The sequence below is a fragment of the Anomalospiza imberbis genome, chromosome Z, assembly GCF_031753505.1.
Source record: "Anomalospiza imberbis isolate Cuckoo-Finch-1a 21T00152 chromosome Z, ASM3175350v1, whole genome shotgun sequence".
In the NCBI taxonomy this organism is placed as follows: Eukaryota; Metazoa; Chordata; class Aves; order Passeriformes; family Viduidae; genus Anomalospiza; species Anomalospiza imberbis.
Genome location: NC_089721.1, coordinates 46,633,928 through 46,706,016, shown reverse-complemented (window position 1 = coordinate 46,706,016; position 72,089 = coordinate 46,633,928). Strand labels below are relative to the sequence as shown.

Below are 72,089 nucleotides of genomic sequence, written 5' to 3'. Positions count from 1 at the left end.
GTGACAGTAGCAACAGAAAGTGTAGAAATGGGAAGAAGGGGAGCAGAAAATAAATGGAAGCTGGGTAAATGGAAAAAAAACACCATTAGACAATGTGTATTGCTATTATTGTGGCAGAAAAGGGCATGCTAAGTGGTCCAGTAAAAAATTGCAAATGGATGAAGCAATTGAGAAAGAACAGGACACCCTAGAAGAGATTCTGAGAGGAAATGATGATTAGGGGTGTCAGGGGCTCTACCCCCTGGGGGATGAGATCAGACACCAGATAAAGCCCCTGATAAACTTAGAAACTGGCCTTCAGAGCGAAGAATCTGAGTTTTTAGTAGACACGGGTGATGATTGATCCTGTGTGATGCAGCTCCCCAGAGGGGTTCAGCTAAGCAAAAAGATCTGCCAAGTGCAGGAAGTGAAAGGGGAACCATTCAGAGCCCAGGTTAGTATAATTACCAAAGGCAACTCAAAGGAATGCAGGGCTGATATCCTTTATATCCTGAAACTAGGTTGTAACTTAGTGGGACAGGACCTGCAAGTAAAGATGGGAATTGGAGTAGTGCCAAAGGAGAGGAGGATGGTACCCCAAATAATGTTATTAACTGAACGGGGTATGGGAGAAATTAACCCAATAGTCTGGGCAGAAGGAGGAGGGCGAGGGTTGTTAAATATCCCACCAGTTAAGAAATGCAGTCAAGAATTCCCCCTGTTAGGATAAAACCATATCCCATCTCTCCAGAAGGCCAGAGAGGACTAAAACCTGTGATACAGGGATGCGTGGAAGAAGGCATACTAGAACCATGCATGTCACCACATAATAGACCAATTCTAGGAACAAAAAACAGGATAAAAAAGGGGCTTCTGACCCACTGAACTTGTGTCGCTCTACCTGGAACGTTGGGAACCTTGCTGCTCAGAAGACCCAGCGCCAGTGCCGCAGCATTCTCAATGGGAATGCTCCTGCTTAGCCTGTGGGCCCCCTTACTTTAGACCTTTATTTTTTATTACAATAAATGCTGAAATCACTTTTAGTACTGGGAGTGTAGTCCTGTTTTTAACATCATCTGTGATTTTAACCCCCATACCAGTTACTTGCATACCATTGTCTGAAGCCATCAGATGTGTGCATGAATTCTATGTATTTTCCAGAGTATACAGCTCACATAAAGCTTCTCAGATGCACAATGTGTAGTTCACCAACTACACAAGATTTTACATTTTTTTACACCTATTTTAGAGTTTCAAATAAAAGCAGTGGATCAAAGAGGAGATTGGATCAATTTGTGAGTTCAACTAAGGAACCTGGGATCCATAATCCAGTGAACGGATCTCCCTTATCCATATGAAGGCTTCGATTTCCAAGTTTCTGGGAATATTTCCAGTGACATTTGGAATTTTCCAATTTTCCAATTTTCCAATTTCCCTCTTAAATAACACCCATGCAAGTGTTATTCAATACAGGTCACTAATAGCTACTAGAATTTGCATTATTTTTAACTCTTTCAATTAATTGTTGAGTAATTTCAATTAAAAGTCAAAAGTGGAATTGCTAGGAGAAAACAATGCAAGTTTTTCTTCAAAGCAGTGTATCTTTCAATTGAGAGGCAAGAATGTCACACACTGATAGAGGAGAAGAATCCCAGGTCAGTAATGGTGCCTTTACTTCACTGAGCATTAATAATACTTGACAAAAATCCTATGAGTCTGATTCAAGTTTTGGGTCATGTGTAGTAAATCATCTATATATCTGCTAAATTACACCAGGGTAAAAAAAATCTCTAAAACACACAGAAGGGGCAAATGTGCTTACAAAGTGCAGAAACATAAAGAAATGGAGTAGAAATCCTATCTTTTGAGAGATTTTTATATGCAATGTTATTTCCCAAGTAATTGTAAGAAAATTCTGATGAAAATCTGCTGTGCCATTCACCTCACTATAAAATTTAATCCCTGAAACAAACCAAACAGTAATTGTCTGTGAATAACAAACAATTGAAATGGGTCACAGATATTTTACATTCTTTCAAAATCCTTTATTGTGAGAAGAATTAAGATTTTAACTTCTTCTGGACAATAAACCCACCAACCTAACAGACAACTTGACCATAGTGTTATTTTTAAATGTGTGTAAAAGAAGATTGGTGACAAATATATTTACTACTTCATCTCACATGGTGATGAAATAATTACAGCAAACACTATTTATTCCTAGATATTATGTTACTTTCAAAGTCAATTTTCATCTGTATTATATCTAATATGCAAAGGACAAGGAACATTTTCCTGGACTACACAGTTCAAATCATCAGTTCATGAGTGGAACACCAATAATATGCAAAGTCTAACAGTGTACATGGTACATACATGGAGTTACAGATTTTGTACGTTCCTCCAGAGCATCAGCAAAACTGACATTCTTCATAGATTTCAGCATTTTTTTTGCACTAGTGCAAATTTTCCTTTCTCTTTAAAGGTGTTTACCCTAATAAAAACACACAATTTTATCCTGCTGCTCTGCCCTATGCTTGTTCTAATGTAAATCAAGTGTTATTCCCTCCAAGTGTAGTTTTACCATAGTAAAAGTGTTGAAAGGAACACTGAAACTTCCCTAAAAATATTTTGGCTCCATCAACATGGCAAGGACATTTTCGGAGAAAGGATAAATTCACATTAGTGAATATAACATTAATATAAAAATAATGTATTTCTAATAAATCTGATAAAATATATAGATTCAAAGTCTTATCTTTGAAATCATTCTGCAAGGAAAAGTGAGTTAATTCCAGTTTCAACTAAAAGTTTCTCATGGGAATGGAAATTGATACAATAAATTGAGGCAGCTTATTGTTGTTGCTCTCCAGTCTCTGTCTTACACAACTAGAACTGTTTCTCTGAGCTCATGTCTCAGTGCTTGTGCTTAATAATCTTTCAATGAAGAGAAAGTTAAGGCTTCCTTTTCAGTTTTGTGTTCTTTTTAATATGGATTAGATCAACTAACTGAGAAAAGTATCTAAATATATTTTAGATGGGCAAACAAAACAAAATCAGTTACTACTGAAATGATTTCCTGTCTCCACCCAGTAAAAAGCAGAGTCTCAGGCTCAGTGAAAGATGAAAGAAAAATGCACATTAATCAATTATGAAAAAGAGAAAGTTTCTTTGAATGAGGAAAAGCTGGTTGGAATTAAGATAGGTTTTGTTCATATCTGCAAGTTACATGAAGAGTACTTTTCAGTGGAACAGAGATTTGGGAGTGTTTGTTTGCTTAATGCTATAGTGCTTCAGAGCCCATGTGAAAATTTGCTGCTAGCTATTAATCATCATTATGTCTCTGCAAAGAAGCTGTTACAACAATGACTATATTTCATTATATTTCCACTCTAAGTAACAAATCAGAGTGCTGGGAATGTTGGATAAGAGCGGCTGGCAAATGTTTAAGCTGTGGAATCTATTTAAATAAATTTACATCACATTTGTTATTTTCGCTGATATGGGGATCATACTTTAACATGAAACAATATGCTGTGTTCATGGGTCCTGGTCGTTTATTCTCTTGTCTTGGAGCCTACTTTCGTGGTCAGCTTTTGCCAGTGCTGACAGCACATTTTTCTCATAGCCTCTCCTTCTCATAGCCTTTGGTTGCTTTAAAGTTCAATTTATCACAATGAAGTTGTTGTGCATGACATTTTGGAGAGCAGAATAGGTGGTGTCTGAGTCTGCTGTGTTGATTCAAAGCGGGCTCATTCTCTGCAAGCCAGCTCAGTTACTGAAGCCTTACTGGTGGGATACTGCAGTGGACATCCAGGTGATCCCAACCTGATGAAAACAATTAGCTTCAAACTGCAAGAAGCCACAGGGTCACCCTTTGTTTCAGTGAGACTGGATCATTTAATGTGCTGCCGTGGACTTCAGATTCATGTTGATTTATCCTGTTGTACTCTTCTTTTATGGTCTTTATTTATACATGTGCAAAGCAACTGGGAAAGTTTGAGTCTCATACAATTCAGGAGCTGTATTAGAAATCTAAATCATTGTCTAATGTTTATTTTACAAAGTACTAGACTTGAAACATGTCGGGCTTAATTCTGCTAGGCTGAACAGCCTAAAACAGAGCCCTAAAGTTCCTTAAACAGAACCTGAAAGTCTCTCTTCTGCTAACCATTAGCAACAAGCCAACAATAAACAACCCCAAAATGTTCAAGATGCCAGTACAGATGTTTGTTACAAGAATACTGAAAAGAACTGAAAATCATTTACAAATGGAAAATTTTGCAGCCATTAAAAATAAGTTAATTTTGAGCCTGTATTGAGGTGCTGCAAGTTGCCTGTTCTTTCCAGGCACAGCTGGTTGTGTTCATTGCTAAGAACCTTGTAGGCCACTGAATTCAATAGTACAACAGAGGTGCTACTCCTGCAGGGTAAATATTACTTTATTTTGGTGTTAGCTATTAACACAATGATAGGTTTCTTATTTTTTCTTATCAGGCTCTCCTAGCACTACTACGACAAAACAAGACAGTTGCACACTACCTGCCTTTATACTGCTAAAAAATATTCTGTTGTCTTGATTATATATTTTGGTATTTACTGGACAAACCCATCAAATCATTCTCATTCTAGATTAAAACTTATAGCAAAGATTATTTAAAATAATATGATGTTTTTCCACCCTCTTTGTCTATTGCCTCCCTTTCCACTCCCCTCCTATTTTCTTTCTTATTTTTCTGGTTTTAATCTGCAGGAAAACAATATTATCAAAATTCCTCTCTTGTAATCTGCTTGGTGTGGCTTTGTGTTTTTGAAAGGTAAAATTAAATTATGCCATCAGGTCTTTTATGTCTTAAAATTATTTCTATTTATGAAAGGACCAGATAATGTATTTAAAGTATCTAGTTTTGAACAACATGGAATGCATTTAATACAGATATAAAAAACATTACAAAATCTGGACTAATTGCAGTTTGGGTTTCTGAAGTCAATTTTTTTCCTAATGTTTATTAACCTTCCTTCAACAATGCATGAGTACAATTTGGTCCAATTAGCAGGCTACAACAAAAATTTAAATAATTAGTACTACATTTAAGGCCATATATAGATTTCTTGGTCAAAAAATGATGAGAGAATAAGAATATTTGACTTCTGGATATAATTTATTCAAATATGTCAGATTATCAGAGCTATTTCTAACTATTGGATACAGATATTTTTCCCTGTCACACATTCAAAAAAAGGCCAGACATTATTTTTGCAATATTGTCACAGATAAACATTTCCTTTATCCATGAGTGATCTCATGCAAAGAAGTAGTGATACATTATGGTTTACTCCTTATTTAAGTAGAGAAGTGTCATGAGTTGTGTAAGTAAGGAAGCAAGTTAATCTGTTGAAGAAAAGGTTGCATGAACCCGCTTTTAAAATCACATGAAGACCCTTTGCTTGATATATTTTAGCCAAGAAATATGGCTTTGTTTTACTTCTTCAACCACCAGTGACATAGGTCTCACTGACATTATCAGTGGAAGATTTAGGTCTACAAAATGGAAAAAAGCCACTGAAATAAAAGGTTTCTCAAGACAAAATGGAATACAAAAAGAAAAGAAAATAGAAAGAACCAGAAGAGCAACATAGTCTTGAAGCCAGTTTAGTTTGAATACATGACCACTATAAATCATGAATGTCCTAATGAAGAATGTACGTGGTTATGTCAAAAAATGAAGACCCTATTTTAGGTCAATAGAAATAAAATATTTAAATTCTCTAAGTCAGTTTTATAATAATTTTGTTGTGGTTATCATGGCCTTAGTGCAAGAGATAACGTTTGCAGAGAAGTTTGTATCTCTTATGAGACTGGCATGTTAAGAAATGTTCACAAATTTGAAAGCTTCCCTTTTCTTTTATTCTCTCAGTTTAGTTAACAAAAGATTTTACATCTCCCATGAAGCTGTTCGGGGTTTTCAGAAGATGTTTTACTCTTAATTATCCTGTTTATTATAAAAATTGACTCTTGCAAAACCTACAGATGCCAATAGGGATTGCTGGCTTCACAACACATCCAAACCAGACAAAATCAGACTCAGAAATCTTTAGAGTTTTGGTACTTACTAGCATGGCCTTGCAAATCATCCAGAAATACTGACACTGATGTTAGAATAATATCCATACTTACTTTACCTAAGTAGTGTTGCAATGTTGTAGAATATTTGTGTTTGCATACACATGCATACAAAGTGGTGGAAATTTTTTTGTATAAAAAGCCTTACCGTACTACACTATTTCTCATTGCTGTTGTTCTGTTATTTCATAGTCGTTTAGCATTGATTTCTCTTTTCTTAATTTTCCAAGAAATATAGCACAAAGAGTAGTGAGAGCAGATTTATCTGGGTCCAAACCCATTGTTGTCCAAGCATTTCTTGGAGTAGAGTCACGAAAAATCTTGTTGCCTAAATCTTCTGCAAGCAAAGCCAGATGCACAACATTGCTAGTGTTTCCATCTTCTTGGGACTCAGAGGGGCGTTCCCTGTAATGAAATTGATATTTTAATTTTCTGTTGTATTTTGCAGAGTGAGTTTGGGAGTGATGAAGCATGAAACATCACTTTGGCAATGTATTAGTATCCTCACAAGATTATATTATTTATACCTGGACCCAGGTTGCACTGAAACCCATGAAATTGGAAACTACCCAGAAAAAACACACCATTGCAATGAATCCCAAATATCTGGTAAGGCTGAGTTGAAGAAGTTGACTAACTCATTCTGGAGTACTGAGAACTCAGTCAATGCCTAAATTCAGATATTAAGTTTCTTGCAACCTGAAGGACATCATTGACTTCCTATATACACCAAAATATATTGGCTTAAAAAGAACTGGAAGAAGTGGAGGAAAGGTTCATTTAAACCTTTTCAGCTGCACTGGTGTAGTGTGATGTGAAGTCAAGTGCTTATGCCCTTGTAAACACATGGAAACAAACTTGGGAGCCTTTAAATCCATGATTACAGAGTTACTGATTACAGTAAATCTTTCAAAATACAAGGAAAAGATCGCACAAACTAAGTGGAATTAAATAACCCCAGTTTCATTTATAAGCATTGAAAAGGAATCATCTACTGCTAGATACTGTATCTCTAAGGAATTTGTGGTTTATCTTTCAGCTGTACATTTTTTGACTAGTTAAAGTTGTGTGTCTGTCTGAGCCATAACATTTATATGAGTTAGGCCTCTGGTTACCAAGGCTGTCCTATGATGGCTGTGACAGAAACAAAAAGCCTGTCAGCCAGAGTCAGATATTTCTGGCCATCATTGAAGTTTCTCCTGACCTCCTGCTAGACACTTTACCAGGTATCTGAACTGGTAATTTTAAAAGTTGCTAACTAACCCAGAAACAATAGAGAGATTGGGATTGTATTTTGCACTGGAGATCCAGATTAAATGCATGAGACCTGGGTAAAATCTGGTTGATAAAGTGTAAAGCCAACTGGACGTAGATGGAACTCTCAGCAGAGAGTAAATCAGTGGTGTTTGTTACAGATGAGTAATGTGATTTTTGGCTCTCACAATTAAGAGATGGATATTATGTGTATGTTAAGAGAACTTCTGTAGATGTATAGTTGTAGCAGAATTTCTGAGAGAAAGAGGCCGCGATTTGTATGTTTAGAGTGAAAGTTGAGCTACCCCAGCATAGTCCCCAGATACAGGCTTCAGTGAGGCCTTGAAGCCTGTGGTGCAGTTAGAAATAAGTCTGTGGCGCAGTTAGAAATTATGTTAAGGTGTAACACAGTATAATGGGCTTTCTGGGTGTGAATTAGTATAGGTCTGCATTGTGAAACTTTAGCCACCTTAAGACAAAGACAAACAATGTTTGCTTGCCAATGAGAGTGTGCTCATGATTGTAAACTATCTTGAAGTGTATATGAACTGCTATTGTATAAACAATAAACGGAGAATATATGATTAACCACATTGGTTGGGATCTGTGTTCATTCCTGTCCAGCTACCCTATTTTTATGAAGTCCCTGCTTCATAAAGTGATGTTATTAGAATATGTCCTCCCATAGTCCTCTTTCCACTCCCCCTTGTAATAGCCTTGGTAGTCAGGGCATTTGGGGAGGGCCAGCTTATTACTAGGACATAACGACACCTTTGCCTCTTACATCAAGATGTAAGAAAGTAATTTGGGAGGGGCTAAGGGTATAAAACACAGGGCATCCGTTTTGTGGACGAGCATGTGTCTGCTGGTCACAGAGACTCCTAGCATGGTAATTTTTCCTTATTCAGTTCTTGTTATATTTTTGTTAAGGTTTAGTAAACCTTTGAAATTTTAAAAGTGAGCATTTTTTTCTCACAAACGGGCTCATCCAGAATAAAAACCTCATCTCCATGACCCTGGGAGACTTTGAGAGGGAGGTGCACCCTGCTGAGTTTCGTGGCTCGATCGACTTCTCTTCTGGTCACTAGGTAAGTAGCAGGTTAACACCCCAAAGAGAGCAAAAGACTCAATAATGAAAAAGGAGAGAGAGAAGGTAAGTACCATCCTCATGATTGTTTTGGCCAGATTGATTGTCTGTAGTCTGGGTGTACAAACATTAGCTTCAGGCAAGTAGTACGTGAGATCTGTCCTGGTTGGAACTTCAGGATATGGGATGATCGGACATATAAGGTGGGATGCATGCGGGAGGAAAACGAGGACCCCCTGGCCAGTGGGACACGTGTGGAGGAGGGGTGGAGAAGCTGCAGGCAGGATGCCTAGAAGAGGAAAGTGGGGACCCTGTAGCCAGTGGGACTCATATGATAGAGGGATATTAGATTTAAGGGGACTCAAAAGCCTAGAAATGCCAGACTGAGGGTCACCAGATTTAGAGGATGTTGGAGTGATGGTGAGAATTGCCAATCAGAGAAGACTGCACTGAATTGGGGCGAGGAGTCACAACAGCTTTCCTAACCCAACGGCACAAAGGGAGCTGGGGTGCTGCTCTGCCTGGGGTGGCAGCATTCACAGAGCTCAGTGCAGTGGGCTTCTGGTGTGCACTCAGTGCAATAACTTCCACAGCTTGCCAACCCAAGCTAAGAGAGGGTGCTGCCACTGGTAGCAGTGACTGGGGGACACTGAGCGCAGGGATGTCCAGTGCTGGCCCAGTGGTGTGGCAACAGGGGCGTTGGGACCAGGAGAAATCTGGGAGAGTGCTGTACACGTATGTGCCAGTGTGCATGGCTCTGCGTGCATGTGTTTTCTAGTGTGCCCAGATGTGAATGTACGCGTCCTGCATTGCACAGCGTACATCTGTGCTGGTGTGCACAGCACTGTTCACATAGATATGCTGATGTGTACACTGTTGTTTACACATGTGTTAAATTGCACAGTTTCAGGTGTGAGTGGGTCTGTGCACAGCTCCATGCTTGTGAGTGTTCACAAGGTGTGAGCATGGCTCTGTGTGGGATATGTGTATATAAACGTGTATGATGCTGCACACATTGGTGTGCAAAGGCTCTATGTGCAAGCAGGTCTCATGCTTGTGGGCATGTGTGCATTGGTAAAGCCTGTACGTAGGTGAGTGTCTGTGTAGCACATGTGCTGGTGTGGCAGGTTGGGTGTACACACGTATGTGCTACTAGCAAGTACCGTGGTGCACAGGAGCCCTGTGCAAGTGAGCAGGTAACTGTGTGTATGTGCATCAATTCTGCACATGTCCCTGTATGCACACATGAGCTGGGCACGGCTCTGTGCATGGCTCTGTGCATCCAGCTGCTGTCCCACCTGGGAAAACAGACATACGTGTATATGCGTGTTTGTACGTGTGGCACTACCTAGCTCTGCTGCCTGGAGTGGCCCCTGGCTCTCTGTTCTTGTAGGGAGAGGAATTTGCCTCTACATATAAATTTGTAAAAAGTTTTGTGTAAAGTTGTGTACAGTGATTTCCATCAAATTTAAGTTTCCATTAAATCCCTAATAACAGAGGTGTCTGCAATCGCTGTGATCCACTGCTTTCTAAGCCACATTCCCTGGAAACTGCTGCCATCAAATTGGGATGCTAAGCCAAGTGCTAAACCTCTCTGTGATTGTAATGCTTCCTAGGTGGCACAGTCTCCTTGTGTCAACAATGGTGGGTAACTACTTTAAGACTCAATTACCCTTTCAAATAATGAAATATATGAGGCTGTGCTATGTGCATTGTCTTCAGTTTAACCCCTTGGTCAGGGGTCAGGAGGTCCCTTTCAGCTACTGCTAACTACTGAATCAGCTATGTGAACTGCAGAGTGAGAGTAGAGAATTAAAGCCTCGGCAAAAGAACCCAAAAAATAGGCTATAACATCCAGCTGGGGTGAGAGATAACCAAAGAAACTCGATATGCCCAAAAAAGTACAGTCGAGCTTCCACCAGCCAGTTCAAGGACTGTTTTAACTAACACTTTGGGTGGGGAGTTTGAACCCTATTGGTTATTAATGTAGTAGTCCTGTTTCATTGGATGGGAATTACACGCATCTGTTGAGGGGAAGTACACAGGGAACTGTAAGTATTGGGGCAGTTTCCTTAAGAAACAAATGGAGTAAGACAGGAAATAGAGGGCAAGACTGGGCTGGCCCCTGTGTTCACCACCAAGAAGATTATAGCCCTGCTGTGGGCACCAGCCCTGTAGGCATGATAAGGTGAGTGCGAGAAGGTTGTACCGGACCTCTATCATTCCTCAATTGTCTTTTAGTACAACAGGGACTAGAGGGCAATACTGAGTTGGCCTCTCTACTGACCACTAAGATACACCTGCTATGGGTAGCAACCCCATAGGCATGGTAGATGGGGGTAAAAAAACCATATGGGAACTCTGTGATCCCATTTTGTCCATTCCAAATAAGTATCTAAGGAAAACCTGAGATTTTTTTTCTTCTGTTCCCACTGTCCTTGCTCACATCAGCAGATGCTAGTATGACTCATTAAAATTTTTTTTTCTTTGAGAAGTCAGAGTAGATTATCTGAATCAAAAATGAGACTTAATTGATTGAGCCAAATTACTTATAGGAAAGAAAAAGGGGGGTTTGTTTTAGATGAGTAATGTGATGGTTGGCTCTCACAATTAAAAGATGGATATTATGTGTATGTTAAGAGAAATTTTATAGAAGAATAGTGATGTTATTGGAATATGTTTTCCCATAGTCCTCTTTTCCCTCCCCCTTGTAATAGCCTTGATAGTCAGGGCAATTGGGGAGGGCCGGCTTATTACTAGGAGACACAGCAAAATGACACCTGACCTCCAATCAAGATGTAAGAAAGTAATCTCCAGCAATGGATGGCAGAGAAGGAGTTGACTGACAAAACTTTGGGAGGGGCTAAGGGTATAAAAAGCAGAGCATCCATTTTAGAGATGAGCACATGGCTTCTGGTCACAGAGATTCCCAGCACTGTAATTTTTCATTATTTAGTCCTTTGTTATATTTTTATGTTATGTTTTATGTTTATGTTTATATGTTATGTTATATTACATGTTATATGTTAAGGTTTAGTAAACCTTTGAAATTTTAAAAATTAGTGTTGTTTCTCACAGTGTCACACCTGGAGACAACCATTGCCCTCCAGGGCTCCTTCACATCATCATCAGAACATCTGTTGTTACCAACATTACAATATATGTTTTCGTGTTCTGAATACAGTGCTTCATCACTGCCAACAAGGCCTAATGAATCCTTTTACCAGGCTGGTTAAGATAGGTGGGATGTAACTAAAGACTGTTGTCAGCTGCTGCCTATTCATTGGTTTCTGTCAAACTACTTTGGAGGTCTTGGGCTGGCTCCCAATGGATAGGTGTGCATATCAGAGAATGACGGCAACATTTGGCACTAATTGGCACCCATGTCAACTGTCTCAGCTGCTTTCAGACTCTTAATGTGGTCCCTCCCCAACAGATGAGGAATGCTGGTGATAAGTTTGCTCTGCTGCAGCCTCTCCTGCATGAGCCCTGTGACATGTAGTTCAAAAAGACAGGAAAAAAATCCATAAGGAAGTAGTTTTATATGGTAAACCCTTTATTTTTGAGCAGAGCATTTAGCAACCAATAGCTTTTGATATATATCTAATGCAATGGCAAAAGCTTATGGTGATCTTGAGATCTGGCTGTACATACTTCAAGCCCTTGATCAAGTGTAATAGATGAGTAATGTGATGGTTGACTCACACAATTAAAATGCAACTATCATGTGAATATGTTAAGAGAAGTTTTATAGATTTATAGTTGTGCTTTACTCCCCTTGTCAACACAAGGTTATCATGGGGTAACCTGGGTGGTCGAGACATTTGGGAGGGTTGGCTTGTTACTATGGCAGCACCTGACCTCCAATCAAGATTTAAGGAAGTAAATTCCACCACTGGACACGGAAGAAGGAGTTGATGGACTGAACTCCTTTGGGAGGGGCTAAAGGGTTAAAAGGTGAAACCTCACTTTTGTGGATGAGCACATGGTGGGAAGAATTCTCTGCTTCTGGCACTGTAATATTTTGTCTATTCAGTCTTCTGTTGAATTTTTGCTAAGGTTTTAATAAACCTTTTAAATTTTTTAGAAGTAAGTATCACTTCTCACAATGGGGGGCTATCCCCAGGATTTATACCTCACGCTGGTGGCACTAGGATTTTTTGAAGGGGCGCCCTCTGCCACAAATTTGGCAGAGTCTATTGAACTCTGCCAGGACCAATGGTATTTGCAGGTTGGAAGCCCAAAGACAATATGAGGCTGGATAAAGAAAAGAGGGAAAGGGGGGTGAGTACCATCCTCACAACTATTTTTGGCCAGATTGTGACTCCATAATTCCAGTATATAAAAGTGAGTTTCACACTAGTACTATACTGGATCTGTCCTAGTCCCTTGAAGCATCAAGATATTGGATGGTAGGAAGAAAAAGGGAATGGTGGGACATGTGGTGGGGAGAAAAAGCGGGGATTCCATAAAAGAGGCTGGCAGGATCCCTGTGGCCGGCAGGATATGTGAGATTGAAGGGTTTGTGAGGGGTTTGCGGCAGGGGTTGCCCACCAGGGGAATCGCATTTGTGCAGGGACGGAGACCCACAGCAGGATTGCCAGCTAGCACACACAAAGAGAGCCAGTGAGGTCCGTGTGACGTGACAACTCACATGGGATGCAGTGGCTCTTGTGGCGCTCAAAGCAGGAGCGCAGGAGTGCTATAATTTCCAGAGCCAGCCGAGATCAGGCTAGAAGCGGGGCGATTGCCAAAGGGTTTGTGGTGAGGGGGTTGCCCAGAAATTGGTGTGGCAGTTCGCACACCGCCAACCCCAGGGGGACCAGGGGCAGGCTGAGGCTGAGCCAAATCTGGGTGGGTGGAGCCACCAAAGCCGAGGCTGAGCTGGGCCAGGGGTGGGACTGCAGCCACCAAAGCGAATTGGGCCAGGGGCAGGCCATGGCCAAGCTGAGCCAGGCGGAGTGGGGAGCAGAGTGCAACTGGGGACCAGAGCATTGAACAGAGGAGGGGAGGAAGGGCAGAGACCAGTCTGGTGATATAGAAGCCCCTAGATCAAAAGTGTTTTTCTTACTTGTTAAAAGAGAAGTACAGATTGGGTTTTTTTTAGGGTTTTTTCCTCTCTCTCTTCCATTTTCCTTCTCTTTCCTCCTATCCTTTATTTTTTTTTTCCCTACTTTTCCCTTTCCCTTCTAAGAGAGGCAGGTTCTGTCAGGAGGATCTGTGGCTGGAAAGGCAGACTCTGTCAGGGGAGGGCCTGTGATTGTCAGGTCAGTGCCACAGTTTCTGAGATGGACCAGTGACAAGACACACTGTGTTCATGCAGCCACAGCTCTCTTTACTGAGCTCTTATCTCCTTATATACCTAAGGAGCCCATGAGGTTAGTCCTCATTGGCTGAACCAGTTCCTGCCTGGTCAACCAGACAATAGGAGCGTGAGTGCCCAATGGCCTGGGCCTGCTCTTACTGGTTGAATTCTATAAGTAAGGTAATTATGTAATTGATCACATGTTTCTGTTACAAATTTGTGATTATTTATACTTTGAGGCCTACAGGCCAGCTGTAGGCCACCACAGTTCCTCCTTTTTGTTTTTAAATGCAAAAGCAGTGTCTGTCATCCTCTGCAGGTGCCTTGCAGACAAGATGACAGACATGGCTCTTGTAAAAGCCTCGACATAGGCCTTGAATGAGGCCTTCAACTGAATTCAACAGGCTAGGCCCCTTTTTTTTTGGTGATGTATCCTAAATATTCTTGAATTTGTAATATTCATTTTAGGGAGCTATCAGGAGGGACCATTAGCAATACAAATTATCAATATGGCATGCTGCAGCCTTTTAGCTAAACAGTTACAAACTTACAACTTAATTCCAACAATAGGAAACAGCTCAGCAGTTACAAACTTACAACTTAACTCTAAAAATAAGTAACAGCTCAATGGTTACAAATTTACAACTTAACTCTAAAAATAAGAAACTACTCAATGGTTACAAATTTACAACTTAACTCTAAAAATAAGAAACTACTCAATGGTTACAAATTTACAACTTAACCCTAAAAAAAAAAACAAAAAAAAAACAAAAAAAACAATCTAAAACCAGGAAACATTTCAATTCTCAGAACTGCGGGAAAAACAACCAACAAGAAAAAATATCTGTCTTAAAATCTCCAAAGCAAGTCCTAACATTCAAATATATACCAAACCTTGATGTCCCTGAAGAGATAAAATTCTTAAATAGATTTGTCATTTCAAGAAATTCCAGTCCCCTGTATGGCACATATGCAAGTTGTTTAAGTCACTGCTCCTCCACATCTGCTGGAGGATCATCATGGGAATATTGTCTCTGGTCCTGAGCATGATGTAGAGCAGGACAGACACACCTGGCAGGTATCCACTGTGTTCCGGTGTCCATAGAAACACACGCATACACACGTCCCATGTAATGAGGTCCCATGGACCTTCCCAGTTGTTTGTCATAATGTCCTTTATCATTACCTTAGGTTTGGGTGAATGGACATTACCAGATGACTGCAGTGACAGGAAATTATTTAAAATTTCTGGATTTTGAGATTGCTCCAATACTGTTATATGATTTAATGTGTAAACAGCCTTGGACATTTTGCTTTGTGACGTTTCACCACACATTCACCCTTTCTGTTTTTCTAACATAGGTTTTAAAGTGCCATGTGCCCTTTCTACAATGGCCTGTCCAGTTGCTTGTCGGGGAATACCAGTTTGGTGAGCCACACCCCAGAACTGTAAAAATTGTTTAGTTTTTTGTGATGTGTATGCAGGTCCATCATCTGTTTTTACGTGTTGAGGGATACCCAAAGCAACAAAGTGTAATCGCCAATGTGCAATGGCATCCCAGCCTTTCCCTCCTGAATGTACTGATGCCCATATGGCAGAAGAAAAAGTATCAATTGATACGTGCACATATTTTAATTTTCCAAATTTTTGAATATGTGTGACATCAATTTGCCATATTTGTAGTGCTTTTAATCCTTTGGGATTAACCCCCATCTGTAATGGAGGAATGTGACCCTGGCAATCAGCACGTGTGTTTACTATGTTACGAGCCTCTGTGCTGGAAAGCAGAAATTCTCTCTGTAGGGCTCAAATGCCTTGGTGGAAGAAGACATGTGATGCCTTTGACTGAGCCAGCATATCTGGCTCTGGTGCTGTCCAGGTGAGGCCAGCCAAGTGGTCTGCTCGTGCATTGCCCCCTGTAATAAAACCTGGGAGATTTGTATGATTTCTAATATGGAGGATGTAATAAGGGCAAGGTCTGGCTTGAATAGTGTGCCACAAGCCATTATTTGGTTTTTTAGCAAGCCAAATAATTGTGCATTGTTAACTTCCTTTAATAGAGCTCCTTCCCTACCCTGTGATGGGCCTAGTCAAAACATCAGAAACAGGATGGCACAATGAAAGGAAAGCAGAGCAGGGAATAGGAACCAAGCAATAGGATTATATCCCTTGAGGGAAGTACCTCTGGTGGGGGGTGCAGGGAATAATTAGATTTGTAATCATACCTCTAAGTTCCTCCGACGTGAGAATGTTCAAGAAAGAATTAAAAGGATTACTAGAGGATCCCATTAGTTTAGTGGAGGAGTTAACCAGTTTCTGGGCCCAATATTTATACATGGGAAGAAATGTAATCAATAATGACCATGCTATTCACACCAGAAGAAAGACAGATGATCCGGGCAGCTGGGATATGGATATGGGAAAGGGAGCATGTGCAAGGAACTCCAGGGAACCTGAAAAGGCCCATAGTGTGCCCCAATTGGGACTACAACAGCACTGGGTGAAGGCAAGACATAGAGGAGTATAGAGCATAAATTATAAACAGAGTGGCTAGAAAGATTGAGGAAGAATATGAAGCAATATTCAGGATTGACCCTGATACAGTAGCTGGACAGATCTTACTAAAAATAAATTTTGTCACTCATGCTTGGCCAGATATACAGAGAAAGTTAGAAAAGTTAGATAGTTGGCAGGAAAGGAGATAAGACCTTTAAGGGAGCCACAGAAGGTATATGTAAAGAGGGACGAAGAGAACATCAAAGCAAAAGCCAGGGTAATAGTAATCACCATTAGAGAAAACCAGAACGTAAAGAATAACCCATATAAAGGAGGGGGACCCAGAATGCAAGAAGAGGGATGGAGGGGGGATGCAGCTCCTTGAGACTGGACACAAAAAGCAGAGTTTGGGAAACAGGGAAACCAACAACCAGTTTGCTTTTACTGCAAAGAGAATGGGCATATCAGAAAGAATTGCCCCCAGAGGGAAAAGTACCTGAGGGTCTATGAGACTGAGCAAAAAGGAGAAGTGGGGGATTAGGGATGTCGGGGGCTCTACCTCCTGGGACAGGATACCATCAGGAGCCCTTGATAACTTAAAATAGGTCCCCAGGAAGAATTTGAAAGAGAAAGAATTTGAATTCTTAGTAGACATGGGGGCTGAAATAAGTTGTGTTTGTAGAATTCCAAAGGGGTGCAAAAAGGGTCAAGATATCATGCAGGTAGTACATGTAGGTGCAAAAGGGAAAGGGCTCAACATCTCAGTTATAAAGCAAGGAAAGTTTGAAAGAACAAATAAAATAAGAATTGGGATTCTAATAGTTCCAGAAGCAGGGTACAATTTATTAGGATGGGATTTACAGGTGCAGTTGGGTGTTGGAGTACTTCCAGAGGAAGGGAAAATGGTAGTTAAACTTCTCCAATTAAGGGAAGAAGATGAGGAGAAAATTCATAAAATGGTGTGGGCAAAACCAAAAAAATCAAGGTAATTTGAACATGAAACCTATAGTAATAAAAATAGTTAATGAGAACCATCCAGTCCTCATTAACTATTTGGGTACGACAATGGCCACTCTCCCTGGAAGGGAGACGAGGACTGCAGCAGGTGGTCCAGGACCTAATTGAAGAGGGGACCTTAGAACCATGTATGTCCTCCCATAATACCCCCATATTAGCAGTAAAGAAGTCAGATGTGACTTACAGACTGGTCCAAGACTTCAGAGAAGTAAATAAGAAAACAGTGAATCAATACCCAGTAGTGCCTGACCACTACATACTACTGAGTAATACCCCCCATCACACCAGTGGTTTGGTGTGATAGACCTAAAAGATGCTTTAGGGGCCTGCCCACTAGCAGAAGAAAGTAGACATATATTTGCCTTTAAATGGGAAGACCTCGATTCAGGGACAAAACTAAAACATCGGTGGACTAGGTTACCCCAAGGGTTTTCTGAATCCCCAAACCTATTCAGTCAAGCACTAGGGGAAGTGTTTACAACTGTTCTCCATCAAAACTTAGATAAAACTTATCCAATATATAGATTATTTGCTTCTCTCAAGAAGGGAAGAAAAAGAAGTTCGGGAATCTGCCATAGCATTGTTAAATTTTCTAGGAGACCAAGGACTTCCAGTATCAAAAGGGAAACTCCAATTTGTAGAGAGGGAAGTAAAATACTTAGGACATGTGATTTGTCAAGGGAGCTGGTGACTGAACCCTGAGAGAATTACCAGGATAGTCTCACTCCCATGGCCAAAAACCAAGAGGGAAGTCAGAAGGTTTCTATTGCCGGCCAGGGGACTATGTACAAATCACGAATGGGATAGGACTGCTGAGGAACATATCTCGAGCTGTTTATTTTCCAGCATCAGACTCATTACATGGTTATGACAATGGGAAGATGCCAACAGCTCACATCCCCGGCAGCAGAAAAAGGACTTAATGTTACAACTTACTTTAAAAGCTTTTTGACCAATCACACAATGCAAAAGCATATTGACAGTAGTTCTATCCAATCGCTATAAGCACACGTACCTTTTGTTAAAACAATACTTCCTTATTTCAAATACAATACCTGCTTGTAAGCCTTAAGATACAATGCACAGAGCTCCATTATTAAGCTTAGAACTTCCTAGTATCTCACTAGATATACTTTTCTGTAACTTAGGGAGTTATTCTAGCCAAGCATTAATACACTGACTATTGTTCTATTTGTCCTTACTTTCTACTTCTTGTATAATGTTTTTGCTGACAAATCTAATGGCTACTGCTTAGCTCTAACCACAATTCTGCTGTCTCTGAGGCCTGCCTTTTGCAACTTGCCCAAAACCCTGATTTTAAGGATTCCCACAATTCCCTCTCTTGGTTCAACTAAAAAGAAACCTCTGTAACCCTGTAGTTTATTAACTACATTGCATTTCATAGCTTTACTATAATATATCTGCTTATTACTTGCTTAAAGCATCCTTTTTACTTACATTAAGCATTGCTATATTACAACACAGCAATTTTAATGCTGTGAAAGTCCCATCAACTCAAAGGGCATAAGTCATATTCAGTAGCAATTACAAGTCATTGTTTGAAAAAGTCTTGCTGGTTCCAAGGTCTTAATTCAAAATCTTCCCCCATGTCTATACCTTCATCCACTATCTCTGTAAGATTTTGAGAACTCTCTGTGAATCAATTTCCTACCTCTCTCTCTCGTATGATAAAAACTTCTTTGATAGTTTTGTCCATTATTTGTTACACACACTGAAGTATGCAAGGTATTACCACTAGCATCACCACTAAAACACCTAACACATATAAACCTATTTTACAAAGTTTCCTTAGCCAAGGTGCAAAACTCCATTCTTGGAACAAATCATCTAACCATGACCCACCATCTTCTTTAATTTGAGCTGTCAAATCTTTCAACTTTTGTATGTTTTTGTGGATGGATTCAGAATGATCTGACAGGTTCATACAATACAATCCTTCAAATTTCTCATAATCATGTCCATGTGCCAGTAAAAGAAAATCAATTGCTGCTCTATTTTGAAGGGTAGCATGCCTAACACTGTTAATGTCTGTTAGCATATCACTGATTGCAGTGGAGGTGGCATTAGTTTGTTTATTCAGCCAACACCTAACCCAATCTAATTGTCTCAATGCCATAGCTGAAGCTAGTTGGGGTAAAAACACACCTGCTGAAACCCTTTTCACAGCATTCCAAGGCATGCAATCCCTCTTACAATTCTCATCATATTGATGAGCAGATCTTATTCCGCTATGTTTCTTCTTAATGACTGCTTTAGCAGTAGGTGCTATCACAGTGAGCATTCCAATGCTACATGGGCCACCTTCAGGCCATGATGGAAGGCCCTGCCAAGCCTTATTTCCACAAATGTACCAATATCCTTTTGGCAATTGTCATGGATATTGGTCAGCCTCGGAAAGCACATCCCAATTGTCTGAATAATTACACCAAAAACTTGAATTTCTGTATGCAAAATAATGGGGAGTAACCCTTTACTTTGGAGGATCATGTTCTCACCAATCATTAGCTGCAAATGTAAGGCAAAAATTAATTGTTAAAGAACCAAGGATTTCTAATTCTTGGGGTTCAGATACTGCTTTGGGAAGTTCTTTGGCCCAAATGTTCCAATCCAACACAGGATTGCTCCCATTGTCAATTTCACCAGGCTTACTATTGAATTGCTTTTTGACCAAGGGCAAATTTTTTACTGGCACAACGACTAGACAGGTTGAGAAAGGCTTTTCTGGTTCTGAGTTAGACAAATATATGGTATCCAAGCCTGCTGCCTTGGCTAAGATCACCCAAACATTAGTTTTTGTTCCACAGGCAAATCTTCATTACAAGAAGCAATTAAAACCAAACAACACCAATGTATCATTTGATTTTGCTCCATCCTTTTCATAAACTACATTTTGGCAAAAGATCCTCCCATATATATAAATTTAGAAACTTTGCTTTTGACCTTAAAATAAAATTTCACCTGTGAAAATCCAATAGAGGGGATCTATAGCATAACAAAACAAAAACCACACCTTTGCCAAAAATTAGCTCTACAAAACCAACAATTGACACATTTATAAAGAGCATAAAATCAGAATTTGCAGGTTCCACTGATGAACAAGGAATATCAGGTGTGACCCATGATCCCTTTGTTTGCCTCATGTCTGTGTATTTGTTTCTACAGCCTTGGACTCATCAACACATTCTTGGGTGCAATAGGGTTTGACATTTTTCACTAGGACCCACTTAATTCCTACACCTGTAGAGACAGAAGCAAACCCTTTGCCCTAAGTGATTAATTGGAAAGGACCTTCAATTTGTCCTGTCTCAGGGTTTCAAATTAAAACAAGGGGATTTTCTTTCAATTTCGCCGGTGTGTTATTTGAAAAATGCCTAAAAATTGGTGGATTGGGTTCTGCAACAGAGCTATTTAAGACATTAAAAACATATAAAGTTTTGTTCAACCTCATCTGTGGTGTTACCCCTATTCCCCCCTTCTATAGATCAAGAATGCATTTTAACATCTGATGTGTACTCTCAACAATTGCTTGACCTGTGGGAGAATGAGGAATATCAAAGGTGTGGGGAACACCCCAATCTATTAGGAATGTTGCCAATTTTTGAGATATATATGCGGGACCATTGTTGGTTTTTACTTCTTGGAGCACACCCAATGAAGCAAAAGCTTGCAAAAAATGATGACAGGCATGATTACCTGTTTCACCTGTGTGAAGAGAAGCAAAAACTGCACCAGAGAACGTGTCCACTGAAACACGTATATTTTTAAATTTACCAAAGGAAAGGTATTTAGTGATGTCTGTTTGCAGGCTCTGCAAACCTCACGGGTTGACCACTCCTGTAGAAACAGGAGGCTGCAGAAGCTGACAGTCAGGGCAAATACTAATGATAGCCTTAGCTTGCTTTTTGGAAATATGAAACATTCACACAAGTGCTTGCGCGTTTTGGTGAAAAAAGGCATGACTCAATTTTGCTTGTTCAAAAATATTTGATAAAGTGCTTGAAATAACCATTGTCAGTTTGTCCGCTCTTGCATTTTTTCCACTAAAAATCTAAAAAGCGAAGAATAAGCCCTAATATGAGAAATAAAATATGGATTAGTTCTATATTGTAAAGTTGTATAAAGAAATGAAAGCCAATGATATAAAGTTACTAACATCTTTGAGAACTGATTCTTCTATTCTTTTAACCACATTAGCAACATAAGCAGAATCTGTAATTAAATTAAAAGGTTGTGGAAAGAGCTGAAAAGCCTGAACCACAGCGGCAAGTTCAACAGGCTGAGGAGATCCTTCTAATATTTGGACATCTGATTGCCAAGATTTAGTTGTTTAGTTCAACCAAGTTATGGCTGATTTGTGACTTTTGCCAGATCCATCAGTGAAGAGAGTTATTGCCTTTAAAGGTTTTTCACTTAACATAGGTTTCTCTCTAAAACTCAATTTTGCCTGCAATAATTTTTGAGCTGGGTAATGAACAGAACAAATATCTGGGAAGTTTAATAATGCATATTGCAAATCATCAGAACTTTTCATTGCCCAATCAAGATAATCTTTTTTCAATGGTAAATAGATAACTGCAAATTCTTGACCTGCTAAACTTAACAATCTTGTTCTGGCTTTAATTACAATTTGTGCTATCATCGCTAAAACTGTAAAAATAGTCTTTGGAAACCTGTAGGGGAAAAAGACCCATTCTATTATCAACAAAGGATCTCTCTCAGAAGTGTCCAATTGACAGATGAAACCATAAAGTCACATTTTTTAAAGAAGGAAGCCCAGGCTGAGGAGGTCATGAAGCAAACTCCAAGAGTCCAATGTCTTCTTGCCAATGATGAATACTGGTGAATTCCAGGGACTGTTTGTGGGAGTGATGTGACCTTGCTGTAATTGTTCCTTTACCAATCTTTTAAGGATATTTAATTTTTTTCTCTTTTAAAGGCCATTGATCAATCCATACAGGATGATCCGTTTTCTAGTTCAGCTTTAAAGTTTCCATCACAGGCCCACTTCCAGTTTTGCTCCCCATTGGGACAGGATGTGAGAGGCTTCTGTTGGTGAAAGGCTTCTGAACAACAAAAAGACGTACCATTGCTGTCCTTCCTTCAGGACCTGTAATGTTAATCATGGATGCATTTTGCAAACACACAGTAGTACCTCCAATCCCTGTGAGGGAACCTGAAGGAGCTACCAAATCTCAATCCTTGGGCCAAAACTTGTGAGAAATTACAGTGACATCTGCACCAGTATCTGGCATGCCTGTAATATAAATTGTTTTGCCACAATGAGTCAGGCTACAAGTCAATTCTGGTGGGCTGTGGTCCAAACATTGCAACCAAAAGACCTCAGGACCTGAGATACCAAATGGCACAGACATAACTGAATTCTCTGGAAAGTTGTTTTGCTTGGGTGTATTCATGTGTAAAAGAAAAGCAATAGCTGTAGGTGTTTTGGGTGGAATTACCATAAGAACATTAAGTGCAAGAGCTAAAATTACTAGCTCCTCATTACAATTTACTGAAACAACAGCTGGAAGAACTGAAAGTCTGAAAATTTGGTTGCTGGCTTTGTCTAGAATAAAAAAATCTTGTCTTTGTTGAAAAAATTGATAATTCCAGTAGAAATGTTTTCATAACAAAAATTATTTAAAAGATGTATCAGTTTTGAGGAGGCCAATTCAAACCTTGTACCTGAGGATATTGAGCTGGGACCATTTGAGGAATGGTTGACTGGGGGATAAACGACTGAGGCACCAGTACCATTTGACTGGGCAATTGGCTGTAAGGAGGTACCACTACTTGTGTTGAGGCACGATGGTAATCTGCGCTCTTTTTTGAGTTTAACAACGAGGGTTTGCCATCGATGTCAAATTGAGAGTGACAGTACTTAGCAAGATGCTTCCCTTTCCGATATCAAGGGCAAATAGAAAGTTATTTAGGTTGGAGTGTTTTTGCAGGACAATCCTTTTTCATGTGTCCTGGTTTATCACAAGCAAAGCAATAAGCCTTTTTATCAGAGTCCAACTGTACAATACCAACAGATTTTTCAAAATTTTTGTTTGTGTTTCTAGGGTTTTTTGAGCTTTTCCATTGGTTGTCCCAATTTTTTTCCCAAAGCTTTTGCCAAATTATCTCCCAATGTTTTTCCTAACTTTTCTTGAGATTCTGCAATGGGCTTTCCAAAAGCATTAACTTGCATATTAGCAAGATGTTGTGGAGAAGTGAGCTTACTACAAGCTGTTAGCATCTTTGTTACAGTTGGAGGCTGATCAGGTAAAGTTAAAATAATTGTTTTACATTCTTCTTATAAGTTCTTTGATACCATGGTGAGAAAGAGTTTTGTATTGTGGATTTACATCATTACAACAAAGGCAAGGAATAACTCATTTGAATACAATTTTTTTTCCACAAATTTTGTCTAATATTAGACCAATTAGGTAATAGAAATGGAAGGGTTACCTCTGATTTAGACTGTGTTTTGTTTTTCCCCCTCATCACTCCTGTGTCTGATACAGAAGAACGGGTAATGTCACAGCAATCAGCTGTTCCAGGAACCCTGCCAAGAAGCTCCAAGGTTTTGGCAGTAGTGTCGCCCCAGCAACAAGCTTTCTTGGGAGCCTTGCCAGAAAGGTCTGGGGAGGACAGTTCCAAGTTCTTGGCAGTAGTGTCGCTGGAGCAACAAGCCGCCCAAGGAGCCCTGGCAGGAAGGGCGGAGGAGGAGAGCTCCGCATTCCTAACAGCGCCCCCGCTATTGGAGGTAGCGGCTGAGGAATGTGTTTTATTGGTTACAGAAAGAAAGCCAGACCCTGCTAAATCATGCTTCAATTCACTAAACTGGATCGTTTTAGATTCATACAAATCAGGCTGCTCTCGAGCTGCAGAGCCCAAATTTGTATTTGTGACACTTTCCAATGAACTGTTACAGGTTCCACACCGTATCCATGCCTGCAGGGATGCAGCTGGAAAACTATCAGCTCCAAACTGCAATCTCAGCATGCTTTTTTCCCTACCAGCAGTGAATGAGACAGGCTTCAAGGCTTCTAAATGATCTGTCTGTGTCTCCACAGAAACTTTCCTGAGCTCTCCCACCTCCACCCCATCCATCTCTCTGGGCAGAGCCACCCTAGCCCTGCTCAACCCCTGTCTGCCACCTGCTGCCTCTGTCCACCCCCTGCCTGCTCCCCTGCAGGCAGAGCCAAACCCGAAAGCCCCCCCTCCATTACAACCAGAGGCTGGGGATCCAAAAGTGGCCAAAATCCTGGAAGAGGCTTGGAGGAGGAATTAACACAAAAAGAGTTCTCGGAACTGGAAAGCAATCTGCCCGCCTGAACCTGATCCGAGGGGGTGACTTCTTGGCAAAGGGAAACCTTGGCAGGGGTGACTCCCACAGCCCCTCAGCCAGGCAGAGCGGATCCAGAGTTCCCCTCAGCAGACCCCACTTGCACAACTTCAGAACAAGACCTGGTCACATCTTTCTTGGAAGAGAAGCAGGACACAGAAAGAGCAGCCCCTGTTTTGCAAAGCTTCCCTAAACTATCATCTCCTGGACCTGTTCGACTCCCAACCTCACCAGAACACGACCCCTGACCCCCCAAATTCTCAGAACAAAACTAAAATCCTGAATGCTTTCTTGGGAGTTCTGAGGGTGGATGATTTCGTGGAGCAGTGAGAGAGGCCTTGTACAGAGGGGTCTGAGTTTTGTACATGGGGGTCAGAAGTTCTAAGATGGAGGGACTTGGGTGTGCCCTGTCCTTTTTCCTTCTTCTTCCTAACCTCCATGTTCTTGGTGATGTTGGCACTCACAGATTGGTTTAGAGTAGAAAGTCACTGTTCAATACAGGTGATGGGCACAGGGGAAAAACTATGAACATCTAATACGTAATGTATGATATAAAAGAGGGCACCAGCCCCCTGGGCGTTGGAGTGTGCCCTCTCCAAAGAAAGACTCAGTAGTCTTCAGTCGTCCGGTCTCAAGGTAGTTTATGGTATGTTATCTAAAAGATTTTCTCCCTGAGCTGCTGTGGTCCATTCAGCAGTCAGGCAAGGGCACACTCCAACGCCCAGGGGGCTGGTGCCCTCTTTTATATCATACATTACGTATTAGATGTTCATAGTTTTTCCCCTGTGCCCATCACCTGTATTGAACAGTGACTTTCTACTCTAAACCAATCTGTGAGTGCCAACATCACCAAGAACATGGAGGTTAGGAAGAAGAAGGAAAAAGGACAGGGCACACCCAAGTCCCTCCATCTTAGAACTTCTGACCCCCATGTACAAAACTCAGACCCCTCTGTACAAGGCCTCTCTCACTGCTCCACGAAATCATCCACCCTCAGAACTCCCAAGAAAGCATTCAGGATTTTAGTTTTGTTCTGAGAATTTGGGGGGTCAGGGGTCGTGTTCTGGTGAGGTTGGGAGTCGAACAGGTCCAGGAGATGATAGTTTAGGGAAGCTTTGCAAAACAGGGGCTGCTCTTTCTGTGTCCTGCTTCTCTTCCAAGAAAGATGTGACCAGGTCTTGTTCTGAAGTTGTGCAAGTGGGGTCTGCTGAGGGGAACTCTGGATCCGCTCTGCCTGGCTGAGGGGCTGTGGGAGTCACCCCTGCCAAGGTTTCCCTTTGCCAAGAAGTCACCCCCTCGGATCAGGTTCAGGCGGGCAGATTGCTTTCCAGTTCCGAGAACTCTTTTTGTGTTAATTCCTCCTCCAAGCCTCTTCCAGGATTTTGGCCACTTTTGGATCCCCAGCCTCTGGTTGTAATGGAGGGGGGGCTTTCGGGTTTGGCTCTGCCTGCAGGGGAGCAGGCAGGGGGTGGACAGAGGCAGCAGGTGGCAGACAGGGGTTGAGCAGGGCTAGGGTGGCTCTGCCCAGAGAGATGGATGGGGTGGAGGTGGGAGAGCTCAGGAAAGTTTCTGTGGAGACACAGACAGATCATTTAGAAGCCTTGAAGCCTGTCTCATTCACTGCTGGTAGGGAAAAAAGCATGCTGAGATTGCAGTTTGGAGCTGATAGTTTTCCAGCTGCATCCCTGCAGGCATGGATACGGTGTGGAACCTGTAACAGTTCATTGGAAAGTGTCACAAATACAAATTTGGGCTCTGCAGCTCGAGAGCAGCCTGATTTGTATGAATCTAAAACGATCCAGTTTAGTGAATTGAAGCATGATTTAGCAGGGTCTGGCTTTCTTTCTGTAACCAATAAAACACATTCCTCAGCCGCTACCTCCAATAGCGGGGGCGCTGTTAGGAATGCGGAGCTCTCCTCCTCCGCCCTTCCTGCCAGGGCTCCTTGGGCGGCTTGTTGCTCCAGCGACACTACTGCCAAGAACTTGGAACTGTCCTCCCCAGACCTTTCTGGCAAGGCTCCCAAGAAAGCTTGTTGCTGGGGCGACACTACTGCCAAAACCTTGGAGCTTCTTGGCAGGGTTCCTGGAACAGCTGATTGCTGTGACATTACCCGTTCTTCTGTATCAGACACAGGAGTGATGAGGGGGAAAAACAAAACACAGTCTAAATCAGAGGTAACCCTTCCATTTCTATTACCTAATTGGTCTAATATTAGACAAAATTTGTGGAAAAAAAATTGTATTCAAATGAGTTATTCCTTGCCTTTGTTGTAATGATGTAAATCCACAATACAAAACTCTTTCTCACCATGGTATCAAAGAACTTATAAGAAGAATGTAAAACAATTATTTTAACTTTACCTGATCAGCCTCCAACTGTAACAAAGATGCTAACAGCTTGTAGTAAGCTCACTTCTCCACAACATCTTGCTAATATGCAAGTTAATGCTTTTGGAAAGCCCATTGCAGAATCTCAAGAAAAGTTAGGAAAAACATTGGGAGATAATTTGGCAAAAGCTTTGGGAAAAAAATTGGGACAACCAATGGAAAAGCTCAAAAAAGCCCCCTGTATAGAACTCAAAAATTCTTCCTTTCACTTTGTGACTACTTCTACTATAATATCTAAACTTTTGTGATTTCTTGTTCTTCCTGCAAGGTTGGTAAATTGTTCCATGGATCAAGTTCAAAGGCACAGGGGTCTGTGGCTGCATTCCAGGGTCTCAAATGCTTTTGACCTGGGCCCGGAACATCCAAGAGTGTCCAAGGGACATTCTGTGTTCTGACAATGATGCTGTCCTCATTACCTTGTTTAGGAGCATTTCCAGTGGAAAACTTGGTTACACCTGATCAACATGATGCAGTATAAATAAAATAGCTCCACAATACAAGAGAGGAAATATTACCTCTAAGAATTTGTCCATGCCTTTCTGGTAGCTGCCAAAATTACTCAATTCTGGCAGCTTTGTTTGGTATATATTTTTAAGCAAAATAATGAGATATGTAGTGGTTTTAATTGTTACAATTATTTTGTTGCAACTGTTTCTTGTGCTGAGTAGTCCGGTTATCTGTCATACATGGAAATAGCAGTTTATGGTTTTTACGGCACTTTTTCTGTGGGGACTTTCTATAAAAGCTGACAGATACAGTCTGGGAATATGCATGTGTTCAGAATTGTCAAAACATCACTCAAACTGCCAAACCATCAGTGAGTTCTACACAGACACCCATACCAATGGTCTGTGTGCTGTCTTTCCCAAACCAAACCTTGTTTTTCAGGCAATGGTTTTACAATAATTATAAGTGACATTTTAAGAAGTCTAAAAGGCTTTGTCATGTCATGCATATTATTACTCTACCTTCTGTCTTGCTCCGTGTGTGGTTGGCATAGAAATCACCACACTGAACAGGCAGTCTATGCAACATTTTCCTCTGCAGAAGACAGGAGCTCCTTCTGGTTGGCTGCCCACCAGGAGCCCTCACCAAGAGGTGACCATCAACATGACCTGAGTCACTCACCCCAGTGTCTCCCTCAGGAGACATGGGATGAAGGGAATCCTGTAAACCACTGGTTTTACAGAGCTTTAATGTGAGTTGCCTAAGAATCCCTTCAAGATCTTACTCTAGACACTTTCCCTATGTAGGAGAAATAAGATCAAAGTCAAGATCTGTTATGTACAGGATCTTGCAGGAATGGGTTTCATTGAAAGAGATTCAAAGGTCAACTCACACTCCATCATGGAATATTTTACTTACACAGTCTTTTGCAATAGTGCCGTTTCACACAAATATACTGTCCAGGATGACAAATCTCCAAGTATAGGAAGTCTAAACTCCTGGGAGCAATGTCAACAGGGTGCTTTTCATCTATTAGACACTTATGAAGCTGACAGAAATAAGCTGTGGAAGATTTCTGAAGAAAACATGGTTATGAGTCATCACATCCCAGATGACCATTTTGAAAAAAAAACTAGAGATGAGGAAAACAGACCTAAAAATAACCTGTTCATACCTTGCCTTTCCATACCCCTCTCCAGGACAAGCCCACAAGACGGGGAAAGCAATTACCTTTATAGGCATGAAGTTCTGAAGAGGTTCCTTGAAGACTGTCAGGTGCAGGAATATATGAGTTTCCTATGGTAGCAAGAGGAGAAGATTGGAGGGAAGGTGTTTTAAGATTTGTTGGCTTTTTTCTCATTGTTGTACTCTGACTGGATTGGCAATAAATGAAACAAATATCCCCAAGTCAAGACTATTTTGCTATGGTGAAGCATCACACCAAATATCTTTGCAAATGATTTTCCATTATCTTTTATATACTTCTATCAAAGACATATTTGATATATTTTGTTATTTAATAAATAACCAATACTTTTTATCTGTAATATTTATTTCTAAATTATTATCCCTATTTGGCTATATAAATAACATAAGATTTTCTCTTGCTGGGCTAATAATATTTTGGAATGAGACTTTTAAGGCTCATGGCTGTGAATGATAATTTCCACATAATGAGTGTTTACTAATTGTTTAAAATTTTCTGTTAGTGATTGTTTTCTCCAATAAACTACTTTCTAAGATTATTCATACACAGAAGAGCAGAGACAACTACAGCAAATTACTCAAAAATATGAACAAACATTTCTTGACATTGATGCAAGGTGTTCACCAGCCTCTAATGCAGAAGGGAGGCAATGGCTATCTGTTGAAGCTTTCAACAGACTTCAAACAGGAAAATAAATCTATGTAGGGCTGGTTTTGATTTATTCATCAGGTAGATTGTGTACTTGGACTGATTCACTCGCTCTGAGGTAGTTGCCATTAGTTTTGGGTGGCTCACCACTGCAGTTGCTTTCATTCTACCTTATGTTGCTGGAGATGGTGAGTGGAAGTATTGTTTTAGTTTCAGCTGTCAAAATCCGATTTTTCTTTATATATGTACAAACATTCATCCAGATCCATGCATTTTTATATGTTGGTGTTGTAATCAAATACATGCATTTTCTCTCTTATGGAAATTTTTAAAAATTTGCTACTCTACTTTTTACCAAAAAGAAAAATAGAAAAAAAAATACTGTTTTCATACAAGTAGATGCTAAGATTTTTCTACAAGTCAAAGAAGACATTTCAAGTCAAAAAATGTGTCTGTTTCTCTGCTCTTCCCCTATGCTGATGCATAAAGTGCAGCCTAATATTGGCCTGTATTCAAACAGGGCCTTTGACATGTTTATGCTGATTTTTCACAAGTCTAGATTGATGGTGGCTGAGCTGTAAACAAAAAACTGTGGTGAAATGATACTCAGTGGATTTAATTTGGAATTAATCCAAATTAAACATCCATCAATTATTTTCTCACAGCTTTAGCTTTGCACCATATCTTGAACAGACTATATAAGCAATGAAAAAACTGTAACTATTTAATAAAAATATTTTACTCTAGAGAATGAGCTAAATCTGAAAAGAATATCACTGACAATAAGAGCCAACCTTGCGATCTTCAGACAGAGTTCTCCAAGGGTATTCTTGGTGCCCTATCCCTTTAAAAAGTGTCATGTTCTGTCTCCCACTTTTATTTAAATACATACGTACATGCATATGTTTGCATACATTTATAGAACTCTCACTGTTGCCAAGGGATTTATATAGAGCATCTAAGGGCAAAAAACCACCACAAACTTTAAAAAGTTGATTTATGGAAGGAAAATACACTCAGATGTGATTTAAGAAACAAAAGGACTGTTTTACTTTCTGTCTTGGGGTGATTTTATCATGGTACTCTATTCCCTAATCCTCTGCTTTATGCCCAATACAAGTTGCTGTATCTCTATGGTGGGTCTGGGGGAGTGGGAAGCCTTGGGCTTTCTGGCATTTCATTTTTTTCAAAGCCACATTCCCAAGGCATCCAGGGTGCCATGCAATCTGGTTTTTTTGCTTGGCTAGCTTGGCTTTTTTGTTAGTCCAGGCAAGAAGCTTTTTTATCCTTCCCTGTCCTTGGAGAGGCTGCAGCAGCAATCCTTTGGCGTCTTTTTCAAAGTGAACAGGACAATCCGGTTTTGGTCTAAGATTAGAGAGGATTACTGGCAGGAGAGGGGCTCAGTTGGAGCTGGCAGGAAAGGCAAGGAGCTGCTCTTTTTTGGCTCCACACCTCAAAAAAAGCCCAGCCACTGAGAGAGAGCATACCAAGTCCACATTCTTCATCTGCTGTGAAGAGGGGACCAACACACCAGAGTTCATGTCTGTTTGCCTGAACTGCTACTTGAATCTCATATTTGGTTTTTGTTTGTTTTTTTCCTGAATGTCCATGCCATTTTCTACCCATCATGTGGCAAGGTGCTGTTGTATTTTTTCTTTCCCTGGCATTTTTGGGTTTTGTCCTAGGGTGGAGGGTGGCAGGGATAAGGTCTGACATTTCAATATCTAGCATTTCTTTACCATTTTCCTGTGTCGTGTGGGCACTCTGTCTGTCAATAAACAGCTGTTTGGTTTTTTTTCACTTTCATTCACTGATACTCATTTCCTATTGGCAGAAAGGAGTTGATGGAATCCTTTTAGAGGAAACACTCATTCCAAGGTGTTTTCTCCTAAACTCATCTCTAAACTAAGATATGTCCCCATTGTGCTCAGAATAATTCTGCTCAGTTTATATAAAGCCTTTTTTCTCTGTATTATTTTACTTTCACATGTAACCAACAAATATCCACTTTGCAAATAAAATTTCCATACTATTAAAATTCTTGTAGAACTGCAGGGCTACCAAGCCCACCCCAACTCCAGATGCAGAGCCCAGCAGCCCACCTACCCTAAATTCCACTGTTGCATAGCTTGGAGGCAAAATATATGTGATATGTCTCCAAGCACTGCCCATGTACAGGAAAGCGTCTGACCGCGGTTATCGGTTACTCTGTTGGCTCAAATGAATGCAGCCTATGCTACAGCTTTGAAGGTCCTACCGTCAGCCTCTGCTTATTGAACAACTAAGAAAAAACACTATGTGACAGTATCGTAATGGCTTCAAAGGAGGCTTTAATTCTTACAACGCTAAACTTTCAAAAACTCAACTGCACAACTCTCTTCTAGTGAAACTTTAAGGCAGAACTCACAAACTGACAGTTTTCCAAGATTCTAATGCAAGAAGGGCTTATCTTTTTATTTTTGCCATATATGCTCCACTGCCTGACACACTTTTTCTGCAAAATGGTGACAAAACAGCTAACATATAGACCCTGGAAGAACAGGAAGACTATTTATCACTTTTTTTGCTCATCAGTTAATTAAAACTGAATAGCATTTATGATACAAAACCGTAGATAAAGAGGTGATTGTGTTTGCTGCTGACATTTATTTGGCCACTAGCTTTCATCCCGGTTACTGAAATATTGCCCTTTCTGAGTAGGAAAGCCCATTTTATCCTGCAGTTTAATAAAGCAAACAAACAAAAAGCCTCCTCTCTCCCCCACCTCAAAAAAAAAAAAAACAACCAAACCAGAAAAAAAACCCAAAAAACCTCAAAGCATAAAATCATCAAGTGATGGGTCATAGTAGTGGTTGTGGCAGGAGAGTGGAAGATGCTGTTGACAGAGCTTTGCTCAGGACCCTTTCTTTTCAGGAAAAAAAAGAAGAGTCACCTTATTGGTAGCATATTCAACTCTCCCAACATATCAAACTCACCACCAGTCTCTGGCCTATCAGAGGTAGAGCTAGAGGAGATGCCAAAAGGAAGGAGTTACATAAATTAAGCTGTCCTGGTTGCAGCCAGCCTAAGTTCTACCTAAATCTTTCTGCCTGGCCTATTACTAGTTGCGTCTATTTGTCATCTTTACAGAGAAAGTCATAACTATTCCCCTTCGCCAGGAATGAGCAGTTTCTAGATGAGGACACTCAGTCTTGCTCAGCTTGCAAAGAAATATTCAAGATTCATCAGGCCATAGAGGCAAAGAGGTAGAGCAGCTAATGCTGCCACTGTATAAGTTTTACAATTTCTAAAAAGTAAAAAACCCCGTTTCTATTATACAAAAATGATTTATTTTTTCAGAATATGAACTATGAACAGACACCATATCAACTACACCCACCTTACTGATCCAAGTCAGCTGAGCTGAACACAAAATTTGTCCTATCCAAACCCTTTTCCAGGGGGAAGGCACCTTGATGTTCATTGCTAGCTTGGTGAGTTTTGCTGTATCCTTAAAAACTAGGATGAACCTATGCTGGAATTGAGACGAAATCTCATAAAAGTTTTCCTGAAGAAACTGTTGCATAGAATGGCAGCTTAAAGCAAGTTCTTAAATTAATTATTAAGAATACCTTGAATTAAGGTATTTTCCAAGAGTCTTAGTTTTTATGGAATACTGTTTTCCACCTTCTAGATAAGCTACCTTTTCTGTTGTCTAAAGTTGTCTTCTGTTGTCCCTTTTTACTACAAAAGACCAGCACCTGAGTTACATATATCTAAAATAAGACCGAGGTGAGCAAGAACAGCAAACTCAGTCTGAGATCTTATGAAGAGTTTCACAGATGAGAGGTAGCATTAAATATCCTGAAGAGATTAAGCATTTTGTTGAACTTCATATTAATAAAATATTTCTTAAATTAGGTGATACTTTTATTATAGAATAATGTACATTTTAATAAAGACCTTCAAAAGCATAAAGACCTTCAGACAGCATAAGCATTTCATTTTCTTCTAGAATTAGGAAACACTAGAAATTACAGGGGCATTTGTATACCAAGTTATACCAATCTGAATACATACACAATTTTGTACATACTTCCTCTTAAAGAGAACTGTATATATATATATATATGTGTGTGTGTATGTATTGTTACAAATTTTAACTTGACAACAGATGTGCAATTGAGATAGTTATTAGGAAGTGCAGCAACTTTTGTCTTTAAGAGGTATTTAGATATCTATAAATCTTCCTAGTACATAAAACATTTGTTATCTTTGAATTAACTTCTGTAAACATGAGTTTTGACAGCTGAAAGAAATTTCTGACATTGAAAAACTTGTGAAAAACATTTTTGCTCACACTTTTTCTTAATATCAGCTTGGTCCTTTGTCCTACGTATTTTTGGAGTGAGGATTTTGCTATTAAGAACCTAAATTTTCAACCCCTTGTTTACAGAATTCCCACTGAAATCAGGTCACACTTTTGGAATAAATGTAATTTCTGAACATGAAGCATATTGTTTGCAATGGGTTTAGCATTTTAATTTATTTTCTGATAGTAATTTGAGCACCCTAATTTTTTGGGGGCTGCAGGTTTTTCAGGTTGCATAATGCCAACAGTAATGTTGGCAAGTTATTCCTCCTCCAAGCAAAGGTGGCAGGAGCACAATGATCCTATAAAATAATTAAATAACTAAACATAATTAAAAATAAATAAACATAATTAAAATGGTACCAATTTTGTCTTGCTGAAATTATTAGGAGAAGCAGTATTTTATTTTACACTACAGACACCTTAACAAACAGTGTTTATCATTTACTCTTTTCAACAGAAACATTTTTTTAAATACTCACAAGGGAGAAACAATTAGTGAAATATATTTCATAATAATTAGTATCTTGCTAAGGCCAGACTACTATCCATAATGAAAATGCCATACATAACTTATGTAACCATGATGAAACAGAATGAGACAGATATACCTCAGATCAGGGCATATTTTCTGCTGCTTTCTAGCTAATACTATTTCAATAAAACATTTCAAAAAATCATTCCATAGCAAGAAAATTCATTTTCATGCATATCACTTGGCAAATTATACTTGTCTTATTTATGTGTGTAATCCTAATATGGTTGATTTTGACTCCATTTTATGTCAGGTCCACCCTGATAGAAAAGATTTGTAACCAAAAGCTGTTCTGGTGAAGAGTTAAAGAAAGCAGAATTTCTGAATTTTCTAGTAGAAGGCTTAGTAGTAATATGGCACATAATTTTACTGGCCACACTATCATTTTAAATTGTCTAATTTTCTCATAGTGGAATCTCTGAGGTTTTAAAGGCTCTACAAACTAACCAAAAGCTACACCACTCCTGTGTTTGCCATTATGCTGAGTATTGTTAGGTAAATAACTAGTTAGTTAACCTACAAGAAGGTGTTTCACTATGGCAGAAATCTGGGCTATCATTGTTAATAAAACCTGCACCTAGAAATTACCTAGAAAAGCTTTTAGCTTCACTAACCAAATATCCCTCAGAAGAGCCTGATGTCCTCAGGTTTACCCATTTTGACTCTTTCCTTTGGACCCAGGCAAGGGGTACCTTTTCCCCAGCTGACATTGTCAATGCACAGACAGTTGGACATACATCACTTCAGATTTCTTGCCTTTCATCAGTATTACCTCAGTTTGGTAGAGGATATCTCATGCTGGTCTAATTTCAGGAATAATTTCAAAGACATCTCAGCCATTCTCCTCAGGAAGATAGGTCACTAGCCATGCTCTGAAACACAGAATTATTAAGAATATTAGAAAAATTTTTGCTATAAAGCTTAGTAATTTTTTCAAAATTTAAATCAAACTCTAAATGACAAAACCTCCCTTTGATTCTATGCGCAATACGCTGATGCAGATGTGTGCTCCTCTTACAATAGATCAATCACTAATTTTAGAGGTAGCATGACAAACAAATACTTACACAAAAATATTTCTGGTATTTTGCTTTGACATTCTTAATAAATTCATTTGTATTTGAGTAAAAGGGCAATAATAAATTCATTTGTATTAGAGTAAAAGGGCAAATGAAATAGAAATATGCAGTTCCTAAGAAAATGAAAAGCACTTGAAACCCCCTAGTTTTAACCCTAGTTATAATAATATCTTCTACTTTGCCTGTAAATAAACTTGTGAAAAGGGAATAAAAACATAATTTACTCTTTGCTGTGACTGAGGTGACTGTGAGGATTTTTACTCAAAGCAGGTGTACTGTTTTAAGGCATTACATCATAGGTATTACTACTAGTGGAGGTTCATGCAGTAAATCTCTTTTAGAAGAATATTTGCTAGACAAAAATAGCAGCTTAGAGCATGAGTAATACATAAGATAATTTTGCAGGAGTGAGCAGCATCTGTTTAACTTAGTGGAGGTTTTTTTTGTACTTAGCTTGCTACCATTTTACCAGCTGAAGTTCCAAACTATTTGAATCTAAAGCAAAAGACCAGACTAAGTTCTATTTCAAGAGCAGAAATGCAAGCAACCTGGACTGCACTCAAGCTGTCCCATTTTGTCTGAAATCCAACTTGAGCTTGGTTTTTCTTTGTTGTTTCCATGGCCCAAGAATAGGTGATAGTTTGCAGACTGTTTCAGACCAATATCTGTCTCATTGCTTCCTCACCAGAAAGCATCACATATAGGTTGATGTCTGACTCTCACTTTCTGGCATCCAGGACAGAGCAGGTCGTGCCACACAATATTTAGATACTTATTGAGAATGGAGCTAAAGATGTACACAAGACTTACCTGTCTTTAGCTCTAGGCCAAATATATCAGCAGTCTTGCAAGCAGCCCTTGAGGAACTGGGAAAAAGAGATGGAGACTTTGATTAAGGAGTGTGGGAACACAACTTCCAGCAGCAAGTCCATCTAATGGCACCAAAACTCCAAACTCAGTTGTGTGCATCCCATGCACATAAAGCAGCATTGCTTCAAGACAAACTCCAAAGCAGATCAGATAAATAAAAGAAGAAAGCAGACTACTGGAACATTAGCTGCATGCTGTGGCCAAATGTTGAGTATTGGAAAGCATACCACAGAGGTGTAAACATGAAAGGAAATTTAGGGTTAAGTATTATTTTTAGAGTGCACATTAACCTAATTGATGTAAGAGAGCACATATTTTCCAGCATTCATTAGGTAAAATTATAAGAACATTAATATTACATATGAATATTGCCTTAACAAAATAATTGAGTGCTTTGCATGTCTGGATAAAAAATACATTTATGATAGAAGGAATGAATTAGCTGAATTACTTTATGCCTGTGATTAGCACGAGTTGTCATTCTGAAGCTGTAATAAAGTTCAGACAGTCAAAAGAGAAATGGAAAGGCATCATTTACAATTTAAATGCAGTGCCATTCATAACCTCAAGATATTCAATGAAGCTGTGCAAAATATCTTTTTTCAAATTTCAAAGATAAGTAAACATAATATAGGCAAGGACATTCACTGTCTATATCCTCCAGATACTGTCATTCTCTGAAGTGAATTCATTTTGCATTTTAAAAGTATGTAATGACATGAAATACAACAGCACATTTTTGCAGAAAACATTTCTCAGAAGTGCTTTGCTAATCATGTTAGAAACATACTAGTTGCTGGGTTTTTTTTTCTTTTCTTTAAAAAGCGAATCAGATGCAAAGTCTGCATTATGTAGCTAGGTGTTGGTAATCATTCACCTTATTAATTTTACTTTGTGTTAAATGAAAGGTTCTTACAATTTAGCTGTCTTTCAGGTTGTGTCAGGCTGCAATGCAAGATGTGTTTGCAGAACAGCCTTAAGAATAATGTATTGTACATCCCTGATGTAGCTGTTTCATAAGGCCACTTCCCCTCTTTGAGTTCATTGGTATGACTAATTCATGTAGAGTTAGTTATGTGCATTTGGCCCAGAGCCAGCAAACATTAGCACAGTGGCAGGGAAGTGAATCTGTGCAGAAGCCCACTGGATTCAGTATGGGAACACAGAAACCTGCCTTTCCTGGCTGGAAATAATTGTGTTTACATGACAAATGTAAACCTTTGAAAGAAATTAAAACACAAAGCAGTTCAACTCTGCTTTCATAACAACCCATTAAACATACACGCAAAAAACGTGTTTACTGCATTTCCTAGTAATGTAATTTCAAATAGTATCAAAAGACTTTATATTGGGAAAAAGAAGGACCATTCAACAGAATTATCTCTAGCTCACTTTTTAAAAAAGAAATACAGGATAAATCACTGATGGTATTCTCTTTGTTGTGTTTAACCTCAGACAATTTCTACAACTGTGTCATTCTACAAAGAGCACTTTCTGACTGCAGTCCTCACAAACATGCTCCAGTAGCCTACTTCTGAAAATAAGCTACTATCTCTTTGGAGTAACTGCTTCAGCCTGAGTTGTAACAGGGTTACACTTGAGTAAGGGCTGTCTATAGTGAAGCAGTTTTCTATGTGCATGAAAGACCTTCCAAGAAGAATTTAACAAACAAGACCTCAATATTGCAATATTTGCATTTAATATTATGCATATGAGCCATCTAAATAACCTATAGGGGACTCTTGGGTGCATAAACATTTGCAAAGTTGAAAGTGACATGTTTTTGATGCACAAGAAGAACAGAATTTAATTTTTCTCAACGTTATTGCTGTTGTAGGTTTCTTCCTTTTTTGCCTTTTTCATTCCTAGTTTTTGTTCAGTGAATTAAGCCATACAGCCAAGACAACAGGGGTAATCTTTGTTCATTCTCTCTGCCAAAAATAAAAAGGTAGGGTGAAGGAGGCAGCGGGGGCAGAGGGAGAGAAAGAAGAAAATTGGGTCCATTCAATAGATCAACAGATACATATGGCTAAGTGTAAAATCTACCCTTTTATACATTTATATATACAAGTTTAATGTTTATATGTAGACATGGTCATATATATATATGCACATTAATTAGGTATATGCTAGGTTCCAAAACACTACAATTTCTCTCTCATGAAGGAGATACACAAAGACTTATTTCACTTACTGACAGCATTTAAGGGATTGCTAATTTTTTATACCATGCATATGTGATGTTCCTGCTATGAACTTAGTGAAGAAGGTTAAGTTTCTAGAGATTTTTCCATATATTATGAGAAGCAATTTATTGAAAAGTTAAGCTCTTGTTACAACTTCAAACTTCTGTAAACACAGCAGTCAAGTCAGTATTTTCCTACCGATTTTCAGGCTTTATAAACTAAGTGTTTATAAAACTCCTTGACTAACTATGAGAACAATTTTTAGAACTTGATTAAGGTCACACAAAAAAGGCTTTCTTTCATTAACAATTTTAGCTGCAAGTGCCACCTTACAGATCCTGGTGAGACAGAAATTATAAATAAGCTTGAGCAGCAACTATTGGAAATGCTAGCTTGTAATTTTTAAGGCTGATTTAAAAAAATCAATAAATATAATATTTTCCAGTCCAAAGGAAACAGCTTTCTGATTTCAGTGGAGGCAGCTTTCTATGGCTGGAGTTATATAACACCCATGACTATTTCACTTTTGCAACTATTTACAGGTATTTGATCAAGATTACTTAAAGGAGCAGTTAAAACCCCAATACTAGAGAAATTAATATAATACTGCTATAGAGTTTATATGCTAGCAGGTTACTATAAGACATTAATGGACAGGCAGAATTGACAGGTTTTACATGTAAGGGAATATACTAATGAAACCAGAAACTCTGTGTTGAAATACTGAATTATAAGGAGTATGATTTACAGTTTGTTCCAAAGCAATTATTATCGATGTGTAAAATTTTAATATCAGAAAAAAATACAAAAGCATCTCAAACTTTAACTGAGGGTGATTATATGAAAAAAATGCTGTTTTTTTACAAGTAAATAGTAAAAAATCAATGCAAAATGTATCTTCATAGCAGACAATATTTAAACCTAGCTTAGTTATTGTTTAAGAAACTTCTTAAGGTGGCCACATGCATTTTAGCAAATATCAGTAATTTTAGTCCCTGGTGTATTGATATTCAATAAGTATACTGTGTTTTCCTCATTTTCTTTTGTTCAAGATTATTCATTCCAAAACCTGAAATCCTAATAAGTCTGCTTGAAAAACAGCTCTGAATCTCCGCTACATTTACATTGTCATTCTGTAACCCTGGTTCATTGTTAATTGGGTTCATTTCCACTTTTACCTACCAGAGCATTTTCTGGGTGCTTTATTTATGTTTGCTATGTAAACCACTTTAAGCCTCATGCCCCTGCTAGTAACACCCTCCCGTATGCAAGATTTTCGGTTATCTCAAAATTTATAATATAGTTATATTGGGGTATTGTAAATTTCCTTCTCATTTTTCCCTGGATTTCTTTATCTATCAAAATATTTTCCCTCCTGCTTTCAAAGTGGTCACTTCTATACTTTCCAGGAGTGTTGGTGGGTTTTTTTTGTTTGGTGTTTTTCTTGCTGTAAATTGTTATGCTCAGTTTAAAAATTTGGCTCCTTTTAGCACAGCAATAAAATTATTTCCAGTCAACCTAACTTAAACAAATTAGGCATAGGAGAAAATAGAATAGTGCTAAGCCACTGTGGCTCTCCTTGTCTTGCCTTCCATACTACACTCTGTATATTTTTTGTCATGGAAGCACTCATAGCTGCATTTTGTTCTCTGATCCAGTTTTGTTCAATTGCATATACTGTATATATACATTTTTTGTTTTTACCTAAAGACATAGCTAAACTAAGTGGAAAAACATCATGTCAAATCGCCAATCTTATTGGTGCATTAAAGTTTGTTCAATATTGTGAATAGATCAAGTGGTAATTGTGCCAAGTATTTTTTTTTTTTTGGTCATTACTATAACTCAAAAAAAAAGTCTTTTAATTCCTTCTGGAGGAGGTGTATACCCTTACAAAGTCAGTGTGATTCCCTCACTATTTTCCCTCACTTTATTTTGAGGAAATCAGAAAGATGAATCCTCTGTTTTTTAGGCTGTCATAGATTATGCCATGAATGTCACAGCCTCCGCATGCTTAGGGCCACATCTGTCAAAGGCAGAATAATTTTTAGCAAAGGATGCTATCAAATATACTACAGGACTGAGTCTATGTAAGACCTCCATGAAGAGAAATGGACTGTCATTCCTAACCTGGAGAAAAAAGGTAATATTTTTATTTCTCTGCACACAATATCTCCTCAAATTCAAAGACAGATTATTTTAAAGTGTTTGCATTGGCATACAAATTATAAACCACTAATTTACAGGAATATGTAAATTAGATAGGCATTTAATATGGGACATAAAAACCAAAATTTTTATCTTTAAGAGAAAACTTAGGTGCCCAAGCATGTATCCTTTACAAGCATGAAAACTCTTATGTGAATATACCCTATAAGCTTTTATTACACTGTTGTAAATCTAAAGTAACTCCTCTGACCTTAATAGCTTTACTTAAGAGGTATCCCTTGTACAGATGAGATTAGAATTCGGCCTTTTAACCTCAATTAAACTCTATGCACACATAATATCATACCATGAAAGTCAGGATGGCTGAAACAGGTCCTCTGCATGAAACACTATCAGTAGGGAAATGTTTAGACACTGATTTTTAGAGGAGTGTTTAGGCCTATAATTGGCTTAGTTAAGTCAGTGGCAGTCTTAATTATTCACCAGTGGTGTCCCTGGGCAGAATATTGAATTTAGAGCAACTTTGGGTGCATAGCTCTCAGAATCAGTTTACTCAAGAAAACGTACTTTTCAAAACATATGCTAAAGTAAAGAACAAGATTAGGGGTAATGTTCTGAATTGAGGCCTTTCTCTGGTGGAAGAATTTAAAAAATACTAGTTTTTCACTTACGGCCTAAAGAAGACCTAACAGGCGAATTAACACCTTTAACTTCTATTTCTGAATATCATTTGGTATCAATTCCTCTTTCATTTTCCAGCTTTCATACAGCTACCTCTCTACCAGTATGTTATTTTTATGAGACATCAGATTCTTTCTTCTGTAGGAATCTCACAGTGATCCCCACCAGGCAACTGATTTTTAGCAGAAACTCCTATTAGAGTCAGTGGGAAATTCTAATTAAAAATCCATGTCACAATCTGACTCAAAATTAGTGAAAATTTTTTTGCAAAAGTCAAGAAATAAATGACATTTTAATTCAAAACTGGAGGCTTTGAATGAGCTACTGGAAGTGTACACTGAAGCATATGCATTGTCTTTAGCTTCTTGAACAGAAGACTCATTTTGACAAAATAATATAGCAGATGTTCACTAGTTAAAATGTACTAAACACCTTATTAATGAACAACGCTGAATAGTCCTTAATTATACATGTATAAATAAACTCTAAGTTAGATACCTGCAGTAGCAACTCAGCTCCACCATTATTGATTCAAGATGATGGCAAATTATGAATTTCCCAGTGAAAATATGTACATTTAGGTCTTTCATGAAGAATTTCAAATTAAAAAGAAAAATATTTTGAAAGAACAATAATTCCCTCAAGCTTTCTTAATATATAGAAAATTACTTTTAAAAAGACATCTCTCAAGGTCTTCTGAAAGACAGTTACAGAGTTGAGAGATTACTCTGCTTAAAAAAATAATAAAAGCTTCCAAGTAGTGAGCTTCACAATCAAGTGTACCTTATTTTATTATTAATAAATATTTATGAAAATTTGATATAGAAGTGCCTTTTCTCCATCTACATATACCTATACATCTTAAACATTAATGTAAACATTTGAGACTACACATATAATTCCTCACATACACATGCATACATGGTACGTGTTTTGTAAGGATGCTGTATTCATCTATAATCTGTCCCAAACTTACTGTACAGAAAGGCTTATAACTAATGTACACACACATTTTATACCTAGCTTAAAGAGAAATCATGAAGCAAAAACACAAATCGTGTTATTTTGTTAAATTTACTCAAAGAAAACAATCCTTTTTCTTTACTTACTACGTTTAAATTTAAAGTCACATGCCATGTATTATCTCAACAAAGATAATTTTTACTTGGATTCAGTATTTATTATATTATACCTAGTTTAAACTAGTTATGTTAACTATCATGCTCAATTATAATTTGAATTTTTTTTTATTTCTTTCTTTCATTTAAATCCATTTCTGATTATTTTCTTTGTGAGAAATAAGGGTTTGTGTTTCTAGAACACAAATGCAACTGTAAAATTATCTACATTCTAGAATTTAATAATAAAAGTAATTTCCCCATTATTTCTTTTTTTTTGGCATTTTAAAATCTATTGTAATATGAGGTATTCCCATATGCAAATACTGCACCATGTTTCCTTAAAAGTCTTGCAGTGCTGTTAATTTCCTTTGTATAAAAGATCGTTAAGTGTACAGGCACTTTCAGCTATGCCACTACAACAAAAATCTAGAACTGGATTAGACAGGAGAGAAGGAATCTTACCTTTGATGCCATGAAACAATATTAGGATGCAGAGAGATATGTTTTAATAACAGTAAGACCAAACATCTTGGTTTCTTTATTTTTCCTGAGGAAAATCAAAACACTTCAGTAAACATGAAAATTTTCAATAGTAGTTTTTTTTTTCCACTCCAGACGTGTTCTCAAGCACTTCCATTCTTCTGTTCTTTTCTTCTGACCTCATTCAACAAAAGCACAATGCTTGTTCCCAGTGATAGGAAGAATCCTTCAGTAAAAGGCAGGATAGAACCATGTACAGCAAATATCCAGAGTACCTGGTCTGATATCTTGCAGGTCTGCATTTAGGTTCTGTGCTTGACTGTTTTATCATCAATATTGCAAGAGTTTAGAAATTCACACAGCACATTTCACAGTTAGGAGAAAGAAAAGCCACTTACTTCATTGCTCACTAGTAAACTACAACAGTATTTACAAACAGCAAATCTTGACATTTAATACATGTCCAGGACCATTTTTTTGGACATGCTGGATTTGTGTATAATAATAATAATCACAAATGCAAAGTAGAATTTTTTGTTATTTTCATATTGCATCTATAAACTAAAACTTTCAAGTAGGTCCTTCTTACAAGGGAAAGGGTATAGTTCAGTGTATAAAAATATTTTTTATCCCTGTGCAGTGTTTAGGATAAAGGTTTCAGCACCAAGAAAAGATAAGGAATTTTAAACTTGACTCAGTTGTAAAACCACCCCCACTTTCTGTCTACATAAGGAATGCACCATCTAAGCTCTCCCAAACTGATGGGAGATTTGACTATCCAGTAACAGAGCAGACTGATTGCCCAGTATTTGCTTATACTCATTAATTTCTTCTAGGAGCACCATCAGAAGACTGAGTTTCCTGGATGGAAAGTGGAAGTATAACCCAGCTCCACTGATGGCAGTCAACTAAAAAGCTCCCACTTATCTATTTTCCCTATCTACTCTGTTTTTGTGGAGAATGGTATTAACACTCAGAAAGGAACAGTCAAGTTTTATCTGAGGGCTGTTCTATCAGAAAGTCCTGATATCCTATACGACATTTCACTGATTGCTAGATTTGGGTCAGAAAAGAAATTTCCTTGAGGGTGCATTGACTCTGTCTTGAGATTTGACTTCATTGTTCTTTCCTCTGCATTTGAGAAAGGAAATGATGGTCTTTCAGCTGCTGAGTGTCTACTACAAGATGCTGAACATTCTCAGCTTCTATTAAAATTAAAATCAGCATGTCATAGAAGGTAGTTTGCTTTTTGCAGGATTGTATCTTTGCTTGCTCCTGAGGAGAGAAGGGAAGGGCAGGAATTAACCTGGCCAAAGCATGAAAGTTTCAAGAACTTCAGTTGATCTACCTAATCTATCTTCATTGAAAAGAGAGTAGCCACGTAGATGTGTAGCTAACATGGAAAAAAAATGCAGCTGCCAGTACTCAGAATGATAAAACATAAAATCAGACCAAGATCCAAACTGGTTACTAAGCTGTGCTGAATATGATCTTGAGCATATATGTTCTATGTTATATATAGTATCCCATATTTATTATGTGTACAGCCAGGGAATGTTTCCGTATATGATATGTTTCTAGGAAAAATGTGATTAAATGGCTGACTTTCATTTCTATGAACTGGCATATCTCTTCAATGATACTCTACTCATTTTGCAGATGTTGAGAGACATGAGCAAAACAAATTAATATTTCTAAGCAAAATGCTTCAAACTTGTATACTTTTGACGTGACAGAAATATTTCAAAAATGTACCTCATTTATACTCAAAATTTAGACTTTCCCTTGGAGAATTTATGTTGTGGTTTGGGTTTATTTAGTCAGTAGTTTTATTAATGTTAGTTAGGTTTGTTCCTTGTACTCTCCCATTTTTCCCTCACAATGGTTTGCTCCAGGTTGTTTACCCCGAGAGTTCCCGCCACTTGGATCCCCAGGTACCTGTCACTCTTCTCACCTCTCCCTGTTTTCTGCTTTTTTGGTCCCATCAGTCAGGGTTTGTTCACTCCCCGTGGGTTGTCAGTCCTGTCTCTCGTGTGTCCCCATTGGGCGATACAGGTTCACACCCCTGTCCGCCCACTCCCTATTTAATCTGCTGCCAGCCTTTGTTTCTCTGGCATTTGTCACCGCACCCATCCCGAGAGCACTTCGTTCCTGCCCCGCCTGGGGGAATAAAGACTCTTTGGGCTCACAAACAAGTGTCCTTCTCTCGTCTCTTCATCTCCTCTCAGCGTGTGAAGCTACCACAGCTGCGTAACCCACACCGCAGCACTCGGCACTGCCAGGGTGGCAGGCGCCGTTCCCCTGGAGTGCCCACACATGCGAGGCCACCCGGCCTCACACGGGCAGGGCTGCCCGGTGCATCTCCACTGCTGGAGGTCGTGGCAGGTAGCTGCCGCAAATTAACATGTTTCAGCGTTGTCTATCAGCAGTATTTAGAGCAGGAGTGGTACCTTTCAAATGCAGCATTTGGAAGTCACTACTTGTCATTAAATGTAGCTGTATGTTCAAGATGCTTGTAATAATAATCTTTAATTAAACTGCAGACTGTTAGAGGTTTTCTGTTACGTTTTGAAGTTCTTAATGATTAGTTACATCCAGTCTTTTTATGCCACACTTAAGGTTAAATTAAGTAATTAAAATATACCTACAAGAGAAAGACTATATATTTTAATTTGATTTCTGAATTTCAAGATTCTTTAAAATAATAATGGATGTTTTGATTTGTGGGCACACTAGAATGTGACATACACTTTAAAAAAACAGAAGATTTTTATGAGAATAATCAGTAAGCATGATGCATGTAAATGAGCTGTTTTCTATGTGTGGCTGGCAAAAGTGCTAATTAAATAGTTGGTATTCAAGGCTGTGCTCGTTCATTGTTTAGTGACATACAAATCCAGTGATGTGTGCCAGCAGACATTTTAAGTTGAATGTTCTCCTCTATGAAATGGAGGCACCATGATGAGAAAATTGGTGTAAGCAAAACACTGAAATATGCTTTAGTAATGTTTTAAACATGTAGTGTTACGAGTCTAGTTTTCTAATGAATTTTTAAATTCTTTCCTCTCATGAGGACATTATGAGTTATTACTGATGCATATTAAATCATACACAGGAATAATTTTCTCACTAAATGTATATAAAATGGCTAACTGCTAATCCACCAAATGGGGCTTACTATATCTGGTACAGTAAGTATGCCTTTGCAGATTTTCTTCAATCAGTCTCCTGTATTTCGTTAGCAGCCAGATAAAGGTCTTTTCTGTAGAGGGAAATAATACCTATTGTGTGTACTCTGAGATCTGATGATGCCTGTGATGATTTCTACAGGGTGATTAGAACCCAGTCTAGAATTAAAATTTGCATGAGACTGAAAATAAAGTTCTTTTGCAAGTATAGCTAAATGGACAGCCTAGGCTTTCCACATTTAGCACTGCATACTGACTTGAAAACACACATAACCCATTCTTTTAATTTTGCAATTACTGATGTATCTCTAACACTCCCTGTTAAATCTGTAGTTGCTGAAATCTTTCCATCGCCTCACTTTTCAGTGTAAGTTAAAACTGCTGTTCTTCTCTTACTGTTACATACACTCACCTTTCACTCATATTAACTCTTCCCTTCTTGTCCTTCTTCTAATAGGTATTCTATATATTAGAAAAAATATAATTGATAGCAAGTTCTCTATAAGAATGGCACCATTATTGTAATGCTATTAACCCAAAACAAACTCCTTACAGTAAATGAAAGAAACTTGGTTCTCTCTCTCTTTTTTATTTTTGATATCTAGAACATTTTTTGACCTGGTGCAAAAAAAGTGCTGTTTAAAAATAAATGTATGTTTTTCCCTACACTTATTTTGAATTAGTCTTGATAAATAATTAAGTAATTCATAATATATTATGTATATCCATGCAAGATGCACTGGTTTTATGAATTTCAGAGGTGTTTTGACTACAATTATAGTAATTGATTTATCAGTAAAAAATTTACATAATCACACTTCCAATCCAGTCGACTGGAGAGATACCAGAAGGACATACAGGAATGTGCATAATGACTCTGGGCTTTAGATTAACTTAACAATATAATGCTGTGCAGAATGTTATAATATATTACATAGCTGTATATTATGAATAATTTTTAAAATATGAAAGCAAATAATCACTTTCTTGTCTCACTTTTATTTTAAGCAAAAGACAATATTTGCACACAGACTAGGAATTAAATTGTTCTGTAAGAAATAAACTATTATTCCTACAAAACTAGAAGAAATTAAATTAAAATATAATTTACATTATCATCCTAGAATCTGTCTCCAACTATTGTGGGAAATGTCAATTTAATTACAGTATCATTAAATGGTTACTTGCTTTTTTGTAGTTTAGTCTATCTCATTAATCATCGGGGTAAATGACAATGCAGGGAAGAAATTGAACTTTTGAATACTGTCAATACTCACAGTCTGGGAACAGAGGTGCAGAGGTGATTCACTTCTGGTAACTACGTTATGGATCTGTATTATGGAACTGTGTTAACTATGAATATTCCCTCAGCACATGAAGCCACAGAACCAGAGAAGCACAAAACTAACTAAGCTGGAAAATACCTTTAGAAGACAAATGAGGTAGAGTGTAAGGATACAATGGAACATAGTAAACTCATTTCATGATTATGCAAGTGCTGATACAGATAGTAGGTTTCCAGATTCAAAGTTATGAGTTTGCATATGCCAAATGCCTGTGTATATAAGAGGATCTGCATAGTGTCACTGTTGAGGCAGGACAGGAACAAAAGAACTTCAAAATCAGAAGGCGAGAAGCAAACTCCTTTATTTCAAATGCACTGCTCTATTTATAGAGAACATTGTGCAGACTAATTTAATTGGTCTTAAAGTAAAAACAGCTCACACGATTGGTGTGCTCTGAATGACACATCGTGGCAGAACATATCTATAAACAATGTGAACAACAAGAGAGATAGAGAATTATTTACATTCCTTTCCAGTTATCTCCCAGGCCCAGCCTGGTTAGAAACCTCTCTTTTTCTCTCTGACTGAACTGAGAATATCCATAGCATAGCTGTTATATGAGCCCAGCCATATGAGAATTATGGGAATTTAGAGGAAGACATGAATTTAATATTCATAAATTTCCCAGCAATATATTTATGTCCACTGGTAGAGATAGTACTCAGCTGAAGTAGAATCTCTACAATGTATACTTACACCAATTACAGCCATAGAGAAGTGGTCTATTTTGAAACAATTTTCTAATACGAAAAATAAGTGAAGAATTATCTCTGGCTCTGTTTCAGCCTGTACCACCACCAGCCTGTACTTTCCTACACACCTAGAGTGAATTCTGAGATACTACAACAGCAATTGCTTTCTGTGACAGAAAATAGCTAAAGAGAGTAATTCATATATATACTGCATATGTGCGATACCATCCTTTCTGTGCAGGTTTTCTGTTACTGACTCCAGCTTTCTCATACAAGGTTATTGTAGGTTAGATGCCAACTACATTAAACCAGGACTGTTATTCTGATGATAATTATATTACTTTATTACACCCTAAAATCTTGTTTCTTAAAGACAGTATTCTACATGACAATGATACTGGAGTATTTTTTATGTTAATGTCCCTTTCAGTCAACTGATATTATTAACAGAGTAATATTTTTTAAAAATCACAGTTAAATAACTATTATATGCCCCTTTTCATTGACACAGGGTTTATTCTGAAGGAAAAATGATCCCATTCAGATTATACAGGTTCTTTTTCAAAAGGTAAAATGCTGCTCCTGTTTGTGTCACAGATAGACTTACCAAGTTTTGACCAAAAGCACAGAATATTAATTTTTCCCAACAAACTATTCTAAGACTCTGAAGAAGACAAACTGCTGACTATCTCACATATTCATTTACTTATAAAGTTCATTTTTACCTGGCTTCTACTTTCCCCATGCTGAGGTACAAACTGGAGGTAAAAAGGCTAAGTAGAAGGTGATTCCTTATCACAGTTCCCTGTGCACTAGCAGTTTCCTTACTATTGGGGTTCCTAATATTCCGACAGAGACCTGCCCGGGCTTGCCTTGCTGCTGAGTCCAATGGCGGCAGCTGGGATGTTTCCTCCCCAGTGACACCCTTGGGTTACTCAGAGGCTGCGAGCGATATTCCTCAGTGGAGAGGCTTCAGGCGATGGTGAAGAAAGGAGGCACTTCTGCTAGAGCTTGATCCAGAGTCTATTTCAGCTACAGAGTTGTGGACCTGGTGGCAGCTCCAACAGAAGGCGCGGCCACGTGGCTGGATTGTCCTTTTAACCCGGGGGTAAGGGGAGGGGCAGGGACAGGTAGCCACCAACCAGGTGAGGGGGAGGGGTGCCAGGGGAGAAGGGGCACTTAGGTCTACCAATAGCCACAGGGGGCAGGGGGTATCTTTCAAAAAACTTCCAATCACTCGACCCCCTGGACCCCCTGTCTCACAGCCAGGGCTCATGGGGGTTGGGGCGGGGGGAAAGGGTTACCTTTGGGAGGGAGGAGACACACCGCAACATCTCCCCCTTTGTTTTGTTTTAAAATGAAGAGGACTGGGTTTGGGGGGCGGAAGGCTCGCCGAACCATGGCTGGTAAGTAGGGTCCTCTTCCTCAGGAGCATCAGTGTTAACTGAGCCTTCTGGGTTCTCCATTGGGGCTCTGGGGGCTTCTAGGTGGTAGACTTCAGGAGGGGAATATGAGCTTGGAATCAACTTATAAAACATGCGCTTGATTAACCCAAAAGCTATGCTAACAACTACAATAACAATAACTAGAACAGATAGTACAGAAAACAGTTTTCAGTATAGATCCCAACCAGCCCGAGAGTCCCCAGCCCTTGAACAGTCCACTCAGCCAGTCGTCTGTTTCTCTCTTGATGTCATTCACCATGGTTTTCATCTTGTCGATTGTGGTATGGACATTCTCTGCTTTCGATGACAAGTTGAGGCAGCAAAGTCCTTCAAACTCTTCACAGCGATGGTTGTGCAGGAGGAGCAGATAGTCTATGGCTGCCCTGTTTTGAAGGGTGGCTTTCCTGGTAATTTCCTCGTCTGATAGGAGGTCACTCAGGGCAGTAGAAGTGAGGTTTGCCTGTTTTGCAACCCAACATTCCAATCGGCCTAATTCTCCCATGCTTTTTGCTGCCAAGATCCACGGCAGAAGGACTGTAATTGCGGTGGCCTTAAACCTTGACCAGTGAACAATTTCTGAATTACAGTCTGGGTCTAATTGTCTTAGGTCTCTTTTTTGGATAGCCAATTTATGGGTATTGTTTTTTATTTGCCAATGCATTAGATTGGTTCGGTTTGGGGTGAACAGGCTCAGCTTGCCAAAGGTGCACGGACCTCCGAGCAGACGAGGAGCAGACTCGGTCTCATGGTGCCTCGACACTGCACACCAACAGCGGGATCTAAACTGGTAAAAGGCAACTTAAGACAGAAAAAATTATTACAAACTGTTCCTGATAGGAAGTGTAGATGGAATTTCTTCCAGGGACCACGCGCGGTGTTTCCTTCTCCAGGCAGCGTTAGCCACCTGGGGCACTTCTGCAGAATCCCCTGAGACTTTGGGGACATAGGGCCTTACCCATTTAGATGGAACCCACTTTAAACCAGAGTGGGTGGACACGCAGGCATATCCACGTCCCCATGTCACTAATTTGTAAGGTCCCACTGTCTGCCAAGTCTCAGGGTCCTTTACTAGAACTGGAGGCTTTTCTTTCACTGACATCTGACTGTTCCCCCCAAAGTGGCGTAAAATTGGTGGATTCAGGTTGCCAAAGGAACAGTTCAGAAAATTAATGGTGAAAAGCGCTCTGGACAACCGGATGTGGGGTGGTTCGATTTTTAGCACCTGATTTTGCTGGTCCAGGACTCTTTTGATATCACGGTGAGTCCTTTCTACCACAGCTTGACCTGTAGGGGAGTAGGGGATGCCTTTTTTGTGCTCTACTCCCCATTGTTGCAGGAAACTCCCAAATTCCTTGGATTTGTAAGTGGGCCCGTTATCAGTTTTCAGCTCTTTGGGGATGCCCATGAAGGAGAAAGCCTGTAGGAGGTGCTTTATTGCATCAGAGGATGATTCTCCCATGTGGGCAGAGGCATAGACTGCTCCAGAAAAGGTATCTACACTGACATGAACATATTTCTGCCGTCCAAAGGATGGTATGTGTGTTACATCGGTTTGCCACAGCTCACAACTGTTCAATCCCCTCGGGTTTGCTCCCGCACTTATCGTAGGGAGTGCATGTTGCTGGCAATGGGGGCAGGTGGCTACAATTGCTCTGGCCTGTTCTCGAGTGATGTGAAACTGACAAACCAGGCCAGGTGCATTTTGGTGGAAGAGCTGGTGGCTGAGTTTTGCCTGCTCAAAAACATTTGGGAGAGGGGCCATCTCTGCAGGCGCAGCAAGGGCATCTGCCCTCCTGTTGCCTTCAGCGAGAAAACCTGGCAAATTGGTGTGTGACCTGATGTGCATTACATAAAATGGTTGCTCTCGGTGGGAGACTAACTTTACAAGTTTTGAGAGCAACTCGAAAAGTGCGATGTTAGGCACTTCTCGCAGTACTGCTTGATCTGCCCTGGATACTACTCCTGCCACGTAGGCAGAGTCTGTAATCAAATTGAATGGTTCTGAGAACCTTTCAAAGGCCCTGACAACTGCAGCCAATTCAGCAATTTGAGGTGAACCTTCCACCTCAGCAATGTCTGACTCCCACTCTTGAGTTTTGGGATTCATCCAAGTCACAACAGACTTATGGGACTTTCCAGACGCGTCTGTAAAGACAGTTAGAGCCTTCTTTAAAGGTCTCCTACTTTGAACACTTCCCAGTTTTAGACTGAATTGTGCCTGTTCCTCAAAAAGTTTGTGGGCAGGGCGATGGATAGAGATTTGTCCTGAGTAGGAATCCAGGGCAAACTGCAGCACTTCATTTTCCCAAAGGAAACCTTCGAACATCGGTTTAGTAATGGGGCCTGATTTTATCTCAATTGGAATGTGAATGCACCCAAAGTCACATCCTGCCAGCTCCCTGATCCGGGTCCTAGCTTTCCGGATCAGTTCCGCTACCAGCTCCGGGGGCTGTGTCATTCTTTTGGACCTTTGGTGACTGAGGAAAATCCACTCTATGATTAAGAGAGGGTCCCTCCGGTCTTGGCCCTTTTTAGGTGTTTCTCCTGCCTTTGGTGTTTGTTTCTGCTCCCACTGGAAAATGATCCCATGGAGATGTGGCAACTTACCTAGGATGATAAATTGGAATGGCAGCTCAGGCTGACATCGGTGGGCCTTTCTTGTGGACATTATTGTCTGAACCTTTTCTAGAGCTTTCTGTGCCTCTGGGGTAAGAGCCCGAGGAGACCCTGAGTCCTCTTCCCCTTCTAATAAATCGAAAATGGGGCCGAGGTCATCGTTAGTCAGACCTAGCCAGGGCCTTACCCAATTCAAAGACCCACACAATTTTTGGACATCTGCATATGTCTCGATCTTTGTTTTGATTTCTAATTTTTGAGGAACAATGGTCCTCTTTCCAATTTCCAAGCCCAAATACTTCCAAGGTGGCATCCTTTGAATTTTCTTTTCCTGGAGCTCGAACCCTGCAACAACCAATGCATTGATCGTTAGGTCAAGCGCGTGGGTGAGTAGATCATCATTGGGGGCACACACAAGGATATCATCCATGTAATGATAGATGATGGCCTTTTCTGCGGCTGCACGCACTGGGGACAGAAAGGAAGCAACATACCACTGACAGATCGTTGGAGAGACCTTTAGTCCTTGAGGAAGAACTTTCCAATGGTACCTTTTCTGTGGGTCTCCTTTGTTGGTGGAGGGGACAGTGAATGCAAAACGCGGTGCATCGTCAGGGTGCAGGGGAATTTGGAAAAAACAATCTTTTATATCAATGACAGCCAAATTCCAATTTTGGAGGAGCATCGCCGGGGATGGCATACCAGATTGGAGAGAGCCCATATCTTCAATGACATTATTAATTTCTTGGAGGTCATGGAGGAGCCGCCACCTCCTTTTGTCAGCCTTTTGGATGACAAACACTGGAGAGTTCCACGGAGACTCGGTCTCCACAATGTGGCCCTTTTTCAGCTGCTCTTCCACTAGTTCATTCAGCGCCTTAAGTTTTTGTTTACTGAGCGGCCACTGTCCTACCCAGACTGGTGTATCTGTCTTCCATTTAATTTTTCGGATAGGGCGCTCCTCAGTGACCGCTGCCCAAAAATCCTGTGGAGAGTCTGGAATGTCAATTGTGACTCCCCACTGGGCCATCAGGTCTCTCCCCAATAAGGGTTCTGGATAGTCTAAAACAAATGGACGTATATTTGCCAATTGTCCGTTTGGCCCCTCAATTTGGACGATGCTCTTGGATTGTCTCGCCAATTGCAAGCCCCCTAAACCTTGAACGTGACCAGCCACGTTTTGCAAAGCCCAGTGTGACGGCCAATCCTGTGCTGGGATCACCGTGCAGTTTGCACCCGTGTCTAAGAGCATTTCAATGCGTTTAGACTCCCCACCCCCTCTGACATTACACCAGATTTTGGGTTTGTCCCTCCCGACAGCCTGGACCTGAGCGACTGTGGGCCCTTGTTTTCCAGTGCTTTCAGGTAGACTTGGCACTGGGATAGCTTGTGCTATGATTTGTCCTTTGGGGAGAAACAGGGGTGGGTGGAAACAGTGCAGCCAGAGAACGAATTGCCCAGGATCTGATGTTATCATCCCTGGAGCAATTTCGATGTCTTGTGGTGTGTGTTTGGTGTCCCCAACGATGATGTACTTACAGCGAATTTCGTGCCAGGTACCCTGCTGTTGTGGGTTCACGGAGACAAAATGCCAGTCAGTGTCTTTCAGGTGGAGCGGTTCCGTCAGCTGCAACCTGAAAGGCTCATTTACAGAAGTTGTGGTTAGAATGGGTTTGCCTAAGTCATAGCAAAGGTTGTTTGCTGTCACGTTTGGTGGTGGACCAGCAGAAGTGGTCTTTGAAGCACCTGCTTCGCTTAGAGAAATTGAGACGTCACCGCGCGCTTGGTGTTTCCCACCTCCCTCATTCCCTTGGCCTGCTCTTTTTGTGTCTGCACGCCTGGCAGGCCGGCGCTCCCCCCTCAGTTTTTTTTGTTGTTGTTGACCCTCTGGGAGAGCTTGTAGTTCTCTTTCCCTGCTATTTACAAATTCATCAAACTGTCTTTTCAGGGGACACTGGTGAGCCCAGTGCCCAAGGTTCCTACAAAGCATGCATGGCTTTGTAGGGTCCACCGTTGCTGGTCTTCGCTGCTGCCCAGTGTGTCGCTGTGCTGATGGAACGGGTGCAGGGCTGGCAACAGCGACTCTCTGTGGTGGTCTTGGCAGCGGCTTTGGTCTGGTGTCCTCAGCAACACTCATCAGAGGCACTTTCCTGCTACAGACTAGAAGCATATTGTTTAGAGTAGGAGGCGGGTCTAGAGGTAAGCTTAAAATTGCAGTTCGACATTGTTCATTAGCATTTGCCAATGCCATTTCCTCCAAAACTTCTTCCCTCGCATTCTCTTTCCTAACTTGGACTTCAATCGCTCTGGTCAATCTTTCTACAAATTTTGAGAAAGGCTCTGATGGTAGCTGTTTGATCTTACTATAAGGCTCTAGAGGCCCATCAAGTTGAAGAGTAAAGAAGGCCTTTTCAGCTGCTTCTTTGACTCTCTCAAGGACTTCTACAGGGATTGTTGCAGCTTGGACTGGGGCCAAAGACCATTGACCCTCACCAGAGAGATGCTCAATGGTAATTGGGAGACCATTGACATCTTTTGCCGTTTTAGGATCAGCATGCAAGGCTGGGAGAGCCTCTTTCAGCAATTGTTTCCATGTGATTTCCCATAATTTGAATTCTGTAGTGGTCATGAGACATGCAAAAAGCTGTTTTAAATCATACGGGACCACTACAGCTCTGCTTAATTCAGCATTTAAAAGGCCACGGAAGGATGGGCTGTGTGAGCTGTATTGGTTATGAATTTTGCAAATTTCTTTTATTATTTGTTGGGCAAAATTTCTCCAATTAGCAGTTGTGGCTCCTCCCGCTTGCCCTGCTTGCTGATATGTCACAGGAGCAAGTGAGAAAAGGGGACCCTGTATTGGGTCTGCGGTTCCGTGTTCCCTATGGTTTGAATTGCAAGCATTGGGATCACCTGTAGGGGTACAGGGACAAGCAGTGGGCGAGTTCCCACCGTGGGAACCCGGGGAGGGGGCGGGGACGCTGTGGGAGCAGTGGGCGGGGACGCCTGGTGACATCCCGTCAGTAGACGCCCCCTGGGGAGGGTATGGGGGCGGCGCTGAGGGAGTGACAGAAAGGGTGGGGGGAGGGAAGGTATCACGAGGATTAGCAGGGGTGATGGGTAAGAGAGGATTTTTGGGATGCCAAGGGGGATCATGGGAAGGAGAAGACCAGGTGGGAGATATTGCCATGTGGCATCCGCCATTTTGTGGGCTCTCTGGTGACTGGGAGCCATCTTTGAAATCACTGCTCTCTGAAAAACCAACACGTGCTCGGGGTTTCTGAGCTGGGGAGACAAGGGTTGGGGGAGAATTCCACTCGGTCTGGCCAGAACCTCGTGGACAGGGGGTCTCGGACATTTTAAAGTGCTCAGGGAGACCAGCTTCCTGGGCGTGAGCAGATTCTGTTCCCTTTAAAATACGAAGTTTTGGGGTACAGGGTTGGGAATTGGGGTGAGAGGGAATAGGGAGAGCAGAGGCACAGTCGTTGCTGTTTGGCTTTTCCTTCACTTCCCTTTGTTTGGGCAGAGCAGATCGAATTTGCAAACTCCAAAACACAAATTGAGCAGTAGAAGTATTTCCAGATTTTCCAATTTTTACCAATTCGCGTCCAACAGTGTCCCAGAACTGGGTGCTGCGGACATCCTCGGGTGAGACTTGTGGGAAGTGGAGAAAAAGCCATCTTATAAACTGCTTCAATTTTCCCTTAGAAAACGACACATTTCCACCAGCTAAAATTCCTAAAATCTCATAATAAACTCCTTTTTGTGTAGTACTAAGTTTGGACCCCATCTTAGATGTTACAAGCACTATACAAACCCCACTGACCTAAAACAAAGCCAAAATCGCAACCGAATTCCAAAAACCGCAGTCAGGAAGCGAACACCCCCGTGGCTTTCAGCCCTGCACAAAGCAGCAGCTCCTGCGAGCTTTAAAGTGCCGCCGGCAGCTCCTGCTGACTCCCGCGCGCCACGTGGCTGAGCCGCGCCGCCCGCGCGCACCGAGGAAGCGAAAGCCGCGGTCGCGCTGGCGGGTGCCGCTGCCGCGCGGACCCCCCGCGCTCCCGCCCCGCCGAAACTCGCACCGAGAGAGGCACGGGCGGAGCCCGCCGCTCCTCCCGGCCGCGTCAGCAAAGCTTCCCGCGGCTTTTAAAAACGGCAAAGCCGCGCCGTAAACCTGCCCTAATAAGGGCGAAAAAGACGGGATCCCTCCGCAGGGATTTCCCTTTGAGCTTCCCACCCCCCCGTGGAGTGGAAATACCTACCCAGATCTTTGCGAAGGCTCCTTGGTCTGTCGGGGTTTTCTCTTCACCTGAACAGGACCTCCCCGGGGCTGGAGAAGCTACCCTGTCCTCCTCTGAGAAGTTGGCTCACCAGAAAGGAGCTTTTCTTCTCCGAGGTGCAAAACGTTCAGGAGACTTTTTTAATCCAAGTCTGTGCTGGAGAGCTACGTCCAAAGCCCTGCCAGTGAACGCCAAGCTGCCAGAAACTCTCTCGGTGGTCTTGCGAAGCTCAGATGGGTCTCCGTCTGGTTGCAGGGCCGAGTTTCTGCCCCACGAGTGGGCGCCAAATATTGGGGTTCCCAGTATTCCGACAGAGACCTGCCCGGGCTTGCCTTGCTGCTGAGTCCAATGGCGGCAGCTGGGATGTTTCCTCCCCAGTGACACCCTTGGGTTACTCAGAGGCTGCGAGCGATATTCCTCAGTGGAGAGGCTTCAGGCGATGGTGAAGAAAGGAGGCACTTCTGCTAGAGCTTGATCCAGAGTCTATTTCAGCTACAGAGTTGTGGACCTGGCGGCAGCTCCAACAGAAGGGCCGGCCACGTGGCTGGATTGTCCTTTTAACCCGGGGGTAAGGGGAGGGGCAGGGACAGGTAGCCACCAACCAGGTGAGGGGGAGGGGTGCCAGGGGAGAAGGGGCACTTAGGTCTACCAATAGCCACAGGGGGCAGGGGGTATCTTTCAAATCTGCCAATCACTCGACCCCCTGGACCCCCTGTCTCACAGCCAGGGCTCATGGGGGTTGGGGCGGGGCGAGAGGGTTACCTTTGGGAGGGAGGAGACACACCGCAACACCTTACCTTATTTATTGCTCCCTTCTGCAACCTTGCTCACCCACCTTATGGTACCATCAAAACCATAATAGTAATTAAGCAAAGAAGATCTGGGTTCTTATCAGAAACTACACTTCGGCACAGATATTTAAACAATCAGTGTTGAGGAGGAGCGAATACCCATTCACTATTACTCATGGTGTGAATCTTGGGCCTGTCCTGGGCAGTTCCAGGAGCTGGATGTCAATGACCTAATAGTGCTGTGACTTACAAAAAGTTAAAATATCCATGCACGACGTCATTAACTGGCTTTAGCAACTACTTAAGATCTGGATAAGACCTGGACCTTTTTTTTTTTTTTAATCTCCCTTGTCGGAGGAGCACACCGGCTCGGCAGATCTGTCGCAATAATACTTCATTTACTGGGCAGCGGGGGAAAGAAGGTGCTGGCTGCCTCCAGAGGCGGCCCCTCGGTGAGCAGCGCTAATTAGAGGTTACCGTTTACAACAATTAATGGCAGTAATGCAGCCCCGCGGCCGGAGAAAGGGCAGGAGCGATGAGGCCGGACGAGGGGGTACCGGCTGGGTACTAGTGGGAAGAAGAGAGGCACGGAGCCACGCGCCGCCGTATCCCATCCCATGCGCGCCGCCACCGGTCACCTGGGAAACTCCAATCAGAGCTGTCACCGAGCAGCGGGAACGGAGCCCGGCGACTGGACCGCGGCATCCCCTCAGCTGGGCTGAGGCTGCGGAAGCTGGGGATGCTCTTCAGCAGCACCGCTGCGGATCTGGGTTGGTGGCTTGGGCTTCGAACCAGCAGGATCTGCTTGGGGAGCCGTGGAAGGAAGTGCAGACTGGCAGAGAATCCAAGGACCAAGCGCAACCTCTTCGTTTGCCAGGGGAATTTCCATCCCCTCTCCTATCCCTTCCCTACCTCTGCAAGCATGAATTAGCATTACTTGTACGGAGTTATGGGGAAAATGGCTCTTTGAACGTTAGATTTTAAGACACAGGCTGAACATTCCCTTTCCACTGCATTACTGCATACATCCCTAAAATCAGGCTGTACAGCTTGGTGTCAGACTCAGTCCTGCAAAGTGGATGACACAAGTTCATCCATGTCAGAATCTGACAGGATCACACCAGCTTTACACCATGAGCTATGGATGTATATGTATATATACTCAAATGTATGTCTATAATTATATGTTTATACACCAGTGAGAGCTTCAGGAAGAACAAAACAAGTTACTATTGGCAAGCAAGAGCACAGTCAAAGAGCTTCTTTCTCCTCTCCCACTCCCAGAAAGGGCGATAAGAAATGCCCTAATATTTACCTCATGCACTTGCTGTTTGAGAGAAAATCTAATCGTCAAAGTCTGACATTTTCTTTCTTCTAAATTAAAATAATGAAGGATGTAAGGGGTAATAAATGTGCTTAGTCCAGGGTGAGCAATCTCTGGAAGTTGTGTATGCTTTAAAAATTTTAATGGCCTTTTTTAATAGTGTCCCTGTGGGACAGCTATGCACATATACCCCTCCTAGCCAAAAGAAGTCAGAAAACTATTTTAAATTCACACGGGAAGGGAGGGATCTGGCTAACAGGCAGTGTGTCCTTGGCTTCTCTACAAAACAAAATATTTCACAACACCAATTTTAATTGAAACAAAAAAAATTAATCTACCCTATGCTATTGCCTATTAATGGCAACTTCAGGAAAGTGGAGGTGTGGACGTGAATATATCCATTCATACAAAAAACACTTCTTTGGTAGGTGAAAGGAATTCACTCCTCCAACAGCTGCCAGCTTTTTTACAGCAGGCCAGGGACTGGTGAAGGACTGGCTTCCCTTTAAACCTCCCCATCACCTGCCTGTGTTGTCCTGCTTCTGCTCCAGATCCAGATGGCCCCAGCTGCCCCTCATTCACGACTGGTTGCATGAGCAAGTCAGAAAATAATTTATCTAGCACCAATACCTGCCATGTTACCCCACCAGTCCTCTGCCTGCCCCATGCACCAGCATTCCCAGTGTCCAAGGCTGCAGCAATGGAACTGCTGAGAAATTCAGCGAGTCGAGCTGCCAAAGAGATGTGTTACTCAGCGCAAGGGTAGTTGCTCATCATTTCAAGGTTTTTATGCCATGAACTGTACTCTGCTTTATGAAATGCAGACAGAATCGTGGTCACTTAGGTTTGAAACACAGACATTCTAACAAAGCACATGCAACTAACTCTTCACCATGCCTTTGAACCATTTACATAGTTTTCACTGTGCATGAATTCTAAGCAGAGGCCTGACCTAAACAGCACTCATAACAGAAACCATTATAAAGTGAAGGTAAAAAGCCAGTAGTTAAAAATTGAGAGAACTGAAAACTGTCCTTCTGTTACCTGAACTGAGATGCCCTGGTGGATTTTCTCCAGCACCTGAAGAAATACATTTCTCATTGCTTTGCTTGTGTCATTTCTGCTAAACATTAAAGAAGAAATCGTCTGCTAGACTCATAAAAAGTGATCTGTGTACTGTAAATTACATCTACTAATATTTTATCAGTCCTAAGCTGGAGGGTTAAAATAGTTGCTGAATATAAGTTCGTTTGCACAATTTATTTTTAAAATTTCGTAAGAATAAGTTTGGTTGCTTGAAACTTTCAGGAAATGATTATTCAGCTCTGTGTGCTGAAGTAATTTTAAGAAAATTGAAGTGTTTGTCTGGCTGAAATAACTTGTAAATTAACTCATTTTTTTCCTCTGCCTTCTTTTGTTGTATTTCATCCATTGTAGGCACTAGCAATGATATTAGTTCAAGTGTGGGAAAATATTATAATTGAGATCTGGTAAGTTATTTGCAGACTTCAAGTTTTTCTTTACACTGTGCTGACATTTAGTACAGCCCCGTTGGGGAAAACAATGCTGCCATTCATAGCTCTAGACGTAGATTTCAATCGACTTAAGCGGGCATAATGAAACTTGGTCATTCACCAGTTACCCATATTGTGTTCTCAAATTTTCTCTCAGCAAAAGTATAATGACTCAGTATTGTGCGGTTGCAGAGACAAGGACTCAGAACAAGAGACACCAGTTTTGTCTGACGGTGTGAGAAAGTCGTCAAGGGATCTTTTCTTCCAGATAGTGTTAAATTCAGCTGCCTTTTTAACATTGGCCTTGCACAGCAATCTGCTGTTCTCTTTTCACAAGGAATAAGCCCCAATCCCTGCTAGTTAACATGCATACTCACACAACCTGCAACTACCTTCCAACTGTTTTACAATGCATTGGTATGCTAAATAAACTTGATCCGGTCTCCTCCAGTGCTAGAACTGGCTTGGAGAGAAATTCCCACTTATAGTTCAACTTTTTGGGTTTGGGTTTGGTTTCACTTTCCGCAACATAAAGATTTTCTTTGATAGAGTGACTTTTTTTTCCACACAGGCTTTGAGGAAACAACAAGTAACAGGTAGATAATCCTAGGGAAGGATTACCTTTCCTAGTTACTTGCTACATGAGCCTGTTAAAGCATAAAAATGAGGGTCTGCTATCACATTTCCACATGCTCTTTTTCCCCAAGTCAGAAGTTTACTGTGTAGAAGAAAAGATGCAGAGAAATGGTTCTCTGCTCCTGAAGAAGTGAAAGAGTAAGAACAGTAATAGCAATAATGGCCAATCATATTTTATTGATTGATAGTCACGTGACATTATTAAGGTACAAAACCATTTAAGATGACAATGGCAAATTACGCGATTATAATGCTGCTGTTTTTCTCTGATGTTTTCTTTCACAAATTTACACCGAAGACCAAGATGCAAGCAACAGCTTAAGTAAATTAACTCCATTCATGCCTAAGTAAACAAGGAGTTTCCCCAGAAAACAGCTTATCGCCTTAATTGAAGCTCGTTGAGAAACGAGACCACGCACTTTGTCATGTAAACTTTAATTGTAGTAGACAATGGCTCTAGGTAAATAGCACCCCTAGACAAACAGTTAAATGAGAAGCGGGCACTCTGCGGTGAAAGCCCGGTGGCTCAAACACGTTTCCGATGTAAATAAACACAGCTCGGCGCTGGGCGCTGCAGCAGAATAACTTGGCACACGTAGCGCAGACAAAACGGAGGTTTAACCTCTAAAGAGCCTAGCTGGGGTTCCGGCCGCCACTGCCGGCGGCCACTGGGAGGACCCTCCGGCCGAAACTAAGGTTATTTTAACAGCTACAGAGAGAATGGGATAATATTTGAGGCAAAATTCTTTGGTTTAGCTACACAGTATTCCCGCTGCTTCCAGAACACGCTGGCTGGCTCCTCGTTCCATCCTTCTCACAGTGCAGTGTGTGGCATGAAGGTAAATATTCCCATTATAATTATTCCCAATGTTTTTATAAGCAGTTCAACAACAAAGTGAAAATACAAAATAAAATTAAATCGTTATAAAAAGTGGCGCGCAAAGGTTTTGCCCCAGACGGATGGAGACTGCAAACCCACATTCCCTTATCGCTGATCTTATTTTAATCTGTCGTGGAGAACGTTCGGTTACTGACTCAGTATCACATTCCAGCGTGCCTCTGGACAAACCTTTAGTTCAAGTCCAAAGAAAATATGCTATCCTGGGCAATAAATCCTCCTCAGTTTCACTGCGAGAGGTGCCTAAGCCGCCGCAATTATAAAGATAATATTTGTTAAAAACGCAGGACTGTTTGCACCCCGACACGCCTGCCCTGACCTTCCCTTCCTCCATCGGGATCAAAACCCGCGTCCCCCCGCGACTTCCGCTGTAGAAGGGTGCAAGCTCCGCCCGGGCGCAAGTTCCACCCTTCTCCCGCGGAGGGCACGGCAGGGGAAGCGGGCGTGTTCTGCAGCCCCGTCCCTTTGTCCAGCATTTCTGGGATGGCAGTGGGTGGGAAATGCTCTCCCGGGTGCCGGCGGTGGGCTCCCCCAGCCCCGGCCCCGGCCCCCGCCGGGCTGTCTGTCACCGACCGCCGGGGCACGGCGCTGCCATTTGCCCCGAGCGTGGGAATGGGCGCACCCAGCCGTTCACATCTCCTGCACGTCTTTTAACGGAATCAATTAAGCAAGACAGACCCTCCGCTTCTCCACCTCCTCCCCTCCCCCCGCCCCCCTTCCTCTCCGTATTTTTTCAGGTCTGTACGTCCTAATTATTTCGGTATGGGATACCAGAGCTGTTTCCAGGATAGACCTGATCATCCTTAAACAAAAAGAGAGGAGGCGCACACGTGGGTTTTGGAGTAAACGTCACTTTCATTTCCAATGCTAGGTGCAGAGTAAGGCATAGAACATTTTTTCACACTTTGACGGGGGGAGGCGATCTCGTCTCCATCATGTCTTTCTGCTTCAGTAGCTTCCTCAAGGAAACCCTCTCGAAACAAAGAAGCATCTATGCTCGCGTTTTGAATAGAGGAATAAAAACCAGCAATTACTTTTTTTCCTCCATCTTTGTGCAACTCCGCCGAGTTCTAAGTAGATATAAATTATTAAGCTTGCCTGCATTCGGTGTAAACTTTTTCTGAAAGTCTGCTTTCACATGATTTGAAATTAACCTCAATGTTTTTTCTCAGATGCACACAGGTTTTGGGTTGGTTTGTTGCATTTGGTTTTTTTTTTCCCTCAGTTCAGTAGTCAGTTCTGTATCTTCATCATCACCAACTACCGCCTTTATTTTTAAGGCCATTTCATTGCAATGAATCACTTTGAAAAATGAAACTCAGCATTAGGTTTCTAATAGAAAAAAAATGATATCCTCTTAGTCCGGTTTAACGTTGACTGTTCTGGGTTTCCCTTTATTTATTTATTCAACAACAGTAGTTGCACATACACTGATTACCATCAGTACCATGTTCTCTCTGCAGCGGGTGAATGTCCATTCTGTTCCATGCGACAACTCCATATTTTGGAATAAGTATGCCATTTAACTTCCTCCAGTCTCACCTTCAGCTGTAAAAATGTTAGATTCAATTAAGTATTCCTGACCCCTTTCGATTTTTACTCTCTCTCGCAGCAGTCTTTCATTTTCACACGCTGTACGATGATCTTGAAGGAGTTTTTACTTTCGGTTATCTAGCTTTATGAAGACCAAAACACTCATACAGCTAGATAACCAAAGATAACAACTCGCTTCCCTCAGAGCTTTTTTTCCTTTTTTTTCGTCATTGCTACAATCCATATTCTTTCTGGCAAAAGTATTGTTTCCTCCATGAGCACTAGTGCGCCTTTAAAATACCATCCTTTTATGTAAGTATTATGTATGTATGTGCAGCTACATAACAATCCCTTGCCTTCAAAGTTTATTCCGAACTTTTTGATTCAGCCAATAATTTCCGGCAGGGGTAGCCAACAATTCGTCTGTTAATACCAGAAAATAAAACCAGCCATTAAGTTGCGTAAGCTGCGTTAAGAGAGAGGAGCATCCATTCCTTTACAGGCCCCTATTTGCATTGTAAATCGCTTCGTTTTCACGAAAGACTCCTTAGCGTCTATAAAGATGAAAAGCCTTCGGCAATTTCCAGAGCAGTGTAAGGAGGAACAAGAAGGTGGGGAAAATCCACTTCAGTAGGAAGTAACAATATGATTCGAGGATGAGGCTCCCGATCCCCTCAGATTGTGCACGGCATAGAGCTCTTTGTCAAATGGTGGCAGCTTGATTGCAAATATCTTGCCTGGGTGTGTATTTTAGAGGGGGGAGATTCGCTCTTTCTCAGAGCTCCTAAAGCTGGGGAGAAGAAGACGGCGGTCTTGCCGGCTGCTGCTGCCCCCGGTCTGAAAGAAGGAGAAAAGGGCCATCATTGGAGGGCTTTCAGTGCCAAAATGCGGGCCAGCCCGGCAAGGTCAGAGGTCCTGGACCGCAGGAGACCAAGGTAATGATGATGTCATGAGAAACCTCGAGTACGCATATGCATGAGCCACCAGCGGCCGGCGCCGGGACCGAGTCCGGTCTCGCCTCCAGCATCGTCGCCTCCGCCGCCCTGGCGCGGGGTATCCACCCGCCGCCGTTACCTTCATCCTCCTCTGCAGCGCAGCTCGCTCTAACATCCAGAGGCCGGGAGAGAGGACTCTCTCCACCGGGACGGGAAGCAGCCTGTCCGACCCCAGGGAGCGCTGCTGCGCTTCTCTTAGGGCAGCCCCCGCTGGTGAGGAGGGATGCCGCGACGGGGAGCGGAACCTTGGGCTTAGAAGCTGGGAGGGGGGCTGTGCTACGCAATGAGTCGATGTGTAATTACATTGACAATTTGCCCTGTCGTTGTGTGTCTATGAGGGTTTTTTTTGTTTGTTTTTTTTTTGGGGTTTTTTTTTTTGGTTTTTTGTGGTTTTGGTTTGGTTTTTTTTTTTTTTTTTTTTTTTTTTGGTTGTTTAGTTGCTTTGGGGAGACAAGGGGTGTGCATTTCTATTTATTTTTACTCCGCATCTCTGTCGTGCTTCGCGCCCATCGTGATTCAGGTATTTACAGCGGGACGGTCCTGCGAGGCGTTCCCTGTCTGTGCCTGTCTGTGCGAGAACCTGCGAGCAGCAGGCTCAGCATATTCTGTAGCCTCTATAGCCTCTCTCTGCTCTTCTTCCCACACCGCCTCCCTCCCAGCCTGTGTATGTTTCTGTGTCTGTGTTAGAAGGCAGCAAAGGTGAACATTGCAGCAATATTTACTAAGACCATGCATTATCTGACGAAACTCCTTAATAAAAACGTTTATTTTTAAACGATTTATCGTTTATTTTCATTGACCTCGTACTAAGAGAAAAAAACTGCATGCTGGTGTTACTTATGGAACCGACAGAGGAAAGTCTTGATGCGTTAGGTAGAGTTGTAGGATTTAAGTTTCTCAGCTCCTCCTCCTACCCCACCCCAGCCCCCTGCTAAAAGAACATTGTACTTTGAATTATATAACAATATAATTTGTACAGAATTTTCTCAAGTGCAAATATTAAATGTCTCTCGAGTATATGTGATAAAATGAACCTTCTCACTGTGATCTACCATGTTTACTGTTGAAATTAATAAATGCATTTTAACAGCTCTTGTGTGCTGTGTTCAGTATAAGATACACATCAAAAATTCATCACAGACTATAGACTGCTCAGAACTCCTAAAGGAATACTAGGTTAAAATTCATACTTCTACTCTTCTAAGCTACAAAATAAAACCTGTGTCCAAGTACATTCACAGTCTATACGCCACACAACATTTAAGTGCATTTGTTTGTAAATTAACCTGCACTTACATACATTGCTATTTTTAGGTCGATTTTTTTTTTTTTAATTTAAGGGGTTAAACTGAAGTTGTTGATACTCTGTATCGGCTACAGAGCTTGCTTGTATGATAAAGCTTATGTCCCCTTGTGTGTACACAGGGGAGCCATAGGTACGTGTGTCAGTCTAGGTGCATGTGTTTATGTGTTTGTGTGAAAATATATAGGCAGGTGTATGTGGTTACACTATAAAACAACTGTATCACCAAGCCCATTTTTATTGCAAATACGTAAACATGAAAATGGGGACATAATCCCTTTTGTAAGACACGGCCCGAAATTAAAACTGCCACCAAATAGTAGCACACAGACGTTGGTAATCTACTAACTGCTAAATCTGAATCCTGCAGGGACATTACCAATATACTTGTGTTTTCAGATTCTAAGACTTTGAAGCTGAACACTTCTATTTTAAACAGGTATTATATATCCTGGTATGGACTGGTTTTTGCCACCAGGAAAAAAAAAAAAAAAAACCACTGTTTTTTTAGTGGGATACATAAGGCCTACTTGTGGCAGTGTTCTTTGAGGAAAATTTAGAACCTGGCACAAAATGGTTAGAATTTTTATCGCGCTGCATTATGTCTTACTGAGCTGCTTCATTACCTCTTGAACTGTTCAGGCACAACAGGGGCAACTGAATCAGATATCTGATGCAACCAGAGGCACGTGATCACTTTGATTATTATGCAAAGTTCTAACGAGTTTATATGAGTTTTTCTGAGTTGGCAGATAGGCAAAAGATACTTTTTGTGCTGATAACTAGGGGCAGTATTGTTGGTGATCAAGCATGTGTTGCACAGGACAGGCTTGTGAGTTTATGCATTAAATTCTTTCATTCAGAGACATGAAATTACAAGTGATCCTCATGTATGTGTGTGTGTGTGTGTGCATCTATGCTTATATACAAGTGCATATGTACATATGTGTATATATAATCCATATTAACACAGATGCATACATACATGTTAAATGCATGCATGTCACCAACTGTGACACCATCAGACTTAAATGCAAGGTATGTTACAGTAAATTGGCATTTTTTCAAAGAGACAAAATATATCTCTAAAACACCAAGCTTTCTTTTCACAGCCTCACTTATGAACTAACTTGGGAAGTAATTGCAATACACCTGATGTATTTTGTTGATTAATCATTGGAGCCTAAGCACATCAGAAGAGGCAATGTGATGGTTATGACCCAGCTTTTCATTAGCCTTATTACCAACTACATTTTTTAGCTCTCAGACATCAAGGACCTCAACATCATCGTGAGTTGTTTAACTATTTGCTTATTCTGAATACAAAAATATATTCAGCAGTTGTAAAGCACTTTTCTAAAACTGGACTGTTGCCTAGCATGTCGAAAGTTAAGCAAAGCACAGTTGTGAAAAGCAGCTGTTAACACTGCCCACTCTCTTCCAGTTGACATAATTGTATAAAACTTATTCCAAAGTCACTGTAGAAATACCTGCCTATTAGAAGTTATGGAATACAAATCACTTTTTCCTTCTAGCTCTCCAGCAAATTCCTGCTGATGGCCTTTAGATTGCCATGCTTGTTTTCTAATCTTTTTATAGGTCTCCAGATGGCTGTGATGTAAATAAGAAATATCCTGTATGGATTTCTTAAGAGCAAACCATCTCTATTGACTTTAAAAAGGAATGCTTATGATTCTCTTAACTATTGCAATCAGACCCGCATCCTATCTCCAGCAACACCACCTTCTTTGGGAAGACACACAGGAACCCCACTTAAGCTGCTGTGACATAAGAAGGGTGTAGTGTTGCAGAAATTCTGTTTTTGCACTAAATTACAACAAAATTCATGTAGAGGTAAGCATTGCCACATGCCAGTACAGTCCAAGCCATTTTTCCCTGCAGAGCAGTATCCCTTTTCTCCCATCCAGGTAAGTCATTCAAGTGCCTCACCTTCAAACGAAGGTGGCTTATCATTTCTTTTGTGGCCACAATTTCATTTTACAGGCAACTGAAGGTTATACTTCTCTTACATTAAACATAGAGTATGCAAAAGGGTATCTACTACAAATCCAAATTCTACTACAAATCCAAATTCAGAAATAAGAAAAGACAGAGTATCAAGAATTCAAAGTCACAGAAAAAAAAAAATCAAACCCTCAAACAGTCGGTGATTAAACGTGGAAACCCTGTTCTGTTAAAGGACATGCATTCTGTTGGTAATGTATATAATATCATCTGACTTTTATTAAACAAACAAACAAAAATTACTATTTCTTGTTACAACTGTCACTACCTGTGGTCTGTCTGCATTGTTTAAATCTGAAAAATAGCCCCATAAAAAGCAAAGTATATCTTGTTCCAGAAATACATATGAATAGATAAATCTATGTGATTAGAAGGTGCTGAGTATATTAACTTTTGGGATTGTTAGATACATCACTAAAATGCTTGACCCTAGATTGAAGGTGGAAAAAACTGGCCACATTTCCTGCAGATGATTTAAGATGACACAAAACAAATATAAGGAATATACTCCTGTATCCGCAGGGTTAAAGAGGGTAATCAATATTTACCGGAAATATTACGAATAATAGAATATGTGTATTTTTAACTGCATTGTTATTTCTGGAGAATTACACTTAAAAATAAAAGGCTAAAAATATTATTTGGGGCTGCTGAACAGAAGGGGTGAAAACTATAGAGGCAGATCTGGGATGGAAACTGTATAGGCAGATCTGGAATTTTTGTACTATTAAGCTGTCAGTTACTTAATAAAGGTTGGAGGCTCCACCTAGCCTTGAGCTCAAAGATGCAAGATATATTATTCCAGCCTTTTCCCACCCGATTTCCCACATGTTCCTGACAGATGATGTCCTGAAAACATAATTAATAGGAAGGTAAAGTCTCTATTTACAGCTCTGCAAGCTTATCAAGGGCCGCGGGGGTAAATAAATACAATGTAAGTTGCTGGTTTTCGTTGCATTATGTCGATCACAACAGCCTCAGATAAAAATTATTATTGTTGTTGTCGTTGTAGCTGTTGTAGTTGTTGTTGTCGTTGTAGCTGTTGTTGTTGTTGTTGTTGTTATTTCCCAGGCAGCAATACTGTTCGTAGATGTTGCGATGAGGCAGTTTCACCCGTTCAACGGACACGAGTGGACGGCGGTTGTTGAAGGAAAACATTGTTTTGGTGGAAAAGATAGAAGGATGCTGAGGGTCACGCCCGGGCCAGGGTGAGTGGCCGGGTCGCTCTCCACTAGCCCTCCCGCAACTCCACTCACTGGAACTGTCCTGTCCCCGACACTCTATTTCCAGGTGCGTTCCTGTGCTAAGCGGAGCCATTTTGGCAGGGATGGATTTTGGAGAACCCGAGAAGTGATGGTCGCTTGCTCTGAGTGACCCACTACGTGGGAGGCAGCGGATGGCTGCGAGCAATCCTTTGCACCGTGACCAGCTGCAAGATATGACTCCGACTTATCTTCTTTCCTCTCCCCCTTTTTTTTTTTTTTTTTTTTTTTTTTTTTTTTTCCTTGTATTCCTCCTCCCCGTCCCCCACCTCCCCCCCCCCCACTTCCATTTTGTGGGGTTTTTGTTTGTTTGTTCGTGTGGTTTGTTAACTGCTATTTTTCAGCTCTGTTAGTGTTTGTCCTTGTGCCTGCACACCTTCCGAGGGCAACCAGGCACTGCAAAAAAAATCCCTGAGAAACTACAGCTTAGCATTCGCTGGCAGTCTGATAGATAATTAACATTTCCCGCACTAAATACAGCCCCACGACCAAGAGGTTTAGCATCAGACACACAAAAACGGCTCACCGGCATAAGCCGCTATGTCCAGTCATAAACCCTTGTTAATCAAATGTCCCTTGCCCGGAGCGAGAGAAGGCAGCCAGATCTATGCCGAGCGACCCGCTCCGGCTACCCGGGAAGAGCCGGCCTCATCACCAGCTCACAGGCACCCTGGAAATCTTCATCTGTCGGGGTTTCAGCATCCAAATTTTGCAGGTAATTCAGGACACACACATACACAAACACTGCAGTACTTACATATCTTCGCCTTTATCACGGGATGATTTTATCCCACCTGTAGAGGGTGAGTTGAGACTCTGGTGGCAAACAAAGATTCCCACAGCCAAGCTCCCTAGGAGCAGAAAGAGCTCTTTCGGGTCTCCAGAAATTCAAGTGTTTCCCCTCTCCATCCCTATTTAAAAGTATCTCTTAGATCCACGGTGTTGTTCTTGCTCCAATGACTCTAAAATAGTTTAAAATCTTCCATCCATGAAAACGGGAGAGAAATGGAGAAAGTTGGCTTGGGTTTACCATTTTTTTTTCTTTTTCCTCACTGTTTCCTACGCCCTGGAGTACAAAGTGAACTGCTGTATATGAGGTTCTGCAACTTTTTGCGGGGGTTGGCCAAGGTCTAGTCCAGCCTGTCTGCTGAGGAGGACGTGCTCCGAAATTCAACCAATTTCCCCAACGCTTTGTTGCTGATGAACTGAAGCCCTATTGTTTTTCATCCATTGCCACGGTCTTTTTCAGTTCCTACTATATGTTATGCTTTGCCAGAGATAATGAATTTGCACCAAAATCTCTCATAGCCCCGTTCTGACAGACAGAAAAAATTATAAATGTCTAGGGCAGAGAAGAGCAATGAGTACTTTTTTTCCTAGAGAAGAAGGGAAGCTCGCATTTCTTTGGAAAAAAAAAATGAAGCCAAAGGTCGAGTTTCCTAAGGTGTTTTCCTCCAGTTAACTTCTGAAGAACAGTTTAATCTGAGTCTTGTTTCTGGGAGGCACTGATATTTTGTGCAACTTTTGTCAAAATCAAGCAGCCGGTCAACAGCAGGTAAAAAAAACCCCAACACCCTCCCCGCCTCCCCCCCCCAAAAAACAAAACAAAACAAAACAAAACAAAACAAAACAAAACAAAAACAGGGAAACTCATGGTGTTAACAAAAAACACTCTTCCCATTCCTGTTGTCAGGTGAACTTGTAGCGTGACCTCTCTCGTCTCTGGGGGGAGGATGTACCAAAGTGCTGCCGTTTCCTTCTGCCACCTCTCATCCATCTCTCCGAGTTTGACAACATCATGAAAACACCAATAAAGCCCCACCTAGGTTTTAGGGTACGGGGGCCGACGGGAAAAAGTCTGGGTTATCGCCGGAACAGGAGGTCTGCAATAAGGGAGGGGTGGAGGGAAAGATGGAGGAGGGATAGAGGGAGGTACGAAAGGCGAGGGGATGGCAGGACGGCTCGTCCCTGCTCTAGCCCCTGTCTGGGGGGGCATGTGGGGTGTGACTGAGGGGGGCCGATGTCGTGCTGGCCCCTCACTCTGGGTCGGATATACACGGCGCCCCACGGAAGGGAGGGGGCTGCAAGGGTTGGGGACTGTCAGGGGGAGGGGCGACGCTAAAAATTACTAAATACATACATACACATATATACACCCTACAGATGCCCCTACACATACACATGTATGTGTATGCGTATGTATGCATCCATCCATCTAAATATTTATAGTTATGATGACAGGCGTCTGTTCCCCTCCGGCGCTTGGCTTTAGGGAGAGGGAAGGCACTCTGCCTTCCCAGTCGCAGACTTCCGCGGAATGTTTCCACGGAGAGAGTCCCGCATCAGCCCCGATCAGACGGGCATTCCCTGCCGGCAGAGCCTTCGGCGACCCGGCGGACAAAGAGAGCTCTGTGAGGATCCAAATCCCAGCCCCGAACGAACTGAAGGAATTCAGCACGAGTGCCCGGCTGCACGGAAAAAAAAGAAAAGAAAAAAAGAAAAAAAAAAAGAAAAAAAAAAAAGTAAGAGTCGACACCGCTCCTCCGATCAAAAACACATTCACGTTTCTGCTTCCTGGAGAGATCGGTTAAGTTTAGTTGAGAAGCTTGAAGGGAGAAGCAGTGTGTGAGTATGCAGTTTGCAGCCCTAGGAACGGTTGTGTCAAGGTCCACGGAGATTCTCTGGAACAGTTCATAGAAGGCTGAAAAAGCGTAAATAATGTCAGCAGAAAAGGAGAGAAACTCTGGTCCTAACAGACGTTAGAAACACGGGTTTCTAAGCCAGCGGCTACATCTCACCCTGCCGCCTCGACTTCTGAAGCTCCCCAGGAAGCGAAAGTTCTCCCAAACATCACGACACACCGCAGTCTCCAAAAGGAGTGGGGGAAGGGAAAGAGGAGGACAGAATGCTCTAACTACTCCCCACCAGTACGGTCTCTGTCGTTCACCGAATTCCCGCTTACACCACGTCTCCTCCCGGTGGAATGAGAAAGCATCACTGCAAAGCCGTGAGAGGGGCTTGGATTTGCAGATCGGGGCAATACCCGAGATGAGAGCTACCCCACTCCTCTGGCCGCCAGCCTACCTTTTCCCGCTTCCTCTCTCCGTGCCCTGTACCTGCGGTGCACTACAGAACAGCGCCTGGATGAATGCTGCGCCCTCACCGGCTCAACACTCCTCTGTCATGCAACACTTTGGATAGGGAGGGGCAATTTTCTTTTTATCTTTTAAAATTGCATGGAAGTTTCTATTTTCCGCTCGTCTCCTGATGTAAAGAAGCTTCAAATAACGTCTAAATACCACTACTACTACTGTTACTACTATATATATTAAACAAAAAATGGAAAGAAAAAAGATAGAAAAGGCTGGACGGACTCTGCAGTGCTGCGGTGAGGTCGGCTTTCTTTTGGGGCCAAGCGCTGGGCTGGGCAGCACTGCTCCTGCTGCTAGAGCTTATTTCA

The 72,089-nt window shown here is 41.1% G+C and overlaps 1 long non-coding RNA gene across 1 annotated transcript; it reads right to left on the bottom strand.

Annotated features, from left to right (window-relative positions):
* Positions 1-33,999: 33,999 nt before the first annotated feature.
* Positions 34,000-70,197, bottom strand: LOC137464397 (uncharacterized). The gene is made up of 3 exons (XR_010994215.1): positions 69,387-70,197; positions 36,085-36,140; positions 34,000-35,067 (listed from the first exon to the last, which is right to left on the bottom strand). It is a non-coding gene; the product is annotated as an uncharacterized lncRNA (long non-coding RNA).
* Positions 70,198-72,089: the final 1,892 nt, after the last annotated feature.